At 36.4% G+C, this 60,948-nt stretch overlaps 3 protein-coding genes across 4 annotated transcripts in view; 2 read left to right on the forward strand and 1 right to left on the reverse strand.

Moving 5' to 3' along the window:
- Positions 1–3,390, reverse strand: part of LOC121431413 (monocarboxylate transporter 2-like) — an 8,660-nt gene extending 5,270 nt beyond the window's left edge. The window contains exons 1-2 of the mRNA XM_041628978.1: positions 2,706–3,390; positions 110–250 (exon numbers count right to left, since the gene is read on the reverse strand). Coding sequence (XP_041484912.1) covers positions 110–250; positions 2,706–2,907 — 343 coding nt within the window. The 5' untranslated portion in view covers positions 2,908–3,390. The remainder of the gene's footprint in view (positions 1–109; positions 251–2,705) is intronic.
- Positions 3,391–8,354: 4,964 nt separating this feature from the next.
- LOC121431269 (nucleoside diphosphate kinase 6-like) lies at positions 8,355–15,700 on the forward strand. The gene is made up of 5 exons (XM_041628779.1): positions 8,355–8,547; positions 11,332–11,434; positions 12,746–12,869; positions 14,326–14,402; positions 14,949–15,700. Exons 1-5 carry the CDS (start codon positions 8,467–8,469, stop codon positions 15,113–15,115), a joined length of 552 nt encoding a protein of 183 aa, XP_041484713.1. The 5' UTR covers positions 8,355–8,466; the 3' UTR covers positions 15,116–15,700.
- Positions 15,701–27,070: 11,370 nt separating this feature from the next.
- On the forward strand, positions 27,071–60,585 carry LOC121430550 (patched domain-containing protein 3-like). 2 transcript variants are annotated; one of them, XM_041627857.1, is made up of 5 exons: positions 27,071–27,420; positions 34,214–35,410; positions 38,124–39,785; positions 51,552–51,605; positions 60,262–60,381. In XM_041627857.1, the coding sequence occupies exons 2-4, from the start codon at positions 34,417–34,419 to the stop codon at positions 51,557–51,559; spliced, it is 2,664 nt and encodes an 887-aa protein (XP_041483791.1). In that variant the 5' UTR covers positions 27,071–27,420; positions 34,214–34,416; the 3' UTR covers positions 51,560–51,605; positions 60,262–60,381. The 2 variants fall into 2 exon arrangements, with proteins under 2 accessions (XP_041483791.1, XP_041483790.1); XM_041627856.1 differs by lacking the exon at positions 51,552–51,605 and having other exon boundaries at positions 60,262–60,585.
- The last annotated feature ends 363 nt before the right edge of the window (positions 60,586–60,948 follow it).

Here is a 60,948-nt window from a genome sequence, read left to right on the forward strand (position 1 = left end):
CATTGTCATAATCATTATTATTATCATCAATATTATCATTAGGCTTATCACCATTTATTAACATTATAACTAGAAGTAGTCCGAATTGGCATTAACCAGATAAACTCACCAAGAGTGGCCATGCACACACCAAGAGGAAGGACCCGGGTACAGAAGGCAGCTCCTATCATTCCACTACTGCAGAGAAGTGCACCGAAGACACCCAAATTTCGAGCAGTCACTCGCTTCAAGATGAAAGCCCCTAGTGGTGCTGGAATGCAATAGATTTATAAAGATTTTTGCGATATTTTTTGATAATTTGGTAATGTTTCTTTATTTCATCATTTATTTGCAGTCAAAAACTCAATTGTAGATTTTTTGCACGAAATACAAAAAAATGTATCATTCATTTTCAAATTCATTTTTTTATTTGTAGCGAACTACTTACATATGCAACTCCATCATTTATATTTCTTATCAACTTGAAAGGGTAGTTACGATTCAAAGTAAAACCTTATAAGACTAATAGAACATATTTTCATCTTTTCATGCTTGTGGTGTGCTAACGTGACCAAAAGAGAACAAAACGATTGAATAGCAATTTGTGGATACTATACACATTACATTTCAAGTTACTTTTTGTGAGACTTTTGTAATATTAAGCGATGTTTTTAAGGGGAAAGTGGCTTATCATTCTTCCTGAAATCTATTAACTTCATCCAGGCGGCATGACAAGATAACCTCAATTAATTTTTATAAATCACATGCACCCAATTGTTCTGCTTTATAGCGTCATTGTCATCTTCATATATTTCCGGTGATCAGTTTGTACCTCCATAAATGACTTTTTTCCTGTTATGTCGAGGTTATCTTGTTTTTCAACCGTATAGCAATGCCGACCTTCTATCTCCTTCTTATTATTTTTCTCATTCCTATATTTCCTATCCTTCTTTTTTCTGCTTCTCCCTATTCTTCTTCTTCTTGTTTCCCTTTTCTTCTGTTCCTTCTTCTTTTTCTTCTTCTTTAATTCATCATTACTATTATTATTATTATCATCACACTGTAAAAACTCCAGAGTTGAATTAACACCAGCTCGGAATCTGTATACACCAGAGAAGTGTTAAACAACTCCTGTTTCGTGTTGAACTAACACCAGATAGATATTTATACAACACCAATTAGTATTAAAACATCATCGGTTTGATTCCAAACTGGTGTTGTTTCAACACTTCCCTGGTGTGGACATATAGATTCCGGGCTGGTGTTAAATCAACACCGGAGTTTTTGCAGTGCATCATTATTATTATTATGGTTATTATAATACCAGTATTATTATTATTTGTCTTCTTTATGTTGTTGTAGTTTTTCTTCTTCTTTCTCTTATTACTTTTCCTCTTCTTCTATACCTCTTCCTCTTCCTTCTCCTTTTTTTTCTTCTTCTTTCTCCAATGTGGTCGGAGATCACCGGAAATATTCTGCAGGTCTACAGATGAACAAACAAACCTAAAGAAATTCACATCTTATGCCAGAAAAATTTTGTTTTCTAACATGCACGTCTAAGAACTCAAACAGTGTAGCCGTAATGCACAATGAAATATGAGGATAGACATGACGTATGGGGTACATTTTCTAAAGAGCTAAGAGCGAGTGACGCTAGTGAGCATGTCAATCCAGAACTATTTCGATACAATATTCAGAAAATGTACCATATTTCACACCTTTTGCCTCCCCTTTTCCCTTTTCTTCTTGGTCGTAAAACCTTTGGGGATCTTTGGCCGTGGCCCCACACCCTATCTGCACGCCAGTACACGAAGAATATATTTCGAGCAATATATTTTCAAAAGATACATGGTCATCTACTGCCAACTGCCATGAAATTGGCATTATTGAAAAATAGAGATGAATAGATTCATATCAGTGTTTACATACTAACCCCAGACATAGTTAATGCCCGCATGCCCATGGGCGAATCGGAACGATTCTGTCAGATCATCACATACCTTTATAATGCACACAATTAGTGAAATATAGGGGGCATCTAGAAACTGCACGGACTGAGGGGGCACTGTCATCGCAACTTTGACATCGTTCCCGTTTACAAATTCAAGTACATGCATGTACATTGTAAAAGCCCGTTTTTGTGTTTTATACGAATGGACCATGTACGGACGTACAATCGGTTTTCCAGACAAAAATGTAATACTATACCCCCTTCTTTAATATTTCATTCGACTTCCTTTCTTTACTGCACCATGAGCAGAAAGTAGTCAATGTTGTTGTTTTTATTTTTATCATTTTCATCAATATTCTGATTAATATCGTTACTATTATCATCATCATCATTATTAATATTATCATTATTATCATCATTATCATTATTTATTACTATTAATATCATGATGATGATTATTATTATTCATTACTATTATTATCATGATGATGATGATTATTATTATTTGTATTATCATGATTTTGATATCATGACGACGATGATTATAATTATTTATATCATTATTGCTTTCATTATGATTACTATCCTCATTATTATTTTTATTACTATTATTATTACTATCATCATCATCATCATCATCAACATCATTATTTTTACACTGAATACTCAGTAGGGCGGGTCTATGTACAGTGTGCTACCACCAGCTGAGAGCCACCAGCATAAAATAAATGATACCAGCGGAGAAAGGGATCTTAATGATCACAATATTACTTACCCGCCAGGCACCCCAGTGAATCAGCTACACTACACACCAGTCCAATTACAGCATAGCTCGTCCCCATCAGCTCAACTAGATGTGGTATGAAGATGCTGAACGACTTCAACAGCCCCGTCATAATTGCCCAATGACAGAATTTGCCCGCCAAAACCACGAAGCCCCAATGGCAGGAGTATTCTTCGTGCGATAAACCCATCATGGCTGGCCTAGCTAGCCTCGTAAGGGTAGATCAAGAAATTAACCTCATGAAAATTATATATACTGTAGCTTATCATCGAGACGAATCTAACTGCAATCTGATCTATCGATCTGCTAAATAGCTCTGATAGTATTATTCTGAACGTACATGTGATACGTGCTGTGTATAATAATACGCATGGAAGAGATTCATTGTATACGACATCGAGCCTTGCTGTATTATATTAAAGTGTATTATTGTCAAGTTCGATTATTATACATATAGAGGTCAATAATATACATCTCTATGTTATTATCTTAACTCGTGTGGCTGCGATGCGCGAGCACTGTGATGATTACGGTCGTACGTTGCCTCGATCTCTCTTCGTTTCTCCCAGGAGTTGTTGTTGTTTATCTGAAGAATGTATAAGCTGAATATTCTATAGGTTGACTCGTGCATTACGTTACCTTCAAGTCAACATTATTTAGACATTATGTAACGATCTCTTCATTTATTTCTTGGTAACTTAATTCTTGTCTGAGTTGCTGGCACTTGCTGTCTATACTGATCTAGCATGTCTAGGAGCGGATTAAAGTAACATTGTCAATGCGTTACAAAATTGCACGAAATCCTTGCTCGCAATCTATTGCGTTTGATAAGATTTGAAAAAGGTGTAAGAGTAGTGTTTCATGCATGGTCCTAAATTTTACCCTTTTTTTCTCCATTCTTCAACGCACAGTTCACGTCCACAATTTGACATTTAACATTTTGATAATACGGTGATGATATCAATCGTAATTATGGGATCAAAGGAATAAAATTCAAATTACTAGCATGTGCTACCATCCCAGCGATCTTCACTTATTAAATTTTGTTGAGAGGCAACCAGAAGCAAAGGTTTCAATACACTATTGTGTAGGGAGGCTCGGGGGGGGGGGCAAAAAAACAAAGAGAGAAGTGTGAAATATGATATATTTTTAACATAATGTAAAGATCTTGCATGAAATTGAATTTTGAAAAATGTAGAAAGTTTTGCTCTCTCGCTTCAGTGTCGAAATAACTCTGTATAAACATATTACTCGATATGCCAAAACATCCACTATAGGTGCTTTATTTAGCAAATTGAAGCAACAACGCTTTTATCATACATAAGCATAATTGATTCTTTTTTTTTAAATCAAATTGTATCCTGCGCCCACGCATTCGGCGATTGAGATCTGACCGGTCCAGAGAACAGCAAAAAAAAATACCAGGCTTAAACCTTCTCACAAAATATATTGTATCTGACTGACAGCTCAAAATATATCTGCTGCCAATAATCATGCACCCCTGACTGCATTCCAATGATAATCCGAAAAAAAAGTATTAGCGTGGTGTTTATGCACGAAAGCGTCATGTATACAGAATAAATTCAATTCACCTTCTGCTCGTTTCAGTTCAGTAAAGATCAGTGGTTGATTTGATTCCATGATACAATGGAACCACGGAGCAGAGAAGAATCATAATATATTTTTTCTGTTCCTCAACGCGTATTACACGTCCACAATTTTATATTAATTGAAAGGACAAGTCAACACCACAAAAAAGTTGATTTGAATAAAATAAGAAAAATCCAACAAGCACAACAAGCATAGTAAGGGAAATCATCGACTGTCTCAATCAGGGTGACCAGATTTCACAAAATGAAATACGGGACAATCGACTAAATAAGATCAACAAAGAATTAAGGCTACACAGTGTTAGACTTGTGAACAAAAATGTAAAGAATTGGAAGGGAGGGTGAACGAAAGAATGAAGGAGAGAAAGAACAGACGAAAGAAAATAGATGATTTGAGAAGAAAGAAAAAAATGAAGGGGAAATGAAGGGAAAAAATTTAAAAAATGAAAAGGAAGTTAGAATAAAAGAAGGATGAAAGAAAGAATAAAAAAAGTTTCCATCATTCTTTGAATTGAATACAAAAAGAAAAGAAGATAAGTTAAATAAATGTGTGAATTCAAAGACAAAATAAAGGAGAGAAAAACAGTAAGAAAAAAGGAGGAAAGAAAAATAAAGGAAAGTCATGCATGTTTCCTTCATTCTTTGAAAATAAGAAACCAAGAAAAATGTAAAACAGGAAGGAAGGAAGGGAGGGAAAGACAGACAGAAAGAAAGAATACGGAAAATAAGGGAAAAGAATAAACGAAAAATAAAATAAAGAATGAAAGAAATGAGGAAAGAGAGTGAAGAAAGAAAGAAGGGAGGAGAGAATGAAAAAAAAAGAAAATAACGGAAGGAGAGAAAGAACGAAAAGAAAAAGGAGAGAGAGGGAGAAGAAAGCAAAGAAAAGTTTAAGGAAAAAATAAGGAAATAAAAAAAAAATGAAATTTAATAAAGAAGGCAGGTAAAAAAAAGAAGGGTAGAAAGAAAAAATGGACAGAGAGAGAGAAAAAGGATCAGGAAATAAAGATAGATGGAACAAAAAGGGCAAGCAGGAAGGATAGAAGAATGAAGATAGAAGGATAGAAAAGATCAAACAAAAACAATCCAATCACCTAACAAAAATCATATTATTTGGTGTTTCTTAGTATATTGAAAAAAAAATATAAAAAAATGTTTCAGAAATGAATAAAATTTCGAAGTGAGGCATTGTCAACTTAACAATTTGATGACATCGCAGCATGATACACAACGAAGGCTGAAACAATAGATCTAGTTATGAAGACTCCCCGGGGGGGCCACTTCCATTCACGAGTGGATACCATGCGCGACCATGGGGTCTCGAAAAGCACCCTAAACACGTCAGTAATTTCCATATTCTGAAAATGCACCCCTTAACAAGTATTGGCGCGTGAAACCCTACCCTTAACAAGTATTGGAAACAAAACGATACTCTTGGCAAATATTCCATGAAATGAACCCCTAAACAAGTACAGGAATGTTTTATTGTTACGGGTCCTTCGGTCGTCGGCTTTACCTTATTTGGTTTAGTATGACCCCAGCTTCTACACCTCGCGCAAATGGACTCTAAACACGAAGTGTTGGGGCAAAAAGGACATCCTTTATAAAACATTTTAATTTTGTTTTATCATCCCCGCAAATTCGACCCTAAACACGTAATTCTCCTAGCGAAATAGATACCCTTTTTTCATTATTTTTGTGTTTTTGACACCCTTATCACGTTACGTACGTAACGTGCCCTATCGTGAAAAAGACATCCTTTTTACGTGTTTTTTGGGTCGCGCATGGTATCCACTCGTCAATGTAAGTGCCCCCCCCCCCCCCGGGATTAAACAAAATAATCATAAGATTTCAATACCCACAACGCCTTTCCTCGGTAAATCTATATCTCACACGGTAAATCTGTATTTCATGAGTGCAATTAATAGCAAAACGAGAGCTTTACAGGGGAGGGGGGACCCGAGGAGGAATCCCTTTCGCTTAGCCTGGCGGAAATCATCGGATATCGATGGATGAGCGCCACCTCCACACGGGCCTCCCCACTCAACTCAACCAACCAACCAACAGTAATCCAGTAAGACCAGTGTACGAGGACCAGTTCGGCCAGCTCGAGGACCAGTCAGACCATAAGAAAATTCAAGTAAAGACAAGCTTAAATTGGATACCAGCATGACCAGTATGAAGACCAGTGAGACCAGTAACAACCACCAGAAACAAGACCAGTATAAAATTCCAGTAATTCAAGACCAGTTTAATTTTAACTGGACCAGTGAAAATTTCAACTGGACCAGTCGGACCAGTAAAACGATGTTCCAATTTCCAGAGTTACCAGTTAAAATTCTACTTGTCTAACTGGTCCAGTGGAACTGGTTTTTCCTTCTGGGGCTTAAGTGCATACTTTCTGTTTCCACATCTTACATCCACATTACATAAGACCCCAATCTACATGTGTATATATATAAATATACCCCAGTCCCGTGCCTCCCTCGCGAAGCGGGCCGGAGCTCCCTGGGTTAATGTTTAGGGTGCTTTTCGAGACCCCATGGTCGCGCATGGTATCCACTTGTCAATGGAAGTGCCCCCCCCCCCGAAGGAAAAACCAGTTTCACTGCACCAGTTAGACCAGTAGAATTTTTAATTGGTAACTCTGGAAATTGGAACATCGGTTTACTGGTCTAACTGGTCATACTGGTCCAGTTAAATTGTACTAGTCCAGTCAAAAAAATTAAACTGGTCTTATTGGTCTTCATACTGGTATCTAATTCAAACTGGTCTTTACTGGTAGTCTCTTCTGCTCTGGCTGGTCCTCAATCTTGTCAAACTGGTCCTCGTATTGGTCTTACTGGATCAATTTATTACATGCATTTGGTTTGTTTTATACCATTAAATATGATGGAAAAGATGGATAGCAATTTTCTGCTGTTATTTTAAATGTGATGTATGGAATTACACATTTTCATTGTGAATTAGTTCACACACTTATTTAGAAAGAGTGCAGTATTGCAAGGATATTCTATTCTAAATCCTGATTTTTCTTTTAAAAATAGGAAATATGCAAATAGGGTAAACCACATGATCAGCATCATCAGAATTACTGTACTGGTCTTGACCAGTTCAATTCACACACTAAATTACTTTAGACCATTTGGCTTTATGAGAGGAATATATCTTGCTTTGATATTAATCATAATTAAAGGAAATAATTATTTTAATGATAATGTTAATACTTGATAATTATGATAATAATATATTTTTATTATTATTATTATAATTACAATATCACAGTAATAAAATGATAAAAACAATGATAATAATAAGAAGAATGGTGATAACAATGATAAATGATAGCGATAATAACTTTCTCTGAATTGCAAGATTCATTTTCCATACTTAGTCAAATGATCTGACTAAGTCATTATTTTTTGGACCAGTAACACCAGTTTGGTATTTCTACTTTGCTTCAACTGGAATGCAATTGTTTGAACTGGTCTCCAGTTGATTTTTACTGGTCCAGTAAGTAATCAACTGGTACAGTAAACATATACTGGAAACCATTAAAAATCTCCTGAAAACCATTTATTGGACCAGTAACACCAGTTTGATTAAAAAAAATAACTGGTATTACTACTTTGTTTCAACTGGAATGGAACTGTTGGAACTGCTCTCCAGTTGATTTTTACTGGTCCATTTAAAATCAACTGGCCCAGTAAAAATATACTGGAAACCAGTAAAATTCTACTGGAAACCCGTAAAAAAATAATTGTTACTGGTCTTACCGTGATTTTTCATTATTGGCCCCCGGGTAGAATCCATTTTTTTACATACCGGGGAGCGTTTCATCAACATTTTCGTCCGACAAGTTGTCAGGTCTGACAACTTGCATTGATAATTATTGGCTTTGAGTCACTGTTATCATAGTAACTGTCTGATAAAACAGTATTTGTCGGCCAACGTCTGACAAATCCTTTCATAAAACGCTTCCCTGATTTCTTTTTTCTTTTTGTTATTTCGCCGACATCGTACGATAGCTAGTTGCCGAAGCTAGCTGCGCTGAGAGGAAGAAGGCTGCCAAGTAACAAAAGTCATCCATCGAACTCAAGTTATAACGTTAGAGATGTTTTAACAATTTCTTTCTATGAAAAATGTGTGGCTCAGTATCCCGTCTTCAGCTTACCCTAGCTATTATAAAACCTGATGTTGTAGCACATCCTTACAAATTTGGGGTGAGTAAAGTTTCTGCTCATTTTGGACGTGGACTGGTCTTCAGCAGCGCCACCCGCAACCGGATTCGGAAAATTAAAGGAGCGCGAGAGTTAAGGGGAGAATTGCCTTGGGTTTCGCGCTGGAATACCGGTAACATGGGATGGGGGGGGGGGGGAGTAGCCAGGAGGCTTCTAGAGAGTAAAAATCATTTACTAACGTAAGGTTACTCTCAACGAAGCCAGGTATCCCTATCCATTCACGTAGCCTGTTTTTTTTTCTTCAAAGAAACACATAAATCATCTTCGCGCGGCCGATTGGGGAAAAATATCAGTACTAAATATAGATCTAGGCTAGTCTTGAGGACGCAATGATGATGATTTTTTTTAGATGTCATATATACTTCATCATTGACGTCTTGACACTCTCTCCATAGACTCTTCAGCGAACGACCAAAACAAAGATGGATTCCCCCAAAAAATCCATCTTTTTAAACCGAAGTTACTCGAAGTTTGTTAATTTTATTAATTCTTACACCTTCCTACGACTAATGCGTAGGAAGGTTTTAAATATTACTTTAAAAAATGTAAAAAAATGAAGATTTCTTACCTAACTGATGCCGCGTAGACCCCTAGTTCCACATGTAAACAACGGAAATACAATAGCGTTGACCCTTGAACCGCTTATGTATGACGTACTTCCGGAAAGCAATGCCGGCTTAACGAACAATTTAGAGATAAAAAATCTTATTTAACAAATATCAAAATTTATTTTGTGATCATAAATAATTCATATTAATATATATAAATTATTTATGATCACAAAATAAATTTTGATATTTGTTAAATAAGATTTTTTATCTCTAAATTGTTCGTTAAGCCGGCATTGCTTTCCGGAAGTACGTCATACATAAGCGGTTCAAGGGTCGACGCTATTGTATTTCCGTTGTTTACATGTGGAACGAGGGGTCTACGCGGCATCAGTTAGGTAAGAAATCTTCATTTTTTTTACATTTTTTAAAGTAATATTTAAAACCTTCCTACGCATTAGGCGTAGGAAGGTGTAAGAATTAATAAAATTAACAAACTTCGAGTAACTTCGGTTTAAAAAGATGGATTTTTGGGGGGAATCCATCTTTGTTTTGGTCGTTCGCTGAAGAGTCTATGGAGAGAGTGTCAAGACGTCAATGATGAAGTATATATGACATCTAAAAAAAATCATCATCATTGCGTCCTCAAGACTAGATCTAGGCCCCCCCCTATGGGTGAAAAAAAATTCGTCCCCCCTTTAGCGAAAGGTGGATCCACCCCTTCCTCCTATTTATTTCTCTCCTTCCAAGTTCCATCCATCTCTCCATTCTTCAAGGAGCCGCGGAATAGTTTTGAAAGTGGGGCTAAACATGAAAAATGTTTATTTTTTTGTATTTCTACCAATAAAATTATTAACGAAATAATGCGGTACAAAAATCAATGTCATATTTCTTCCTGTATTAAAGTACTTGAAAAAAAAATGGAAGGGGGGGTGGCAATACCGCCACTGCTAGTAATATGATTACCGGGTATACCATCCGTTACTATAAAGATGTTTTGAAGAAAAAATGTTGAAAATTTTGAGATAATCATGAGGACTGTCCGAGGAGAAATCTTTTAAAGAGTGGTTGCTGGCTTTGAAAAAAAAGACAAAAGAAAGAGGTTATCTCTCTAAAGATGAGTTGATTGTGGTCGAATATCATACTAAACTGATTTCCAGGGGTGCTGCCTCTGGTTCAGAGGCGGCGATCCTGGGGATAGGCGGGGGGCTCAATGCCCCCATTTTTAAAATCACTAAAAAGTGCCCCTTTTCTGTTACCCCACTTTCAACTTCCCTCCACTCCCCCTGCTGTATGTGTACAAAAAACACACCACCAGCAAAAAAAAAAATCTTGGGGGTCACAACCCAAGCACCCCACTTCCCAGGGCCATATACAAGGATTCAATTTTATTAATTTTAAAGAAAGCGTGAGACATCATTTGTTGAAAATAAAAAAAATTAAAGAGACCTATTAAGGACTGCATGTGGTCCTACCAGTACGCTAGATCTGCACACAAAACTACTTCCCAGGGCCATATACAAGGATTCAATTTTATTAATTTTAAAGAAAGCGTGAGACATCATTTGTTGAAAATAAAAAAAATTAAAGAGACCTATTAATGACTGCATGTGGTCCTACCAGTACGCTAGATCTGCGCACAAAACTACTTTCATATGACACGCAAAAGGGATAGATCTTAGTGGAAAAGTGAGATAAAGCAAACAGGTTTTAGAAACTGCCTTCGTTGGCGTTCAATAATATGGGTGGTATGATAAAAATTCTGCTAGCTTATTCGTACTATTATTTCTGGCCATTGTACCGTACTTAGATCTATATTTCAATTTGGAAACATTTCTTTGTTTTCTTATTTATGATACAAATCGAGCGAGGCAAGCAAAATGATATTGGGCAGAGTTCCAAGTCTTCATGCCCCAGACTGAATATATTTTGACATCAACTTACTCTAAAAACAAGTGTTAATGTTTTATTTTGTATTATTCATTCTTTAAGTATAAGGTAAAATTAGAAGTCTCGGAGTGTCAGTTAATGCTGCAAAAGAAGTATAAGGCCTACTCTTTTGCAGCACTATCCAGCTACCGCGGCGAGGATGCCCTCCGAGAAGGTAGCCAAGTACATGTACATGTAATTCAGGTGTTTTTGCGTAGGTAGGATAGATTAACATTTGGAATAACTGACCAGAAAGAAAGTTAATTTTTTTTTTCTTTCTTTAATGCAGACAATAAAGCAGATAATTCTTCAGAATGGGTTTCTTGTTGTTTGCTCGAAGAGGTTGCAGTGGTCAAAATCAGATGCAGCAAGATTCTATGCCGAACATGAAGGTATGTATGTGTAAGGCAGAGTACTTTAATACTCTTATTGCTTCAAAATAGTGGACTCATGAATAAAATAACGTAGTTAACCATGGGAACAGGCATTAATTTGGAGCACTGACAAAAGCGTGCATCCGTATTGGACTCTACTCAGTACACGTGGTAAATCAAGCATAATTTACATACAGGAAATTTGCATAAACCATGGGTTCAACTGGTGGTTTTCAAAACCACCATTGTGAATTCAGGCCTTAGGGACTACCAATATTAAGAGGTTACTACATGTATTACTACAGATATTATTTGAGAGCTTTTCTCTTATAACCAAAAAAAAATGCTAATCAAATTTGTTAAGCAAAATTTGTCCTTGTTAACTACCATTGACGATTTTCATAGTATTAAAATTAGTAGGTATTAATATTAAAGCCCCACGTACAATGTAAATCTGACTGTGCTGTGCTCAGTCAGTAAAAGAAATCATTTATTTAACAGAAGGATGTCTCTTTCTAGCAGTAGCCAATTTCATTAGCCCTTTGTCAGATCCAAAAGTGTAAGCCTCCTATTAACACCTTGTACATTATTTTCTATAGGGGATTTATTAAAGTATGGATTGATTTGCCATAATAATAATAATGATAATTGTGATATCTTGTTGAGCACGCACATCATCCATAGATGCTAATGGCGCTATCTCAGCAACAGCACCTTTGGATATAAAAACAACAAATATAAACAAATGAAAAAGAGATCTTAACAAGTACAGCTGATTACATAATTTAAAAAAGGAAGTTTTGTATCACACACCGGAATTCCTAGCTAAATCCTCATGCGGGCTAATAAAGAGCCCCTTTGGGCCTTAAATTTGCATGGGGCCCAATGTAGACTGTAGATTTGCCATAATAATAATAATGATAATTGTGATATCTTGTTGAGCACGCACATCATCCATAGATGCTAATGGTGCTATCTCAGCAACAGCACCTTTGGATATAAAAACAACAACAAATATAAACAAATGAAAAAGAGATCTTAACAAGTACAGCTGATTACATAATTTAAAAAAGGAAGTTTTGTATCACACACCGGAATTCCTAGCTAAATCCTCATGGGGGCTAATAAAGAGCCCCTTTGGGCCTTAAATTTGCATAGGGCCCAATGTAGACTGTAGTGCAATGTAGCACAATATGCTGAACTCAAAAAGTAGCCCAGGAAAACAAAAATCGACCTGCCAGGTGCCCTTCTTGCAGCATTCTTTATGTACATGTAGTACACACTGATCTGTATAAAATTGACTAATTTGTCACTTTCTACTTTTGTCAGGTCGATTCTTCTACAATCGTCTTGTTGGCTTTATGACGAGTGGTCCTATGTGTGCTCAGGTTTTGGCAGGAGACAATGCAATAGAAAGATGGCGGAAATTGATGGGACCTACAAAAACATTCAGGTAGTTTAAACTTTGACCCACACAAAGTTCTGTATAGAATGTCTTTGGAAACTTCAAAGACCACATACAGATAATGTGCCAAAGTCGGCATTAGCAGTATACGTTGAATCTGATGAGCCTGCAAATTTTGTTAACTGTATCTTAACTATTAAACAGGTCTAATATCTTTAATAAAGACAGTAGGTTTTCACAGATTTTCCAGCTGTGGTACTGGTAGTACATGCACTAGAATTTTTAAATATGAAAAAGGAAGAACATGAGGAAAAAACGATGCTGAAAGAAATTTGAGAAGCATGTGTTCATGAGACAATTTGAATCTCTTCAACAGGAGTTTGATGTTTTATCCTAACGACCTTTAACCTTTTGGGTCCTGTCTTTATTCTACTGTACCTATAAATCACAATGACATGATCTATGTGGCCAATTCAAAATACCAAAGTATGTTTTTACTTAATAACCACTTTCTGTCTCGCCTGCATAATGTAGCAGAGTGAAACTATAGGCGCTGCTTTTCTGATGGTATCTTTATATGATTTGTGTTTTTGTGAATAATTATATTCAAGTAGTTATCAAAGTCAGCACTGCTGCTATATTGAATTGTGTGATGCAGATGAGACTGCCAGATGCGCTCCACTTGTTAGATTTCTTTTTATTCCTTTCAAACTTTCATATCCCCCTATTTTCTTATTTCTTTACAAATGTCTACCAGTATATGGAATGGATTCCCCTATAAATTTGTATATGGGAATGTTGTGTTTGACAAATGAAGTTTGTTTGATCTGAATCAAGTGATTTATACTGATCAATACAGGATAAAATGCATTTGGAAATAGCGCCATCTGAAGACTAAATTCTGCTCATGGATGTTTATTAGAGTTGGTGTAGGAATAAGGAAGGAAATTTGTACTGAACATGTTTCCTTGAAGACTTTGATTCTACTCTAAATGAAGTACAATTAAATGTTCTGATTGAAAATACACTCCTTTAAGTTTATTAGCATTTTCATGTCATGAGTTCAGAAAACAAACTCTAATTAGTCTTGTGTGTGTTGCATGTTCACTGAAAACTATTAAGAATTAAATTATATTTTCATTTTGAATATTCCTAGGTTTTCTTTAAATAGGCCTTGAAATCAATTACAAAAATCATGAATATGTGCTTGATTAAAACAATCCAAGACTTCAGGAAAAAGGACACTATGAAATATAAATAATTCGAAAATTGTGAATGAAGCAATATTTTTGATAGAAATTCTTCAAATGACAATTTTTTTCATTAAATTGGTACAGTTTATGAATATGTTTGATGAGGGGAAAAAATGTCATTTGATATACAGGTATGTACATGTAGTGAAGTTTACCCAGAAATCTTCATGTTTGTTTTCTTATCATTTGCAATTACGGTATACAATTTCAATAAGATTCTAATTATTATAATTTTTTTTTATCCATAACAGAGCGAAACACCTTGAACCAAACTCTATCCGTGGAGAGCATGGCTTAACAGACACAAGGAATGCAGCTCATGGCTCAGGTATGCATTCATGTAGAAGGAAACAAGGAGAGGTTGGGATAGAGAGAGGGGGAGTGAGAGAGATTAAAAGGGCAAGGGGGAGGGGAAGGAAATATCACTTATTAAAGGTAACCCAAATGAGAATTAGCAAATAAAGGTTTTTGATGCATCCACTCACCGTATATATGCTGACCAGAGGCATTCTGATTTTTTTGCGTGTCATTGTCATCACGTATTTGTTCTTGTGATAAGTGGGGGGTGAGAGAATTGATATCCATCAAGATTAAAACCAATATTTGTAGCTATTACATAGAATAAGAACTTGCTAAAAACTACAGAAATTGATAATGGAGATGAAATTGAAAGACACAAGATGAAACAACAGCATATTATTACCTTTGCCAAGAAAGAAAAAAAAGAATTGTGTGGATATACACCATACCCTGAATTGTGCTGATCATTAATGCTTTTTCATGTGCTGATATTGTGTATAAATATTCTTCCTATAATGAACAATGAATATCCAATTTTAAGTAGGTATAATTTCTATGTGATTTTTTTTTACAGATTCCCCTGAGACTGCTGCGAAGGAAATCAACTTTTTCTTCCCAGAATTCAATATCGCCCAATGGTATGAGCGGGATGAACCATTATTCAGAGGAGGGGAGATTGACTTTTGTACAGATAGAGGGATCCATATACCAAATCCAAGCTTCATGTATTCAGAAAGATGACACATGTTAAAATGACATTTATTAATTTATACAACTGTATGAGGGTAGATATTCAGAAAGCAGAAAAGAGTCATGTTGAAATCTTTAAATTATTTGAGTGTGTTTACTCTTGCTCAATAAAGAAGCTGTGCTTCTGATCGTACATGTATGAGAATCTCACCACCCAGCCCGAAAAACCAAAACAAGTCACAAAGTTGTATCAGTTCGGGAAACAGTGCAACATTCCTTGATCATCCATTGATTTGTTGTCATAAATGCTGAAGGATCGCATGCACAAAAATGTAAGAGCAGCATCGTGCGAACAGCCATAACCGAAGTTTAGTTTGGTAAAGTTTGGTTTTCATGTGGTGCGCAAACTGTTTGTGATGGATTCAAATCCCCCCCCCACCCCTCCACAAATGGCAAAGACACACTTTGCTTATAATGCTCTAATAGCATACTGAATATACTCGGGGTCTTAGTAGCATATGACAAACTGCTCGCCAAGTTACATGTAGGTGACTGTATTCAAATTGTATGGTGAATTCAAACGCTTCTCTTTTATCTCCCAAGTTTTCAATGCCCAACTATACAGTGGCTCATTTATCATTAAAAATAAATTCCAGTTCTGGTAACGATCTCAAAATGACTTTAAACAGAATCTAATATGACCACCCAAGTGTCTGTTTGTATGATTAAAAAATATGTGCCAAAGGATTCTGGAAGAAATTGTGTAATTGCTGAGAAATAAGCAAAGTAAGCGCGGATTCGGTCACTTCCGTCGGGTCTTTATTCCAGCAATAACAATACACTGTCCCACGTGTGCCTATCTGCGTTGATGATCTTCAGTGTGAACATTTTTCATCGTAGATTTCACAAAGTTCAGTTTATGTAACTGTACCAGATCTAGATCCTCGATGATATACTGACAATTAAGCCTGGTTTTACAGACTTTCTCATGAAATCAGTGTTTACTGCAACTACTGGCATTTCTCTTTAAAGCAAAAATGGTATTCCGGAGAATGAATGATTTTGTATTATTGGAAAGGAAACAAGGGACCCTTTTACCCTTCCTTTTTTTATTACTTATTTGACTCGAGGCTCCACAACAACTTTTTTCTTGGTGGCCTGATTAGTCCACCAAAACCATTAATTTCATGTTTTTGTTGGCCCGCAAAGCAAATTTGATAGCCCTATCGGGCCACAAAGTGCGGTTTTTACAGAATTTGATGGCCCGACTCCCATTTTTGGTTTTTCAGGGCCTCTGCTAATGTAGAGCCCTGTATTAGTATTGTTTTTAGCCATCTTGTATGTGTGATTTTTCTGAATCTACTGTTTCCAAAACTTTGTCAAGCTATTGATGTCGTAAGTTGTGGTAAATTACTTTTGACTAATTTACTATATTAAAGGGCAAGTTCACCCCAACAAAAAAAAGTTGATTGATTTTAATGAAAAGGGAATTTGAATTGAACTACATGTGGACCTAGTGCTGAAAATTTCATTAATATAGTGTACCCTATGAAATAAGAAAGTTATTTTATGCAAGTTTTGCTTGATTTCACAAAACAGTTTTACACAACGTGGTCAGTGTGCAAATGAGGGAATTAATGAAGTCACTGAATATTTTGTAATGTGATATATCTTATATATTTTCTTCATTGTAATGTTGAACAAGGTTGATTGCTCATTTAACTGTGGGATTGTCATCCTTGCAACGTATTTGGATTAAAAGAGATGCTTTAATTGTAAAATCGACTTTGAGATAATGTATCGAAATATTTTATAATTCATTTAACAAAATACAAACGAAAAGAAATATGTGAATATCACTGAATCACTATTTTGCATATGACTGATTTTTTGTGGAAAAAAAGTGAGTTTATGACTTATGGACATTTCAATTTGCATAAAACCCTAAAATCGGCAACATGGATTAAATGTCTTTAAAAATACTTAATTTTGATGAAATCTTCAGTGCTGGGCTTATATTCCCTAAATTGTTGGGGTGGACTTCACCTTTAAAATGACTTTGATAGACACCTACTTCACATTTGCTCATTAAGATTATTATCCATATCAGACATCTGGGGTTGTCATTTACAAAACCGTAGTACCCTATATTTCATTAATACTGGCATCTAGGGTACATGTAGGTACATTATTTGCAATTTGCTCGGTCTCTATGCGCGTACCGACTTTGCATGCAGAGACAACGCAAAATATACCTTTGTACTTTCCTTGGTCTGACGACATCTGACACATGCGCGTACCGACTTTGCATGCAGAGACAACGCAAAATATACCTTTGTACATTCCTCGGTCTGACATCCGGGTATCTGAGGGCGCATTTGAAAGCGAAGAGATATGCACCATTCTGATGAACACAGCAACAATATGCGTCACAATGTTTGAAAAAGGGATAACGATGGATATGTGTCCCAAGGTACACCACTATGTAATTACATCACAATGATACAGGTATACATGTAGCTCAGAATCCCTGATAATAAACATAACACAATCAACCCCTATTCTTCAAAGATAGATCTCCATTTTCATGATCTTTGATGTCTTGATTTGGATTATAATAAAAATGCTGCATGTCTCTCCTGTCAGGGAACATCACATATAATGCCCTTCCTTCATCTTAAGACTCAGCCCAGTGTGATTCTGTTGCGTGCAGTGTATTCGTTGTTCGCTCGAGGCCAGTCACTAATGTATAATAATATTGTCATTCATTGTATGTAGTACTTGTATCATCTTATCAAGGGGTTAAGGGGAATGAAACCTTTGGAATGAGTAGGCTTGTGTTGAAGCAGAAAAATCAAAGAATAACAAAGAAAGTTTGAGAAAAATTGGACAAACAATGAGAAAGTTATGAGCATTTGAATATTGCAATCACTAATGCTATGGAGATCCTCTAATTGGCAATGCGACAAGGATGTGTGATGTCACATGTGAACAACTTTCTCTATGATGGACTATAAAATACCCCCAAAATGTCTCTTTTTGCTTTTTCTTATGGTGATACAAACTTTTATCCGTGATGTATTCTTTAAAAATCTGTATTACATGCCCTCCTATAGAAAGAATACATGATCTACTGATAGATGTGATAAAAGAGGCAATTTAAGTGAAATATATACTAGTGTAATGGGGAGAGTTGTTCATCAGTGACATCACACATCTTTGCCGCATTGCCAATGTGAGGATCTCCATAGCATTAGTGATCGCAATATTCAAATGCTCATAACCTCATTATTTGTCCGATTTTTCTCAAACTTTCGTTGATTTGTTTCTTTGATTTTTCTGCTTTCACACAAGCTATCTTGTTCTAAAGGTTTCATTCTCCTTTAAGAAAATTGTATTATTAGTCAATGCGTACCAGTACTCTGCTTTGTATTTTGCAAGCCTGGGGAAACTAAAATATGAATCACAATAATATTACTTTGTGCTTTGCTTTGTGCTCGCTATCTCCCTGAAGAGAATTCAAAATATTCTCACTGGAATATTGAGTTATTATTATTCTTGAAGTGATGAACATGCCTTATGTCGGTTGCACCAAGGAAATAAGACCCCTAGACCATGTAGTTTGAGACACACATGTTTGTAAACAAAACTTGGATGTATACCAAGAAGCAATACAAATAAATGTTTATTATAATGATACTGTGCTTTGATATCAGGGTTCAAGGAGTATTGCTTAGGCTTTGGTAGGTTTGACAGTTTTATGTCCATTTTTTTTCACTCTGTTTTATTTCCAAATCAAACAATCAATACAGTCCAAATTGCACATGATAAATTATGGTATCCATTATTGCCCTCAGCAAGTCTTTGCACATGACAAAAATATATGGAGGTCTCAGAAATTTTTAAAACTTGTATATTTATTTTTATAACGCCCTCTATCAGGGAGCTATGGAAATTTTTGTGGTTGGATTAGGAAATTTACCCTTGGGTATAACCTCTACCGGTATGATTCACTCATAACCCAATTAATAAACAATCAGGTAACACTAAGACCATGTTCTCATCTAGGTTCGTACACTAAAATTAGCTGAAACTGTTTAGTGGGGTCCGGGCTGAAAATAATACATAGAGTAGAATTCACTGAGCAAAATGCCAAAATTTCATTTAAATCGGATAACAAATAACATTATTGAAGTTTTTTTTTTTAAGTTTTGTAATATTTTGTGAAAACAGTCATGAATATTCATTAGGTGGGCTGATGTAACATCCCCACTTTCTGTTTTCTTATGTTACATAAAATCATGATTTTTTCATTATTTCATACTTGTGTGAATGATATGTCTCCCTTATAATGAAATAAGTTGCAGCAATAAATATAATGCACAGTTGTCAATCCAGTTTTTCTGGTTCTTGGAGGAAAAAATAAAACCTAATTTGATATAATAAATTACAAAAGAACAAGTGGGGATGTGACATCATCAGCCCACCTAATGAATATTCATGACAACTGTTTTCACAAAATATTGCTAAACTTTAAAATTCAATAACTTTGTTATTTGTTATCCGACTTTGACGAAATTTTTGGCATTTTGCTCAGTGAATTCTACTTTATTTATTAAGCTATAAATACTTACAGCCTGGACCATCCCTTTAAGTGGTCTTCAATCCAAACCAGGTTGGTAAACCACCTCGCGGTGTAGTTTTCAAGATCACTTTGCCTCGTTAAACTGGTATATAAAGCAGAGATGAGGACAGAACCGTTCTTCTGGAAGCAATGTTCACATCAGGAAGATGGAGATTGTATGCATGTTGGGTACGCTACTTGGTACACGCTGTATGTAGAATACCCAAGCTTCGATTTCAAATTTAGTGGCTGCGAAACATGCGACTCCACTGAGAACATTCCCATAGCAACAAGACCATTTTACTTGAAGTGGTTCTATCATACCAGTCCAGGAGATGGTGCAGAGCTACCAAGTCTCACGCATTATATGCATTATGCGTGCGACTCAAGCATTTTGGACTCTTGTTCATCCCCTCAAATCTCTGTCTCACGCAACTATCACAGCCTATCCCCATATACATTGTACACAATGTCTGTGATCTCACTCAGATTCACATAAAATCTCACGCATAGCTGGTCTTTGAACTTGGCATCTCTGGATGGTGATGAAGATGATATAACAAAGCCGCCTTTGAAATTGGTGTAAGGAAAACCAGTTCAACAAAGTGTAATACACTCATCAGAAGAACTGTATATACCTCTTTCTCTATACCTCTATTAATCTTTAACATGGTATAATGAATTTTTTTATGATATTCTCTGATATCAGATTCTCTGCAGGTTATCAGGTATTTAATAAATTATTTGTATTCGTGTTTCCCTTGAAGAACTGCACTCATAATTTGTAATTGTTTGTGTATTCTAACTCTGAGCAATTATGTTTGGAGGCAATTATGTCAATTATATTTTGATCTATTGGGCGATTCCATGCTAGAAAAATCAGCCATTTTCACAACTGACATTTTTCAACCTGCTGTCCAAACAAACGAGGAACTTCAATTTGTTTTTGGTACTGCTTCGCAGTCATTTGAAAAAAATGACAACTATCAAAAATATGTTTTCCGTGAAAATGTTGCCTGGTGTATGGGACTTTTCTGAGTCCAATGCGACACACAATCGCAACATTTTCACCTTTAATTTACCCATGAATTAATCAAACATTGTTTGTTGGTTATCAGTTTTTCACATCACTACCCGCTATCATTTATCATTGATTTTTTTTTATATATATTGCTCAAGCATTCAGTTAAGCTATTATGAGAAATAGTTCTCAAAATGTCCTATACGTTCATGCAGGTGTGTCATCATAAACTGAAGAAGCCATAAGTGCAAATACTGATAATAAAGTTAGTTAGACTTGTATAGTCTTTGTGTACAGTTTGTCTTTACTTCTGGATATTTTATTTTTTTGCGAAGAAATCGGTGAACACGTCCCACAGGTAACTGAAGATCAGCACGGGATGAGCTTTACCTTGGTTCAGTCCTTTCCACTCTTTCCTCTTCCAGACATGATGTTTTACTGATGAGACAGTATGAGTAGGCCTATAAAGAGTGCCCCACAAAAAATTTTGATGACAAACGAGTATAATGTGAAAGTTGATAAATCATGTTGTATATAATTTGATAATTGGAAACTAGCATTTGTTTCGCTGATGTGGTTTACGGTACACCATATTAAAGAAACAGTGGATAGAAGAAGAAAAAGAAAGAAAAGGAAATGGATAGACGAGTAAGTGGAAATTTGAGAGTAATCTTTCTTGAATGTAGTCCTGAAAAGGACTGTAAACCAGAAGAGATTGATGAGTTGAAACAGCTTTTGAGTAGTAGGGTGGATGAAGAGGTACTGGCTTGAGTCGGCGAGGAGAGATGATGAGCAGAAGCAGTAGAGAGACTCGAAGTCTCTCTACTCTCTCATTTGTTTATACAGCTGGCTTATATTTTTTGCTATATGGTCCATTGAACACAGAAATATGACCCTCTTTTCAGCACTCATGTAAAATCTCTCAATCCAAGTTTCGTTATCTTCTATCAAACATTAAAATCATACTGAGCAATAACTGCAAGAAAATGAATTATAAAACACTCATCTTAAAATGTTCCGCATTTTTCATGTTTGCATCATTTACATTTTTTTGTTTTCATTAGTATTTTTATAGGTTGAAAGTATGGCCTAATTAATCTGCCTTCAACTTGATGCCCGTAAAGGCACAGGCATGTTCGCAGTCTGCTCGTTTAGCCATGTGGGGAACAGTTTGACGGTCCTGACTACACATACTACTTAAAGTTCAAGTCCACCTCAGAAAATGTAGATTTGAATCGATAGAGAAAAATTAGACGAGCACAATGCTGAAAATTTCATCAAAATCGGATGTAAAATAAGAAAGTTATGACATTTCAAATTTTCGCTTATTTTTAACAAAATAGTTATATAAACGAGCCAGTTACATCCACATGAGAGAGTCGATGATGTCACTCACTCACTACTATTTATTTTGTTTTTTATTGTTTGAATTATACGATATTTCAATTTTTACGAATTTGACGATAAGGACCTCCTTGCCTGAAGCACAAAATGTTAAAATAATGATTCCACGTGTTCAAAGAGGAATGAAACTTCATTTCACATGACAATTACGAGAAAATGAAAATATTTCATATAATAAAATACAAAAGAAATAGTGAGTGAGGGATGTCATCAGTTCCTTATTTGCATACCGACCGAGATGTGCATATAACTGTTTTATGCGAAATGAAGTGAAACTTTAAACTGCCATAACTTTCTTAATTTACGTCCGATTTTGATGAAATTTTCAGTGTTATGCTTGTTGATTTTTTCTCTTTTTATTCAAATTAAGTTTTTGTTGTGGTGGACTAGTACTTTAATACAAAATGTGGATGGAGAGGTTTCCTGATGTGTAATGAACAAGTGCTCATATCTTTGTGATTACCATATGTCACAAAAGATTTCATCTACTATAGTTGTAGTAATTGAATTCTAGTTTACGGGTGTGAAGATATATATATATAATAAAGAACAATTGTACTTTTAATGTGATATCCATCTAGATTGTCAATAACATTTTTTGTAGGACATGGATTTATATAGGTAGTTCCATTTTTATGTTTCTTTTTTATTTATTTTTTTGAACTTTTGAAGGTCAAGTCTACATCAGAAAATGTTGATATGAATATATAGAGAAAAGCCACACTAGGGTAACACTGAAAATTTCATAAAATCGGATGAAAAAATAATGAGAAAGTTATGACATTTCAAAGTTTTGCTTTTTTTCACAAAACAGTGATATGCACAACTCAGTGACATGCAAATAAGACAGATGATGTCCCTCCCTCCCTATTTCTTTCGTTTTTCATTGTTTTAAAATTAGGCCTACAATATTTTCTTCTTTTTTTACAAAAAAAGGGAAATATTGTAGGCCTAATTTTAAAACAATGAAAAACGAATTTTTCAAATTGTCAAGTAAAGGCAGTCCTTATTGTGAAGTCTGCAGACTTCACAATAAGGACTGCCTTGTGTACTTGACAATTAGGAGAAAATTAAAATAAAGTCATATATGTTTATAAGATACAAAAGAAGTAGTGAGTTGATGACGTCATCAGTCTCCTCATTTGCATACAGACCAGGATCAGGAGTGCATATGTTGTGTGAAATTAAGTGAAACTTTAAAATGTAATAACTTTCTTATTTTACAACCGATTTTAATGAAATTTGCAGTGTTGTGTTGGATTTTCATCCTCTTTTTTTTTATTAAATCAACTTTTTGCTTGGGCGGACTAGTCCTTTAATTATTCTGAATTGATCAAATAAATGTAGTACATCAGCAATTTATTGGTCGCATACAAAAAGTGTTATATTATTATTTTTGTTTTTACTATCCGCATCAAAAGATTTTTTAACTGAATTTGAAGGAGGAGCAAGATAAGATGATTGGAAATTAGAGACGGTGAAGAGAAAGAAGGGAATTGGAGCCGGGGACAAAATCAATTTTGATGGAAAGAGGCAAGGGAAAGAGAGAGGGAGAGAACGAGAGACTATCATTTGTCCAGATTGGACCTTGTTGTTTGGAAGTGCCCTTTCCCAAAAGCTAACATAAAGGGCACATGTCTCCCAATCTCTAATCAGCGCCAATCATAGAGATATACTTAATATGGCGCCAATCTATTCATCTTGTTGGGGAGTCAAGATGAGTAGACTGGCGCTGATTAGAGATTGGGAGACATGTGCCCTCTGTGTTAGCTCTTGGGAAAGGGCACTGCCAAACAACAAGGTCCAGGCTGGACTAGACTACGGTATATTCCCGGGGGGGGGCCACTTCCATTCACGAGTGGATACCATGCGCGACCATGGGGTCTCGAAAAGCACCCTAAACACGTAATTTCCATATTCTGAAAATGCACCCCTTAACAAGTATTGGCGTGTGAAACCCTACCCTTAACAAGTATTGGAAACAAAACGATACTCTTGGCAAATATTCCCTGAAATGAACCCCTAAACATGAAAGTACAGGAATGTTTTATTGTTACGGGTCCTTTGGTTGTCGGCTTTACCTTTTTGGTTTAGCACGACCCCACCTTCTACACCTCGCGCAAATACGACTCTAAACACGTAGTGTTGGGGCAAAAAGGACATCCTTTATAAAACATTTTAATTTTGTTTTATCATCCCCGCAAATTCGACCCTAAACACGTAATTTTCCTAGCGAAATAGATACCCTTTTTTCATTATTTTTGTGTTTTTGACACCCTTTTCACGTTACGTACGTAACGTGCCCTATCGTGAAAAGGACATCCTTTTTACGTGTTTTTTTGGTCGCGCATGGTATCCACTCGTCAATGTAAGTGGCCCCCCCGGGGGTATATTGCACTATAGTGTTAATATAGATCAGCAAGAAAGAAGAGAGAGAGAGAGCTAGATTGTATTCGGGGGCGGGGTCAGTGCTTCCACTTTCCAATACGAAATTCCTAGAATTTACTCTGGAAGTTTCTGGAATTTTACGAAATATCCTAGAATTTTACAGATGTTGTCAACTCTAAAAGATGTAGCCTAATACTTCTCTTCTATATACACAAAAAGATGACATATAGGCATATAGGGCCGTTATATGTTTTGTACTGATGAGCCAAACATTTCGAGGGGGCAAAACAGGGGCGGATCTAGCTTTTTATAAAGGGGGGAGGGGTTGGGGTGGTATGCGAGGGAGCGTAGCGACCGAGTCCAAGCTAGCGGAGTGAGCGAGGGGGAGGGTGTGTGAGGGGGGTGTCCCCCTCCAACAGTAGGGAAAAAATTTGAAAATCTGTGTGTGAAAATGGCGTTTTCTTCCATCTAAAACACCACTATTTTTGGTATAGAGGTCGTTGCTAAATTAACCCCCATGAAAATTTGTAAAATTAGGTTGCATTTTCCTGCAATGTAAGGCCAGTTAACAACACAGATACAAAGAATTGGGGACCTTGGAATAAGCACTGTTAGCCTAAAAAGAAATAATAATAATAATAATAAATGAAATAAATACATAGAAATAGAATAAAATAAAATTACAAGTTTTAAAAAAGATAAGATTTAAAAAAACGGTCCCCGGATTTTTTTTCTAGATCCGCTTCTGCAAAAAAAAATCGAAATGTACGGTGTATCAGCTCAGCCAAAAGAATTGCGAGCCGAAGCAAAAATTTTGACATTTTCATATTACAAAGATCCATTTTGAGAAGATTTGACATAATATTCAGAAAATAATATAATTCCTGGAAATGATCTTCCCAGAATTTCCCATTTCCCCAAATGATCTTGCAAATTTATAAATAGCAAATTCTTCCCATAATTTTCTGGATTTCGGTAAGAGTGGAAGCACTGCATTATATAGGCGGGGGTAGTCTTGCCAGTTGTAAATCAAAATTTTGTATAGGGCCTACCGGTACGTCCATTGCCAATTACTGGATGTAATTCAATTCATGCCATAGGTATCCTACAAAAATACTGAAACTTATCGCGGGCAGGACAAGGACAGTAAATTAATTGGGGCATTGGCGGCGGAAGCCATAAAATTAGGGGGTGGTCCACAAGGAAGCAAAAAAAAAAACATATCAATTTGTTTGCGCTCCTTTTTTGCAGTGCGTAGCGTGATAAATTATTTCCCTATGGAGAATAATAGAAAATATGCAGTTTTTGAGGGATTTACTAAGATATCTCCCAAACGCGTCAACAAGGTGATCTATCAAAACAGAATAGAATAGAGCAGATTCTCACCTTGAACATGATATGATTTTCAGTCAATTTTAGTAAAATTAAGTTCTGTCACTTTTGAGGTTTTTGGAACCTTTCTTGATGATTTTGGAAATCCATTTGTACATGAGCCAATGGGCAAGTGCGGGAAACGAAACGTTTGGTGCGACTTCACATTGTTGTAAAAAAATACATAGGTCACAATAGACCCTATCAAAAAAAGACATTTTGCAGAAAATGCTGTAGATTGCGAATACCTAAGAATGATTTTGATTGGATAAAAAAACCTCTGTCACTTTTCACATTTGCAAAAGCTTTTGCAATTTTGGTCACTATAGTTTGGCGGCCGGTTCAGCCGATGGCATTGTGTGTACATAGTACAGTACACAGTAAACACGCATAGCTAGGCAACGCAGCGCGTGAAGAATTTCACTATTCGTACAGCGACGACTTGAGTGTATGTTGGATAGAACCGTACCATTTTTGACCGGGGGTGTGCCAATGAATGCAAGTGATCAAGAAGAGTTACAAAACTGAAGGGAGTGAGAAAACAAGGAAAGTGAGAGGGAAATTTATGAAAACAAGTAATGCGAGGAAAAATTACAAGAAAAGGAGAGAAAGGAGAAGAAGTGAAAACGCGCAGCTGAGTGCGCTCACGATATGTACGTTGAACACCCCTGCACCGCAATGTAGCAGCCCGCCACTATACACGTAGACTGCCTGCACGATGCGAAGACAGCGGCGCGTATTAGTGACTGTGCGTTAAACGTCCCATTTCTATGCCTTATAAAAGGAGCGTTTTTTGTACACAACAAATTGATATGAAATAGGGGGGGGGGGGCCACTTTCCGACTTTTTTAATACACAGAAAACAGGAAAAGTCGGAAATACGGAAATAAGATGGACAATGTTCAAGGAAAAAGACGGAAGAGTGGTAATCCTGGTAATTTGATGATCTAATTTCTAAATGATGGGCAATTTAAAGGCTGATTATTTTCATTTTGACAGTTATAACATTTTTGTGATGACAATGGTTTGTTTTTGCCATGTATTTCTTGATTTCTACTCTATATCTCATGAAAAATGGGCTCATTTGCCTCCCTTCTCGCTATTATTTTGAAAAGCGCATTGTTGGGGGCCCATGCATCCAGATAAAAAGCACCTGCCTGGAGGATCGAGAGCTGGTGCTTCGAGCTGTTGAGGAAATTGCAAGTGTTCTAGCGCTTAGCTTACAGCGCATCGGAATCAAATGGGCATAATAAATTCGATACATTTTTTTCAAGAAGAACCTAAAGTAGCTTGCAGGATATAATGGGAAAGGACGCACATTTGGTTCGATATTTTGTAACGTTTGCAGGAAAGTCAATAGGGATACATCTTCTATGATCTACCATTTGGTGGCACCAAAACCAGCTCCAGAGGCAGAGAGGCAGAGGCATTGCTCGCAGCGCACAGCGGATCTTATCGACAGGGGCGGGGCCGCGGCCCGGACATCTTCAAAGTCGATCGTCGAGTGACCCTGGCCTGCTGCGCCATCCTGATGGTGTAAAGTTGCAGGTGCGGACTTGATCATTGTTGTCTTAATGCTGATGTCTTTTTATGATGTATTAAGTTGACAGAAAGTATTTAAATGTACTACTATTCATATTTTTGTCATGTTTGTGTCGAAATTAGTACAAATAATATGAAATAATGTTTATTAGAAAATTGTGTAAGTGTAAAAATCTCATATACTGCAGCATGCAGTGTATCCTAATTGCCGGACACCTTTATTTCAGTGTTTTAAAAATTACAACTAGAGGAAATACAATCAAGAAAAATTATCACCTGCTATTCCAAATATTCTAAAAATTATGAGTATGATGAAATTATTTTATATTTCCAACCGTTTTCTTTGCACCCCACTTGCCGGATACCCCTCCGTGAAAAACGATTATTTTCGTGCGTGACAAATTACATCATAATTCCGGACGGATAAATATTATTCTTGATTATAATGATGTAAGAAAGAATTGGTGTGATTTAATCACACCAATTCTTTCTTACATCATTATCAAGAATATAATCATCTCGTGAGTAAATTCAAAGTTTTTGTTTGCTTTCTTATATCGATTCTGAGTAGATCTTTGTAATAAATATGTTTGCTATAAACTAATTTCATTTTTTTTATTGCACGCTCGATATGGTTGATTACTGAGGGTCACGATATGAACGAGCATTAATAATGCTCGTTCATATCGTGACCCTCAGTCATCAAGTTCTATTGATGTGCTGTCTATCGTCGACGGCTCTCTATCATGGTAAACCTCGCGCACGGCACGGCTGGGGCACCGGGTACCTTGATAACTAGCCGTTGACGATCTGATCGATTGAGCAGACGAGATTGAAATTCGGCAAATCAGGTCCGTATTTCCATCAGAAAATTGATCAATTGGGATTGATTGTTAATGCAATACTACATTGTATGTATGATATTTTAAGCATTTTCTGTCATTTTAGAGAAAAATCAGAGAAAAGTTAAAAATTTTCGCCTGTTTTTGCAATCTTGTTTTTTTAATTGATCTGTGAAATTGAACTGCGGAAGTCTTACAGTACGAAATTGATTTCGTACGCAGTAATATGCCTGTCCGGAAATATGATTGTGTCCGGTAATACAATATGTGACTACGAAATTGAGAGAGTAAGGTATGACGTTGTTGGAAAAAATCTTGGCCAGATTTCAGATTGAATAAAAGGATGGTGCCATGTCTGCACATCCATTCACTTTACACATGATTCTGGGACTTTGATGAGAAAAGCTGCATTTTGATTTTGAGGCCGTCACATGTCATGCTAACCCAGGGAGCTATGACTAGCCCCGGTGGGGTCACTTAATATGACTTGGGGACCGCATGACCGTTACCAAAATCGCGGGAAAAGGGGTCAATTTCACGGAACGTCCGCGGACAGAACACTCCTCGAAGTAGTGAAAATAGGGGTGCTCACCGTCCTCGATCTGATGGAAATAGGGGTCAGGAAAAAGGGGAGATGCCGCAGAAGGCGCGCGCATCATGCTATGTATCTGTATATGGACAACTCTACATTTATTTTTACAAAGAATTCTACTTTTCTTATTTTTTAAGCAAAATAAAGTTCTTTTGGATTACAGTATTGTATCAGTATGACATGGCTCTTGGTCATCTTTAAAGACTGAGCACTCTGACGCCTGTTTTGCAATTTCCTGAGGAAAGGGTGTAAATGCCCTGTCCTTATATACGGTAAATAGGGGTAAATTTGCGAAATGGGCAAAAGTGTCCTTACAATCTTATAATTAGGGGTGTTTCAAGGTACCATTTTACCGCAATTTTGTCCTTGTTTTGCGTGAAAATAGGGGGGGAAATTTCATAAAATGTCCTTGAAATTGACTGCAATAGGGGGTCACTTGCATTTGTGGTAACGGTCATACGTGTCCCCCTCTGCGGCTGAGTGACCCCACCGGGGGACTAGCCTGGAGGCGTCTGGGGAGTAAAAGTCATCTACTCTGTGTAGGCTTACTCCCCGCTGATGCCTGGGATGCCAAGCTATATTCACGCATGTACGGACGTACAAAACCTGAGACTTTCGCCCCGAGATTTCTTCTTTCCCTCGATCTAGCCCATAAACATGTACATGGGGTTCAACTTCATTTCCAACATTTCTGCGATATTGATTTTGTTTTTAAAGAAGAATTCATTAAAAAACGAGAAAAATGTGAAATGAAAAGATGGGAAGAGCTTCCGGCCGTGTTTACGCATCGCCATCTCGATTTCTTTGTCTTCCCGCTTGGCATCCCAGGCATCAGTGGGGAGTAAGCCAACGTAGAGTAGATGACTTTTACTCCCCAGACGCCTCCAGGCTAGCTCAGACCCTTGCGCATGCACATTGTATGCAATGTTTTGAAATCGGCAGTGAATTATATGTGAGGAACTCCATGTTGGCTTTAAAACACCAATTTTGAGGCTAAATGGAGGATGGATATATGGAGTGAAATTAGCCTGGTGTAAAGTAAGAAATTCAGCTTCTTATTCTTGTTAAGATTGTTTAGATGTATGATTTTTACAAGCAATAAATATGCATGTTCAGGTAGGTGGAGCGTAGTGTAGCGCTAGTGAAGTAGAGAGTTGAGCCTACACGAACATTTTTAGTACACAAATATACATGTAATGCATGCAGCTGAGTGTCTTATGTGGAAATGCAGAGCACGCAAGGTTTCTTCAGATACTGTACATGTACATGTAGGTGACGCACTGTGCACATGCCGCTGGCGGCAAGTGCCCAGTGTGCACCATCTGAAGAAACCGAACTTTCTCTGCTTTTACTTTTACACACAACAGAGCAAGTGCAGCATTTGTTTTATAAAATAGAAACACAGAAACAAATTCTTAAAAAGTTACAGTACAGTTTTGTTGGGGTTCTTCTCCCGGTTCTTCTACCGCACTGGTTTACTTGAGCGTGCAATGTCACAGATTTCATTGCGCACCTTTTGCACTGCCATGCAGTGCACAAAAAAAGTTGGATGTCTATGTGATGCGTACTTATTGGCCAATCGCAATGCTTGAAATAAGACACCTACTTTATAAAGGTATCTAATTACTAAACAAGTGTATTTTTCATGATCTGAAAATGCACCCCTAATAAGTATTGGCATGTGAAATCCTACCCTTAACAAGTATTAGAAACAAATCTACCCAAGGACGAAGTATTCCCTTACTTTGACCTCCTAACAGTACACAATACCAGAGTAGCATGCAAACAAACCAGGTAACATATGTCAGCGTTAATAAGGGCACTGGGTACGTACATGTACCAACCCCATCTCCCACAGGACCCTTAAAAAAAAGTACATCCATGATGATCCTTTATTAAGTAGTATAATCTTTTATACCCTCGCAAATTGGGCCATAAACGTGTTGCTTTCTTAGCGAAATATATAATGTCATGTAGATCTATACCCTTTTTTTTGACACCCTTACTTACAGTACGTTACATACGTAACATGCCCTGTCTTGAAAAAGAGATCCTTTACATGTTTTTTTGGTCGCACATCCACTCGTCAATGGATATTTGGAAGTGACCCATCAATTTTACAATCAGAAGAACCAATGCTCCGCTGCCGCACATAACGTTCAAGGTTAAGCTCCTGTGTGCTGAAATACAATTGACAATGTTTGGCTTTTAAATTCATCTTGCTTTTGTGGATGATCATGATATTTTTTTCCTTTCCAGATGACTAGACAGGTAGCTACATGTATTCATCAATATGCCTTGATCAAAATTTTAATACTTCAAGGACAAGCTTTCAATTCCATGGCAATAAAAAACTGAGTTCATTTGAATCAGATGACAATAAATCATATTTCATTGAAAATACATGTAAATATTGATAGAAAAATATGTTCGAAAATAATGTAAGCTATGATTATGTTTGAGAAATAAAAAAGTGAAATTCTAGCTAACTTTTCGGATTACAAAAAATGCTGTATTTCTCAACCACATATTTTTGTAAACATGTACCGTATGGGTTCATATCTCAATTTTTTTCATCACATAGGATTTTTGCAGTTTAGCAAACCTTTGCAGTTGGGCATTACACAGATTCAAATGTGGCAATATTCTCGTGCTATTTTCGCATGGCGTTAAATTTGCGGCCGATCGGCAGTTTGCAAAATCCCCACAAAATGACAGCTAATGTACAGCAAATTTTGATATTTTCTAGCCTAATAATAATAATGATATTTTCAGATTCTCATGATGAATACAGGTTTAATATCCTGATGAATCACCATTCTAATTGTAGACTCAAAGTTACTCACAGGTGCATCAGGTCAGCACTAGTCTGCAGCATAGACTAAAATTTGTCACTTTATTTATTAAAAGGGAAGTTCACCCTGACAATAAAAAGTTAATTGTAAAAATTGCAGAAAAAATAATGAAAAATATTGCCAGAGGTTTGAGAAAAATCCAAAGAATTGAAAAGTTATTCGAATTTCAATTACTGTACATGTATTTAGCGCTGTGTTTCTGGTCAAATTTGCGAGGGTATAAAAAGACCAAAATGCTTTATAAGGGATAATGTACTTTTTGCCCCAACACTAACACTACATGTACATGTTTTAGAGCCCGGTTTAGAGTCCTATTTGAGCGAGGTGTGGAAAGTGGGGCGGTACAAGGTAAATCCGACATCTGTGATCACATCCGACTCCGTGAATTTAAGTATCGCTGTACAGGTAATTGTTTAGGGGAATATTTGTCAAGGGTACCGTTTTGTTTCCAATAGGCTAGTACTTGTTAGGGGTAGGGTTTCACTGGCTAATTAAGGGGTGCAATATGGAAAATACTTCAGGGTGCTTTTCGAAGCCCCATTGTCGCGTCTGGTATCCACTCGTCAGTGGAAGTGCCCCCCCCCCTGGGGTGAAGACACAACCATCCTTCGGGAAGTGATCTTTGCACATTTTGATTATGCTACGTCTCCGCACTGTGTGTGCAAGGGTTATGCTGCAGTTTCAAATTTAGCGAGAAACATGTCGCCCCACTGAGAGCGGTCCCATAGCAACAAGACCGCTATGCGTGAAGTGGTATTGAAAACCATTTTCGGATGATGAAATAGGAAAGCTAGTTAAAAGCGATCTTCGTACCTGGTTTTCAGTATACATGTATTTTTTAAGATTGTAATGAGAACAAGGTATCTGTCTCTGAACTAGCCAAGAATCTACATGTACTACTTCAGACTCTGTCTGACTATTATGCTTTTCACATTGCATTTCCTTAACCCCATACTTTCCTTAACCCCGGACTATCCTTAACCCCATACTATCTTTTTTTCGATTCACACTGTCTTTCTTAACCCCATACTATCTGCTCAACCGTGGTTAATGCCTTAACCCCGGACTATCCCTCATCTCATGAATATTGATGATTTGACCATACAGAGCGTGATAAACGCGCAATTCGACTTCCGTGATTGGCTAATGCTTAGCACCACATTTCCTTAGCCCTGTTTCGTTTTCACACTGCATCTCTTAGCACCGCAATTGTGGTGCTAGCACCACAATAAGCCGGCTAACTCTGCTTTTTTGCAGGGCTAGATAGTACCGTACTATTTACCGTGCTAGCCCACTTTGCTAAAACGTAGTGTGAAAAACGAAGTGGGCTAAGCTTAACCCGGGAAATTGGTGGGGCTAAGACCCCCCTCCCTTAGCCCCACCAATTTAGGACAAAAAGTGCAGTGTGAAAAGCATACATGTATACGCAGATTGCAAAAACTAAGGTTCTGTGTTTGCAGACTACATGTACATGTACAATGTAGGTCAGCATAGTGCCATACAGTTACATGTACATGTACATATTTTTCTTTGATCTTGAAGACCTTGAGATTTCCCTAGGTATCTATTAAACTCTGAGGCCTGGGCCCTGGAGCTGGTTATTTAATGACCTGTCAAGATGTTTACGACCATTCTTATTACAAATTAGCCAGTGGAGATTTTCATACAGCCCCAGGGCATTTTTTACAGAGTACAGGTAGTTCTGGTACATGCATATAGATGGAGTTTGCCCAGTCTCAAGATTTTTTAGTATAGCCCTATTCGCAATTAATCTCGAGGTTCAAGAAAACTTACATCTCCACCAGCGCAAGAAGAGCAAATCATGCTCATGCGAGGCATCGATGCAGTTTAGTCCGATGCCATGAATAGATAATCCTGAGTCGAAGTTCTAGTGAATCTATACAGGTCTGCGATTAAGCGGGATAATTCGAAAATAGTTCCAAGGCATAGTATTTTTATCGTATTGAGAAAATTACAAAGAAAGCTGCTCCAAAGCAAAGCATTTTCTTATCGAGAAAAAAGAAGAAAGAAATCCTGTCCAAAGCTTCGCTTATTTTTCGTTACGCCGTTCCGGCCACATTGATCCGCTACAATAAACTGCATTTTTGGTGAAAAGCGGCCAACAGAGCGCTGTCCGACCATCGCCTCTGCTTGAGCGCACCCGAAGCCCGTGCCACGGGCTACTAATATGCACCTACATGTATGCCCTGGGCATAATTTTACAATTTTTAATTATAAAATTAAGGTATTGGTTTGTATAATAAAACAAATTTGGTCTTGATTTGAATTACATATTGTACTTGAAGCCAAATGAGAAAGAGAAAATGATACTGGCAAGAATACATGTGTTTTATGGAGCAATTGTGCCAGCTGGCCAATATCACAACACTTCCTACTGTTTTAGTATGTTTTTGTATGTGTCTAAACTAATGTTTACCATTAGATAAGACTATCTACCTAAATTGTAATAGCATGACTAATTTTTATTCTATTTGTCTTTTGCCTTCCAGAGCCAGATTCAACCTGCCTTGATATTTGCTGTTCTTCGAGGGAGGCCAGGTCTTTTCAGTAATAGGTCAGATGGACTTTGCTTTAGTAGCCTACATGTATATAAGAAGCATGGTATCAGCACAGGGAATTATTCTAAAGGACACAGGGTACTGATGATCGCTGTCACATGTAGGTCACTGATGAAATCCACATCCGCAGCAAAATGACTTACTTTGACTGCATAGACCGACTCCTTGTGAGATTTTTCCACGGCTATGGAAAGCAGATTGCTCGCAAACCTCTGATTGTCTTACTCGGATCTCTAGTCATGGCCATTGGGCTAAGTCTTGGGGTCCTCTTTATACAGTTAGACACAGATTCTATCCGTCTTTTTACACCTGACAAGAGTCAAGCAAGGGATGAAAGTGTTCTTTTGTACGAAAAATACCCAGTCAATTATGATGATTATTTTCCTTCGCGGGGCAAGGGTATATTTGATCAGGGTTCTAATGCTATTGCAATACCGATAAATGGCAATAATGTCATGAAGGATGATGTCATTCGCGAAATACTGCACTTTGATCATGGAGTACAAAGCATCACAGTGCAAAACTCCTCTGGGACAACCTTCAATTATTCATCTTTGTGTGCAATGCGGCAAGGAGCTTGTCTTGCAAACCCTATTCTTCAAGCCTATTCTTACAACGCAAGTCGCGTTGGAGAAATCAATGTCACCTACCCTTTCTACCAACCTACCAAAACTAGTGCAATATTTGTTGGGGCCTCTCTGGGAGATGTAATTATTGATGAAGACTCTGTAATCTTGTCAGCCGGTCTTTTTTCACTTAATTATTACTTGGACACCATCCCAGAAATGCAAAAAGTGAACAAAGAATGGGAAGAAGAATTCATCCATTACGCTACAGACTTTGCTTCAGAAGTCATCTCGGTATCTTTCATCGTTTCTCATTCTCTTGAGAAAGAAATCACCAACCTTACGATTACAATCCTACCCTACCTGATCGTCGCTGTGGTGCTTCTCTCTTGTTTTGCTGTTGCTTCCTGCTTGGTGGCTGACTGGGTGCTCAGTAAGACAACCCTTGCAATGCTTGGATTGTTCTCTGCCTCACTGGCTATTGGATCTTCGACTGGCCTCCTGTGTTACATTGGTGTTCCTTTCAATATTGTGGCTGCTTCGATGCCATTCTTGATCATCGGTGAGTGAAACAAATGTTTAATTTCATTTTTTTTCACACATGGTTGCCATGTATGTGGACTTGCGCATGACTAAAGTGGTTCTTATACAATCTGATTTTATAGTTTGATCCTTGAACCATCAGAAGCACAAAAAAAATAGTGACCACTCACTGGTGCCATCAAGGTACATGTATTACATGGTTCGTTAAAATAATTGTTTTTGTTATTTTTTTTATATCATAACTTGTATTTCTTTTTTTCATTTCATTTATTTATTCCAAATTCTGATTAAAAAAGAATTCACAAATAAAGATACAAAAATTAGAAATACATTTTAATAACAAGAGAATAAATGAGAATATGAGGGAGCGCCATGTAGCATAGGCCAATGGCCTTTCTAAGGCTGGGCTCCCGAGACCATAATATAATCACAGTACGGTAATCATAGAAGAGAAAGAGAGAGAGAATGTACTGTAAACATCTTCATGTACAATGAGTGGATAATAAGGCAATAACAAGGTACTACCTCAGACTTGGTACTTAAGCAACTCAACAGGTTGATGGACAAGGCATCCCCCCCAAAAAAAAAAATGAAGAAGTGTGCTTTGTTTGAGAGTTTGTTAATTTATCGCAAACATGACTTTATGCATGGTCACATAGAACAAAAATCAAAATATTTTTCCGACTTAATTTTTTTTTGGTTAAAACTAAACTTGTATATGTGCACATGCTTATGGAATTTAGAGCTTGTGGATGAAGTCAATGTTCTTTCAAATGTTACTTGGTGATCTGATCATCATGGGGTCACAAGTCCAAATGTCACGAAGGTCATTATTTGAAAAGTTCAAGAGGTTAGGCAAGGCTCCACATTAACTTTTTTTGCTGGTGGCCCGTTTGGGCCACCAAAACCTTCAAATAATTTTTTTTGGTGGCCCATTAGTAAAGTTTGGTGGCCCGAAAAATATAAAGAAAAACATTAATTAAAAATGAATAAAAGAAACTGAAATATTCTGCAGTCACTACCAGGTACATCTTGTATGTACATGTAAATCGTGCTTGCTGTTATTTTACTTTGCTTATTTTGTAGTAATATATTAATTGTTCTATCATTGTAAATATAAAATGATTGAAAGAGAATAAAATAATTGTATTGTTCCCAGGTTGTGTGGACTTTTAATCTCCATATAGACACACACTCATCATAATGGTAAAGTAAATAAATAGCAAACTCAGATAGATTTACAAAACAATGATTTTTCCTTTCTTCCTTTTTGATCGTAAAACCTAGATTATGCAGGCCCCAAATCCAGTTTATTTTCTCTTTTCCAGCATATCATAGCAGGAGAAAATCACGGAAAAAGATGCTGCAGAATTAGAACAATGTGTAAAAGGGGGAAATAAACAAAAATGATTTTTAGAATAGTATATTGAAAAAAGAAAACAAAATTTGTAAAAATTAATAAGTGAAATAAAACAAAAGAAAAAATGAAGAAAGTAAAAAAAAACAAAGAACAGGAAAAAAAAATTGAAAAAACAAAAGAAAATGTAAGAAAAATGAATAAGACAAAATTATCAAAAAATGGGGAAAATTATAATTATTATTCAGTAGAAACAAGTTCTTTAATCAGGCATATTCAATGGGAAGGGATATAAATGGTTTAATCAGTGTAAAAAAATGAAGGAAAAAAATAAGAAAACGGCCAAAGTTATCTGGAAAAAACAGTGAGAAAATTCCTTCCCTATATTTGACAAAATGATGGAAAATTTCACATTTCATATCAATGAAATGCCTTCCAAAAGTATTTACTTCCTTAAGAATGGTTTAAGAAGTCATTTATAAACAAGAAAGAAAGAAGCTGTCTATTTTTTTTTGGCTAGAAGAGACACAGCTTCGAAATAAACCAAATATCAACATTACAAATGCACATGTATGTGTATTAATGCATTTGGAAATCTGTCTTTTTGAGTCAAAAGAGAGGTCATAATTCCTCCTTTTAATGCTTGCAAATAATCAATATGGACTGTAGAAGGGCATTTCATTGGTGTAAAATGTGACTTTAACGTAGATTTTCAAAGTTCTGGGGAAGATTTCTTAGCAGTAACATTTCGTATCGCGGCTCCCTCAGTCTGAATAGTCTGCCAACGCACAGCTAGCTGCAGTGGTTTCATACATGCAAAGCTCAGCCAGACAGCCGGCGCGGCCGGCTGAATAATAGTTACTGTATGCTAGCGGTAGGCCTACATACTGTAATGACTAAGATGCAATCTTTGTGTGTGTGTATTTGTGTGTACATGTAGATTAACAAAAAAGGCGCATGACGAATTGGCTTGCAAGTTGAACTGTAGAAAGTTGATTAATGCATGCAAAATCTGGAGAAAAATTGCGCTACTTTGAAAATTATTGGTTGCCCGATTCGGGCCACCAAAACTTAACATTTTTTCAATAATGGTTGCCCGAGATGAATTTTTGGTGGCCCTGGGCCACCGGGCCACCGCTAATGTCGAGCCTTGGGTTAGGTGTGAGGACTGTAATACTATAACATTCTGATTTTGAAATAGAGGCATATCAAAATTTGGCCATATGCATTCAAGAATCCATAGTTTACTGTTGATGTACAATTTTGTATGAAGTAAATGTTCTGTATGCTCATGTTCATGTAAATTTGTTTGAAGAATTTTTGATACGTTCTGTTTTCTTTGTATTAAAGACCATTGTTTTGTTTTGTTTTCAAGGCATTGGGATCGATGATATGTTCATCATGATTGCTGCATGGCGGAAGACAAATCCCCAAGACACGGTAGAAGAACGCATGGGTCACACTTTTTCTGAAGCTGCCGTGTCCATCACCATAACCAGCATTACTGATGCCCTAGCCTTTGGGATTGGAGCAATCTCGCCTCTTCCAGCTGTCCGAGTCTTTTGTCTCTATACAGGAGTGGCTGTCATCTTTGACTACCTCTTTCAAATCACTTTCTTTGGGGCTTGCATGGTGTACAGTGGGAGGAGAGAAGCAGCTAACCGACACTGCATTACTCTGGCTAAGGTTGTTCCCCGCCACGAGGCTAAAACCAAGTTCTACAAGCTGTTTTGCTCTGGCGGGTCTTCATCAAAGGATCGTGATACTTTGAAGAGTTCTTGTGAAACAGCTCTGATGACATTCTTCAGAGACCACTATGGTCCCGTTCTGATGACTCCAGCAGTGAAGGTCTTTGCTCTTCTCTTGTTCCTGGCATACATGGGTACTGCCATTTTTGGCTTATTCCATGTCAATGAAGGCTTAGAAATGAAAAAGCTATCTGGCGATGGTTCACCTACTCATACTTTCTTTGATTATCAAACCAAATTTTTCACAGAATACGGACCCCCTGTGTCTGTAGCCATACATGACAGATTAAATTACAGTGATCCATCTGTCCAACGATCTTTAGAACAGGTCATTTCTGATTTTGAAAATAGTGAATACATCCACACATCAAACATGACTGAATTTTGGTTGAGAGACTTCTTAAAATTCCTTGATCTGATACACATTCCAAAAGAACGGAGGGTAAATGAATTCATGACACTTCTGGTCGATCAGTTCTTAAAAGTGCCATATTTTTCCAAATATGTAGAAGACATCATTTTCAAAGATGGCTCAAATAGAACAGAAATTGCTGAATCACGCTTTATTATATTAGGAGATAGTTTGGAAACGACCCACCAGCAAATGGAAATGATGACTGATGTCCGAGCTCGGGCTGATAAAGCTGATATGAACTTGACAACTTTTTCTCCTATGTTCATAATCTACGAACAGTTTGTAGTGGTTCGTCCACTGACAATTCAAAACATATTGATAGCTGTAGGATGCATGTTTTGCATCGCTCTTCTCCTCATCCCACATCCATTCTGTGCTGTCATGGTAACAGCTTGCATCGTCTCCATCCAAATAGGTATCATTGGTTACATGTCCTTGTGGGACGTACGCCTAGATGGCATCTCCATGATCAACATCATCCTCTGCATTGGCTTCAGTGTGGACTTTTCGGCACACATCACCTATGCCTTTCTGTCCACCAAGAAATGCTTTGATGGCCACGACCAACACCATCAGAAGCTCTCTATTGCAGAGCGCCAGGCGGTCATGGCACTCTACTCCCTTGGGATGCCTATCGTCCAGGGTGCGCTGTCAACCATCTTGGCCACGATTGTACTAGTGTTTTCCCCAAGCTACATCTTCAGAACATTCTTCAAGATCATGTTCATGGTTATGATTCTTGGTATGGTCCACAGCCTCATCTTCCTGCCTGTTCTTCTCTCAACCTTTGGTCGGTGCTTCAGGATGACCTCGGAACAGTCTGTGCCTCCTGTATACACAACAAGCAAGAAGGTTGATACAGTTGATGGGGGAGGTAAGAGAGAATTGGTGTTCGTGACAGATAATACCATGCTGCATGTTTATCCCATGTTTGGTGGAAAAGTTACTACTGTCTAACATTAGTCTCATCCCTCTATTAAAAGTACAAACTCTATGCACAATATTTAACACTTTATATAGTATCGATTGAGCTACTTGTGGTTTATATACCATACAAAGGCATTATCAGGGCAGCATTCCTTGAAGCATGCTGTCAATGATTTTATAAGCCACTGAATCATTTGATTAATACTGGGAGCAAAAGTGTCTGCAGAATTATACCTCGGTTACATTTGCTCTACGGCGGCTGTACAGCAAGTCCATAACAGTCATTTTATTCAAACCACCTACATGCATGTATGTAGCTGATACCAAAAATGTTAAAATGACTGTTCTTGACTCACTGTACGGCCGCCGTAGAGCAAATGTGACTGAGGTATTACTGACAAGGTGCTTCTTGAAATGTCTCTTGAATAATCCTGTATCTAGAAACTTTCCTGTTCATGCTTTACACTCTTTGATGATCATGTTTAACACCCTTCTTTGTCCTTGAAATTATTTAATATCTCTGTATCCATACAATATTAATAACTCATTGAAAAAAATCCTATTATGCCATATTGCAATATCGACTCTCATTTTGCCTGTATGTTGTGTTGTATGTCTTCTTTGTGTCCAACACAGAGAATGTTTTGAATTGCAAACCATGTGCTACAGTATACATGTAATTGATCGTACCAAGATTTGCTTACTTTACTCTGTATCTGTACTCTTCTTCCTTTCAAAAGAATTTTCTTCACAGACTAGTGGCACATGTATGCTACAGAGTATGCATTGTCCATAAATTTTGCATTGCAACATGTTGGTTGCATTTAATTTTGTGGGATGTGATCTTTTGAACAAAAAAAGGAAATTATATAAATGTATATCTATGCTGCTTGCAAAATTGAAATCCAAAAAGCACAGTACTTTCCATAAAGCAATATTTGGAACTAAATAGTGGCATGGAGGTACTTTGTACATTATAGATCTACATGTATGTACATGCTGCCTTTCACAAATGGATAGTGCAAAAATGAATTGTGCACAAATAGTGTGTGTTGATTCTGTGGAGGTGCCATGGTGTAGTGGTTCAGTCACTTGACTCTAAAAACAAGGGTCAAGGGTTCAAATCCCACCCGGTGTTAATGTCTTTTGGCAAGGCACTTATCCACATCTGTCACTCTGCACCCAGGTGTTAAATGGGTACCTGGTAGGATGTGAACATCAGTGTGATTAGATTTGTGTACCGATAACTGGTTGCCTGGACAGATGCTCTCCAAAGAGTGGTGATAGTGCACTAATTTGTGGAACATTGAATGAATCCTACTTGTATGGCCAGGGTAATAATAATACTATAGGTACATCAAATGTAAAGCGCTGAGGACCAAAGTATGAAGCGCTATACATGAAGATAAATGTAACTACACTGTATTATTACACTGTATTGGTTTTTTTATTACTTTTAGAACATCTGATTGTATGCATGTCACTTTTATATGATTGTGTGGATGTGGCACATGCTGGCCTACATGTACAAGTATGTTGTATTGATTTTAATAGTGTATAGTACGCAGCTATGCAAAAAAAATTCCTTTACATTGATAGTCAAGAGTGTGATACAAGTAAAAAGTCTGAAAAATTTCCAGGAACTTCCGGCATGCCTCAAAGCTCAGCTGTTGCTTGGTCTGCTCATTGCACCGGTGGAACAGAACACAATATGCTCATCAGTCTTTAATACCTGTACATGTAAAACAACTTCTATGAATCTTCTCACAAATACAGTAAGACAGTACCAGGACTTTTTCATTCCGTCCCATGAAAAATCTATTGCTACCACTGAAATAATACAGACATATTGGCCTACATGTAGTTTTTGTTGGCAGAGCTTGATGCTTGATACTTGATCCCGGGGGGGCCACTTCCATTCACAAGTGGATACCATGCGCGACCATGGGGTCTCGAAAAGCACCCAAAACACTTAATTTCCATGTTCTGAAAAAGCACCCTTTAACAAGTATTGGCGTGTGAAACCCTACCCTTAACAAGTATTGGAAACAAAACGATACTCTTGACAAATATTCCCTGAAATGAACCCCTAAACAAGTACAGGAATGTTTTATTGTTACGGGTCCTTCGGTCGTCGGCTTTACCTTATTTGGTTTAGTACGACCCCACCTTCTACACGTCGCTCTAATCGGACTCTAAACACGAAGTGTTGGGGCAAAAAGGACATCCTTTATAAAACATTTTAATTTTGTTTTATCATCCCCGCTAATTCGACCCTAAACACTTAATTTTCCTAGCGAAATAGATACCCTTTTTTCATTATTTTTGTGTTTTTGACACCCTTATCATGTTACGTACGTAACGTGCCCTATCGTGAAAAAGACATCCTTTTTACGTGTTTTTTTGGTCGCGCATGGTATCCACTCGCCAATGTACATGTAAGTGGCCCCCCTGGGTACTTGATACAATTCAAATCTTAGTGATCCAAAATACTCTGAAACTTAATCCTTTACAATTCTTAAATACATGTAGATTTCTGGGATCAGACTTGCCTGTATTAACAGTTTTGAATAAGTTTGCCCCATTTTATTGCTTGAAATACATTGTAGCACAGGCAATGTCGGATGTCCTGTATTTTATAATTACCGTACATGTAGATCTGTGTAAAACATCAAAATATACTGCCCTTGCTTTGCAATGCAGAACTTAAAGGTCAAGTCCACCTCAGAATAAAAATTTGATTTGAATCAATAGAGAAAAATCAAACAAGCATAATGCTTAAAATTTCAGCGAAATTGGATGTATGAAGTTTTTATGACATTCTAAAAGTTTTGCTTAATTTTACAAATAGTAAATGCACAAATAATAGTCACATGCAAATTAGAGAATCAATGATGTCCTTCACTCACTGTTTCTTTTGTTTTGTATTGTTTGAAAATACAATATTTCAATTTTTACATACATGTATTTGACATTGAGTGTCAACAATACTAAACAATAAATGTTTATAGCACAATAGTACATGTTCAGGGAGGAATAATATATTTGTTTTTACAGGACAATGAGGAGAAAATTAGAATGTTTCATATTTCATATAATACAATATACATGAAAAAGAAATAGTGAGTGAGTGATGTCATCAGTTCCCTCATTTGCATATCTGGGATGTGCATATATACAGTGTAAATATTTTGTGAAATTAAGTGAAACTTCAAAGTGTTGTTGTGTTCTGTATATCCGATTTTGAAGAAATTTTCAGTGACTTTAATATGCTTGTTGGATTTTTCCTTTTTTTTAAATATTCAAATCAACTTTTTGTTGGGGTGGAGTCGTCCTTTAAAGGACAAGTCCACCCCAACAAAAACTTGATTTGAATAAAAAGAGAAAAAATCAACAAGCATAACACTGAAAATTTCATCAAAATCGGATGTAAAATAGAAAAGTTATGACGTTTTAAAATTTCGCTTCATTTCACAAAACAGTAATATGCACATCTCGGTCGGTATGCAAATGAGGAGACTGATGACATCACTCACTCACTATTTCTTTTGTATTTTATTATACGAAATATGAAATATTTTGATTTTCTCGACATTTTCATGTAAAATGAAGTTTCATTCCTCCCTGAACACATGGAATTCCATTATTTTAACATTTTGTGCTTCAGGCAAGGAGGTCCTAATCATCAAATTCATAAAAATTGAAATATTGTATAATTCAAACAATAAAAAACAAAAGAAATAGTGAGTGAGCGACATCATCGACTCTCTCATTTGGATGTAACTGGCTCGTTCATATAACTATTTTGTTAAAAATAAGGGAAACTTTGAAATGTCATAACTTTCTTATTTTACATCCGAATTTTGATGAAATTTTCAGCATTGTGCTTGTCTGATTTTTCTTATATTGATTCAAATCAACATTTTTCTAAGGTGGACTTGAACTTTAATGATATCTGTTTTTTTAATTGTAAGATAAAGCAAGGTCTTGATACCATGGAGGCCATGAATCATTTGTTATTTAAAATTAATACTTGACCCCTGTAGTTTTTGCTTTTTACATTGAGGTATTAAAAAAATATGCCAGATAGTGTTTGTATAACATACAGCATCATCTTTGCCCACATTTTGCCAGTCATAAAACAAAAGGAGAATGAAACGCTTGGAGCAATTAAAAGCTCTTTGTGCAAGCAGAATACTAAGGGTGCGTTTATTCGACACTTTTTTACCCTAGAATCATGATTAGAATCATGATTCAAATCACGATTCTGCAGAATCACGATTGCGTTTAGTCGAAATTGAATATAATCATGATTAGAATCAAACATGACACACGAAAAAAGGGGCGTTTGGAAAGACGTTTCTGTAGAATCACGAACGAAAAAGGTCGTATGAACGATATCGTGATTTGAATCATGATTCTATGACGTCATTGTGTCGTGCTTCTTCCGGGTTCGACTCAAAGGCGCGCGCTGTGTTTCGTGCAGGTTAATTTTCGTGTAGCAGTATTGCCAGCATTTAGGAATTATCATTCTGCGTATTGTACCCCCGGGGGTTGTACTGTAGCGTCATTTGTATATTTCATATCCATCATTTCTTCAAGTTCCAAATGCACAAATTGGACTGACGATGAACTCAGGGCTCTGCTTGTGCTTTGGGCTCAGCCTGAAGCACAAGCATCCCTTACCGGGATTCACAGAAATAAGACGATCCCTTTCAGCGGCGCTTGCGAGGGAGGGATTTCAACGGAGATGTGGCACCGCCTGTCGAGACAGAATTCGTGCCCAGTACAGGACCATCATAGACAAGAAAAATCGATCGGGAAGTGGGAGGATGATGACCCCTTCTGGTTCCCGATCAAAAACAATACGAGGTACAATACACGGAATTCTGGAAGTAAAAGATTTATTTTTTGGAAGCCGAGTAAGCGTTGCACTTGCACAAACGATCGCGCGTTAACTCCGGCGGCAGCAAAAATCTAGCAGCCGACGTGAAGTTAGAAACACGTGCGAAAATGTTGACCTATACTTCCTGGGTCAAACTGCGCACTGTGATGCGCACTGGATCGGCCCGAATTCAGGGAGAAACAGCGTTAGAAAGATGGTCGTATAAACGCTGATTCTGTCGGATCGTGATTCATGCTGCTGTTTTGAATCATGATTCAAATGGTGATTCAAATCATGATTCTGGGTCGAGGTCGCATAAACGCAGCCTGTAAATGATAAGATTGAACAAAACTTTTGAGAAAAATTGGCAAGCAATGCAAAATCAGCTTCTGATTGTGGAGATACTGTATGAAGATCCATTGGCAATACAAAAAAGACAAGTAATGTCATTCATGTAAGGGGTACAACCATCCCCTTTGGAGTTTGGACACTGAATTTATACCCCGCCCTAAAAAAATTGTTGAGCTTTTTTTTATGTTATGACAAAAATATCCTCTCCCTCAAAGAGAACACCTGATCTTGTAAAGTATTTTTATGTTAAAAAAAGTATGAAGTTGTATGTGTGTGACATCATAGCTCTTGGTTGCATTGACAACTACATGTACATGTAGTGATCACAACAATCAAATGGTCAGTATAACTTTCTAATTCGATCTTCCTCAAACTTTTATTGTTCTATTTCTTTATCTTTTCTGTAAATTCAACTGCTTTCAAGGGTTTTATTCTTCTTTTGTACAAGGCCTACATACAAAAAATAGTGTGCTCATGAAATTATAGATATCACACTTTGAACTGCCTTTATGCATATATACAGTAAAGTGTATGTGCAAGTTATGTCTAATAGGCTTTTTACACAGGATTTTCTTAACCCCGGACTATCGCTAACCCCGTACTATCCTTAACCCCGTACTATTTATTTTCATTTTCACACATGCCAAATTGTTTTTGCTAACCCCGGATATGGAATGCTTGCTTTTTACACACGAAACTCGCTAACCCCGGACTAATGGTAGCTCATGAATATTCACGAGCGCACCGAGGGGTCATTCGGGTCATATCCAAAATCGCTGACTTCTGGTGCGCGCTTTTTTTTTCATCGCCGTGATCGCTGTTCATGAATATTCATTATACTTACCTCTGATTGGACAACAGGGCCGGCTCTGTTGCGGGGCATGAATGGGAGCGCTTAGCCCACTTTCGTTTTACACATGCGATCTTAACCCCGTACTATTGCTCTTAGCACCGCAATTGGTGGGATAACCCTGCTTTTTTGCAGGGCCAAATAATCCCGTACTATAGGTGGGGTTAGCCCACTTTGCAAAAACGCTGTGTAAAACGAAAGTGGGCTAAGCTTAACCCCGTACTACAGGTGGGGCTAAATTGCCATTTAGCCCCACCAATAGTACGGGGTTAAGGAAATTTTAGCCTGTCTAAAAAGGGTATAAAAGACTATTCCAAGAAGAATTTATTATTAGAATGTTCTGAGAACTTTTAATAATTTAGAAATAAATGCATCGCCTATTGTGTGTGATACCTTTCAATTGAGCAATCAGAAACTGGTAATTATTCTGAAAGAATACTGGCAATTTTGGTAAAAATTTGGTAGAACTTTAAATCATTTACAAATTGCCTATTGTGTGTGATACCTTTCTAGAGCAATAAGAAATTGGTAAGGTAATTATTCTGAAAGAATATTGACAATATTGGTAGAAGTTGAAATGTATACCACACAAGTAAAAAAGGAGTTATTATTTATTGTTTGTCTTTATTTTTTTGTATGGGATGAAGATTATTGCATTTCAGACATTTTTATTTCATTTCCTGTATTGGGGCCAAATGAGGAATATTAATTTTCCTTTGAACATTATTCAAACTTTTATCTATTGAGTGCATGCATCTGCTTCTCTGATGATTGTGAAATTTGCCCCCCCCCCAAGAAAAAAAAATATAATATGAAAAAATGAATATTTTGTTATTATGCCAAAGTTCGGTGAAAATGCCTGCAATTTTTTTTTTTTGGGGGGAGGTGGTACATTTAGGCACAATTTTATCTTGATTACTAAACCATCTTTTTATCAGAAATGCAATGTAGCTGATTGAATGTGTCTTCTTTGCAAGCATTTATGAAATGTTTTCACCAGATTTTGGATATAGTTTGATGTTTTACTTTTCACAGGGTCTTTTATTTCGAATCTATCCTGTAAATTATCAATTGCACAATATTTTTATACATAAGTGGAAGTGAATAAAGATTTGCTTCTTGGAATAACTAGGTGTACTTTTCGTATATTCTCTCTGTCACAGTTTATACGTACTTGTATCATTACACAACCACTTTAATACTGTACTTTATGTATCATTTCAATAATAGTACTCTGGTCTGAAATTCATTATACATATGTGAGAGTTTGTTTAAACAGCAAAACATTGAAAAGTTATTTTACCAGCATGATTGTTTTCATTCATGTGAGCCAAGTTATTCTTTATAAGGTAAACAAAAATAATAAATCATCAATGTGTAGCCTACAATTACGACAACATTCCACAGGCCTACATACTTTGACTACTATATATACATGTACTTTGACTACTACATATCTTTCCAGCGATGTTCAAAAGGTAAATTGCCAATTCGTCTAGTGCCACGTACCTCATCTACTTGTCATATACACTGTATGGTCTTCAATTAGTCCAATGCCATTCCATCCATCAACATTTTGTCTAACAACCATTTGATCCAGTAACCATTTAGTCCAATCACCACTTCGTCTAATCCCCATTTCGTCTCCAGCTGGTCCTGATACCCATTTTCTTTTCAATTATTTTTCCCAATTAACACTTTAGTTTTATTAGACCAAGTGGTATAGACTAAATGGCTATTGGACCAACTGGTTATAAGACGGAATGGCATTAGACTGAATTAAATTAGACCAAGTGGTGAGTAGACGAACTGATGATAGACCAAAGGAGAGTAGACGAGTTGACAATTGGACGAATTGCATTGGCGGCGGAAGCCAAAAAAATTAGGGGGTCCATCTGAAATTGTGAGATGGACACGGGTAAAAATTTGACAAGCCCCCCCCCAAAAAGTTTTATCAACAAAAATTTAGGGGGGGGCAGGTCCCCCCCCCTGCTTCCGCCGCCTATGATGAATTGGCATTTATACATGTAGACGGATTAGAAATAAACCTTGGAAAGATGCCCTCATGCATAATATGCAGTAATTTACACAGAAGGTGGGGGAGTGATATGAGTTCTCTTTATAGTGATCGCAGATTTTTAATGTAAGGGGGTAATCTCCCCTCCTCCCCCCCCTCTTGATTTGGATCTCACGTATCATAGGCCTTTTTTTCTCTCTTCTCTTGTTCACATAGATACAATCTTCATTTCTGACCAAAGTACTATTATCACTTCTAAGCCTTTTTTAGGTGCGTACAGTCAAAATCAGAGTTCCCAGCCCATCAGGGAAAATTTAACTCTTTTCCAGTCCTGGAAAATCATGGATTTTGATTTAAAAAATACCTCAAATCAGTGAAAAATGCCTTAAATGAGGGAAAAATCAGGGAATTTAAATTGGCCCAAATGTGGTATTCAGTCAGACTCTGTTGTAGTTTGTTGATATCAAAACAACATCCATTGAATGACTGGTTATGGTGGTTTGTTTAGTGTAGCCTCTTTGACTACAGTTCAAAATTTTATACAAAAAATATGTGTAATTCACTGCAACAACAAACAAAAACACAAAACTGGGAACGGGTTTGAATAATTATCAGGGAAAAATCAGGCAATTTTGTTTTCTTGAAAAGCTTGGAATCCTGACAATGATCACCTAAACCTGTTGACATGGAAATTATATAATTCCCGTTGGCCTGTATTCTGAACTCTGGTGTAAATTTAAGTACCTCTGGTGGGGTGTTTCACAAAGATTTAAGTATGCCTTAGAGTCGCAATTAAATGTCTAGTTGCTTTTGTTATAAAAAGGCTTATAAACCACATTGGTCAGTTCATGCCAAGAGAAGCAATAAGATTGTGTGTTGAATATCTTGTACACGTCAGCATTTAAGTGCGACTTTAAGTCATACTTTAATCTTTGTTAATAGTACCCCCATGGTTTAATATAGTTGTGGTTTTACTATGGATAGCCAACCCTATTACAGGGTGCTACAGAACTTTTTAGATGCACTTGCCCTGTTTGGCAAGTAAATTTTTAAACAGTTGGAATATACTAGCCCGAAAATCTATATCACTTGCCCGAAAAAATCCTTGAAAAAAAGTTTTACTTCTTCATAAGAAAATATGGTTTTAGATACCATTTACCTTTTTTTCTCTTTTGACATGAACTGATGTACCTTGTTCTTGCATTTCTTTTTAGTTACAAAGTGATTTTATCTTGCCTGCCATGACCAAATGTACAGGTAGGGTCGGTGTATCATATGTATCGACCCTAATTTGGGTAATTCTACTGTGAGAATTTTGCCTGCCGAATTCGGGCAAGTAGTTTTGGTCTTTACTTCAAAACACTTGCCCGACTATAACTTTTACTTGCCCCGGGCAATCGGGCAAGTGCTTATTCTGTAGCACCCTGCCTATTACATGTAGCTCATTTGATTTTCATACCATGGGAATAATAGTTTTCTGCATCATACAAGCATGATGAAGAAAACACAGTAGACAGTAACGTATACTTTTCTATAAGAATTTTAAACATTATTTTTTCGAGCAATTTTGGGTCTGGCAAGCACTTACAAAATGTTGTGTAATTTTTTTAATCACGTACCCGGGCACCGGAAATGTCTCAAAATGATGCGCGAGACTGGAACGTAAAAAGTCAGAGTGGTGCGGTCAAAAAATTTCATGCGGTGGCGTAGTGACTAAATTCTTCGAGGGATGGGGGCCAAATTGACCTCCCCCCCTCCCCGTTAACCCAGTCTTCAAAAATATGGACCGAGAGTTTGTACAGAGACAACCCAATTCCTGAAGTATAAATGAAAACGAGTTCATCTTGCCTTATTTTGTCAGGGTTTGATATCGTGCAGTATTATAAAAGAGGTAAATCACTGTGATCTGACATTGGATGTGTATACCTAAAAGCTTTGCATACTTTTGTACATGTAGTTATCAATAATTATTCAAACTGCATTGTGCTTTTATCAAGGGAATTATCAGCAGACTTTGATATTGGTGTGGAACTTAAGTGGAGAACAAAGAAAGACTACAGTGTTTGTGGCCAGAATTGTACTATAAACAAAAGGAAATACATGTTCATGCGCAATATTTGAGGTATTTAAAGGACGAATCCACCACAACAAAAAGTTCAATTGAGCAAAATCAAGCAAAACACTGAAAATTTCATCAAAATCGGACATAAGATAAAGTTACAGCATTTCAAAATTTTGCTTAATTTCACATATCCTGGTCAGTTTGCAAATGAAGGGACTGACCACTGTTTCCAATCACCAGTTTTGCTTTTTATTTTGAAGTATCTTAATTTTATCCTCATTGTCATGTGTCATGTGAAACAAACGTTTCATTGCTCCCTGAAATGTGAAAATCCTGTTTTATTGAATTTTGTAAAAGTTGAAAAATGATCGAAAATTAACCTGCAAACACTGAATTATGTGTTCTCCAAAATCTGATATACATGTAAAAGTCATCTTATTGAATTTTTGGAGTTTTGCACAGTTTTGTTTAAAAAAGTTGAATCTCTTTCCGACGGCAACGATGCTCAACGGCCAGTTTAAGACCTGGAGCCGGTTTCATAAGCACTTAATTTGTTAATTTATAAAAGTCTTATGAAAATCGGACCCTTTGGTGGTATGTTCTGGAAAACTATCGTGAATTTTGTCCTTTCTCTCCAATATGTGACAGCGACACAGCTACGTGTATGATTAATTGGTATTCTGAAGATTGTCATTTCTCTGGCATAACTCTATTAATTCCGCCCATCATTTTACCGACAAATTAATGAAAGTGACTGTTAGTTCCGAGTTGGCAGGGCCCTCCCAATGAATTCGAAGACCTGGGGAAACGTGTTGTGGGTTTATCCTCTCTAAACAGCTAGCTGACACTGCATGATTGCTTGACTCCTTGATTATACATGTAACCCTTTGATCAGAGAGCTGAGATTTTTGGAAGAGAGAGATAAAAGAAAAAAACAGGCAAAAAGGAGTATAAAACATATAGGCCTGTATTCTGAAGTCGGGTTTAACTTAAACTCAGGGTTAAAGTTGTGGTTTAAGTATGGATAGCCAATTGTTTCATGTTGCAAAGAGATGCATGTATCATATTTCAGCTCATTTTGCTCTCAAATCATAATTGTCTAGGAAGTATAAATAGATGATTGTCTTCACCATCGATGAATCCGGAAAGAGCACAGTAAACATTAAAAAAAAACTTAATCAAAAATTTTGACACTTTTGGCTTCCCATAATTTCAGCACAGAGTTAGACCATGTAAGTTAAACCTGACTTCAGAATATGGGCCAAAGTATATGGTCTCACTACACTGTACACTATTTAACTTGAGATTTCTTTCTTTTAGAATAGTCATGGATGATAAATGAAACTTGTATGTACTACAACAATCTCATTTATTAAAGACTAATTAAACATCATAATTGTTTCTTTTTTCTTCACAATTATCTTACTAGAACTGAATACATAATTTGATGATTTTGATCTAACATGTAGAAAGTAGTACAAGCTCTTTGTTTAGCCCTACTCAAATAACAATATTTTTTCCCATTTTCTATTGCCTATTCTATCTCAGAACTCTAGCTACAGTAGATTTGTATTTCATTATGTTTCACTGGCACCTCTGAAGGTAATGTATAATCCTTTTCTCCAGATGTTTTGTTAGCTAAGGTAGAGTAGGTTCGCAGGCACATAATGATTGTCTCCTGGAGAAATACATTCATCTCCATGGTGCAGCCTCTCGTGCATGCAACATGAAACATTTTACACTTTTGTTCTTTTTTGATCCTCCCGCGGCTCGGCTCAATGATTTGTAATAGAAAAATGTACCAGTCAGCAATGCTCAATCAGATTGATTTTGGAGCTGATTTAGTGCTGATACAAGAACTAGAGACCCTATTGAGCTACGTGTACATGTACAACTATGGTAATTTGCCATTACCAAGTTCAGTGTACTGAATTCATCGGTTGAATTGCATATCCTCTGATGTACATGTTCTATGCATTTACTATCTACAGTAGATTGCATGTTATATATATTACTATGAAATAGTGAATTTTACTGCTTTTCACCAAAACCTTCAAAAATCTCCAAATTTATTTCAATTCCCAAACATATTTTTCATCCCAAAGTTCTATAGGCTTCTTAAAGTCCTAAATTTTGAAACTTTGGGGATAGAAATATCCCCAGATTACGTACATGTACAACACTAATTATGGTGACTGTGTACAATGTACATCTGCATGTAACCATGCTGGCAGGGCTCACCAGCCAGTCACAACTAAGGTAGTTTACATGTATCTAAAATAATGAAAAAGTTGTCAAAATTGGAAAGTCTATATTATTTTAGAGCCCGGCCCTGCCCTCCAAAATAATGTGGACAACCCGTGCAATTGCCTCCCCAGATACTAGAAGTATGAATTAGAATTCATTCACAGGAGCAAATTTATTTATCATTATGTGCTTGGGATTCTGTTCTTAACCTTATTAAGCATGACATGTGAAGTAGATTTTTGTTTTGTATTATTTTAAATGTTCTTTTTTCTAATAGATCTATGCCCTGTACATTTGGTTTGTCAGGAATATTTACAGTAGCCTGCATGCACAGTATTCTAAAATTGCAGGGATTTAGAGTAAATCTATTTTGACTGTAGTTTGGGACCTATGGATTTAGTTTTAATCCTAATGGTTCATTTTTAAATCTCAAAGGATTAAAATTTAAATCCCTTGAAATTTGAAGATAAATGTTATAGATTCAAACTAAACCCAGAATTCAACTGGTCCCTAATACCTGGTCACATTTGCTTTACGGTGGCCGTACTGCAAGTCAAAAACAGCAGTTTAACATTGTTAATACCAGCTATACATGGGTGGAATTAAAAAATGAATAAAAGGGTTTTTTTCAATTCGCTGTAGAGCAAATGTGACCAAGGTTTATAACTACAGCCCAATTGAATTTAGTTTAAATTCCTGTAATACATTTACTTGTGTTTATTAAACTGGATGGAGTCATTGGTAAAAAAATGTATGTACATACCTGTATTGTTGAATGAATAGAACAAGAGAAATGATGGTGATTTAAAAAAAATCAAACAAATTGATAATTTCTTGAGTAGGTTTCTAGAAGTGGTATACCATACAAAGTATGTAGCGAGTAAACCGCTTTCCCATTTGCCAATACTTGACTGGGTTTCTCCTCAAAAGTGGTTTCCCACTTTTAACAAGTTTGAAAAATATTAAACTTTGTGTATTTTCTTTTTTGTGTGATAGAAAAGAAAAACCACCTACATATATACTTGTGTATTCTTCAGCCTCCATGTCCCCCCCCCCCCTCCTTCATTATTTGGGTTGGTAGGACTTCTCATTAATTGTATTAATTTTCACAGATCTCTCAAATTTTGATTTTGTCAGTGTACTGGTTTGTTCAGTAATTAATACGAAAGTGCATTTTTTAAACTTTATTTAATTGTATTGTAATTTGTAACACAATGGTTTTGTGTATTGAGCACTTCACATTGTATGTATTTCTTCACCTTCGTTCTTCCTCTTTCTTTCATCCCCTACCTCTTGCAATCGTCTCCCCGCCCCCTTCACTCCCTATCTCTTACCCTATCTTCCACAATCCCCTTTGTTATTAAAGGACAAGTCCACCTCAACAAATAGATTATTTGATTAAAAAGAGAAAAATCCAACAAAAATAATGCTGAAAATTTCATCAAAATCGGATGTAAAAATAAGAAAGTTATGACATTTTAAAGTTTCGCTTAATTTCACAAAACAGTTACATGCACATTCTGGTCGGTATGCAAATGAGGAGACTGATGACGTCATCTACTCACTATTTCTTTTGTATTTTATTATATGAAATATTCTATTTTTTTCCTCATTGTCAAGTGAATCAATGATTAATTCCTCCCTGAACATGTGGAATCAGCATTGTTTATGAGTATATGGTTCAGTCAGCTTGGTCCTTCTTGTAAAATCTGTAAAAAATGAAATACTGTATAATTCAATCAATAAACAACAAAAGAAATAGTGAGTGATGGACATCATTGACTGACTAATTTGCATGACACTGAGTTGTGCATAACACTGTTTCGTGAAAAATAAGCGAAACTTTAAAATGTCATTACTTTCTTATTTTACATCCGATTTTGATGAAATTTTCAGTGTTATTCTTGTTGGATTTTTCTCTTTTTATTCAAATCAACTTTTTGTTGGGGTGGACTTGTCCTTTAAGATTTATTTCATGTAGTTGAAAGGTGAACTGAAGTTATAACTGATGAGGCAGGTTTTAACTCTGATATTAATCATGATGACTAATGTAAATCTACATTTAAATATATTAAACACAATCAGTCAAGAGAAAATTGGTCCATTTAGACCAGGGGGAAACAAAGAATGTTATGCACAAAGCATATATTTTCCATTTCACTTTTTATCGACCCAATTTCATATTTTTTTAAAGAAAGGTGTTGTTGAATGTAATGTAAATGATAATTAAAATGAAGGTATAGGCCCTAGTGGGTCTTGATATTCTCTTTATAGCTCTGGTGTAGATTCATTCATATACATGTTCAACAATATTCTAACAATATATGATTAAGATAGAAAAAGAGGATGACTATTTTTTGTTTGTGAAATGACAACAAAATGGGGTTTCGTGGTCTGTGACATGCATGATTTCGCCACACCTGAATTGGTCATATTATGATTTTTTTTATAAATAGGCAAATCAATCTGTAAAATTCAATAATTAGTTTGGTCACTACAGTTTGAAATGGTAGGATATAAAAGTACCTCAAAGCTAATTCTCTTACTGATCGTCACATTGCATTATTTGACTTTGGCAAAAGAATGATTTGTGACTGGAGGAGAAAGGGCGGGGCCTTTGATTACCTTTAGTAAATAACCAAATTTTCTTTTGATAAAGATACGCCTCTTTCATCTTTACTAGCCAAATTTGAATTAGATAAGTTCTAAAAGAGGAACAGTCGTCAGCTTTTTTATTTACAATGTCTGTACATGTAGCCTTGGAAAGGATCTTCAGTCACCATTGTATTTAACTGTTTGAGATTAAAATAACATTAGATAAGATTACTACCGGTTGTTGACTGAACAATATCCTCATCTTAAGCCTACTTTTCCAGTGGGTCAGATGCATAAAAAGTTGCAATTGATGTTGCTAGGCTTTTTGCTTGATTACAGTATGCATAAAAATGAGCAATCCTATACAAAAATAGCTATCAAGTACAGGTAAGTGACAGTACAAAAAGTGTAATGTTTGGATAACAGATGTCCAAGTTGAAATGATGTCATTGAAAGGCGGATGAGTAGTGGAGTTTCTTGCTTAGAAAGTCCCCTCCCATGATACTGTTGATGTTTACTTATTGATGATACTATAGATGTTACTACCAGACATTGGCGGCGGAAGGAAAAAAATTTTGGGGGTGTCTACCTGAAATTTTGGGATGGACACATGTAAAAAATTGGACAAGTGCTCCAAAAAATTTTGACAAGCAAAAAAAAAAAGGTTATCAACCTAAATTTTAGGGGGGGACAACACACGTTTCAATGGGGGTCCACGTGAATTTAGGGGGGACGCAGAGAAAAAAATTGACAAGCGCAAAAAAAAAAAAAAAGGTTAGCAAAAAAAAATGTAGGGCTTCCTCGCTTCCGCCGCCTATGCTACCAGAGGGGCCACTTCCATCGACAAGTGGATACATGCATGTACCATGCGCGACACAGGGTCTTGCACACGTATTTTCCATATTCTGAAAATGCGCCCCTTAACAAGTATTGGCGTTTGAAACCATACCCTTAACAAGTATTGGAAACAAAAACGATACTGTTGGCAAGTATTCCCCCAAATTTAACCTCTAAACAAGTACAGCGATATTTCAATTGTTACATTATGTCACGGATGTCTGTTGTCGGTTTAACCTTGATTAAACTACATCATTGGATTTATTAGTACAGCCTCACCTCGCACAAGTAGTACTCTAAACACGTAGTGTTGACTCTTGGGGAAAATTTAGAAAAATTTTAGTCCTAATTTTTTACACCCTTGCAAATTTGACCCTAAACACGTAGCTTTCCTAACGAAAATAGATTTTAGTGTTTTTTGACACCCTTATTACGTTATTTGCCCTATCATGAAAAAGACATACCGTAATTTTTATGTGTTTTTTTAGGGTCGCGCATGGTATCCACTCGTCAATGTAAGTCCCCCCCCCCCCGGTATGAACGGAGTTCTTTATAAACATCCAGGAACAACCTTTATTGGGTGAATTCTTGGTGTAATGTATATACTGTATACTCTGTCATTTGGGGCCATGTTTTGTATAATTTCTTCAGGTTAACAGGCACGCCACGAGTGACGGTTCGGCAACGTGCCGATACATGATGATGACTAAAATATATCTGATTCGATAATCAGCATTAAACCCGAAGCCCTCACTTCTATACATGTAGTGCTTAATTCCCTGGTTTATACATGTACGTTTGTCCTTCATCACTTTGTAAAGGTCAAGTCCACCTCAGAAAAATATTGATTTGAATCAATAGAGAAAAATCAGACAAGCACAATGCTGAAAATTTCATCAAAATCGGATGTAAAATAAGAAATTCATGACATTTCAAAGTTTCCCTTATTTTCAACAAAATAGTTATATGAACGAGCCAGTTAGATCCAAATGAGAAAGTCGATGATGTCACTCACTCACTATTTCTTTTGTTTTTTATTGTTTGAATTATACAATATTTCAATTTTTACGAATTTGACGATTAGGACCTCCTTGCCTGAAGCACAAAATGTTAAAATAATGGAATTCCACGTGCTCAGGGAGGAATGAAACTTCATTTCACTTGACAATGACGAGGAAATAAAAATATTTCATATAATAAAATACAAAAGAAATAGTGAGTGATGTCATCAGTTCCTCATTTGCATACCGACCGAGATGTGCATATAACTGTTTGGTGAAATGAAGCGAAATTTAAAATGCAATGACTTTCTGATATTACATCCGATTTTGATTAAATTTTCAGTGTTACATGTATGCTTGTTGAATTTTTCTCTATTCAAATCAGGTTTTTGTTGGGGCGGACTTGTCCTTTAATTATCATCATTGGAGGTTACAATTGAACAGTCAATCAATAGTTCCATCATGATGACATTTGATCTGGCGACAATTGCTCCGCTGCAAATTCCACACGTTAATGGAATGACCAACTTCAACCCTGGATGTACCTACCTAACCCTAAACATACATGTTTGATGTACCATAAAACCCTAATATGGCAATCCAATAAATCTGACACAAAATAGTGCTGGGAGCAAATGTTGTGTCTGCACGGTCTTTTCACAGGGTAATCTGGTTATAATCAGTAGTAATTCTAAACCATTGGAATCATATCAGGAGTATTGTCTACTACAAAACAGATACGGCTGTCATCAAAATCAACAAAAGCAAGGGAATCCCTACCACAAACATTTATCTTCATTATGTCATCCTATTTATGTTTGTACATATGTTTAGTCTTGTGTGGTATTACGACCTGGTACGTCCCTTTAGAAATCAGGTCATACATGTAGCTAATGATCTGATTTGGTTTGGTTTGATCTAATTCCAGGGCTAGTATTCAGTTAAAAGTATTAATTTAATAGGTATTTTTACTTGGCTAAGCAAAATGCTTAAACGTCTATTCAGATTACATCTAATAATAACAAGCCAAATTTAAGCTAATAGTTTGCAAATACATGTACCGGTATTAGTAATAATAACAATTATGACTTCATAAAGTTTGTGCGGTGCAGAATATGTGACTTAATGTATCATGTGTTTTAAACTGCACTTAAGCCTGGTGGGCAGCTGACTTGGGTTTAAGCAAAATTAAAGGTCAAATCCACCTTAGAAAAATGTTGATTTGAATCAATAGAGAAAAATCAGACAGGCACAATGCTGAAAATTTCATCAAAATCGGATGTAAAATAAGAAATTCATGACAGTTCAAAGTTTTGCTTATTTTTATTTATGAACGAGCCAGTTACATCCAAATGAGAGAGTCGATGATGTCACTCACTCACTATTTCTTTTGTTTTTTATTGTTTGAATTATACAATATTTCAATTTTTACGAATTTGATGATTAGGACCACCATGCCTGAAGCACAAAATGTTAAAATAATGGAATTCCACATGTTCAGGGAGGAATGAAACTTCATTTCACATGACAATGACGAGAAAATCAAAATATTTCATATTTCATATAATAAAATACAAAAGAAATAGTGAGTGAGTGATGTCATCAGTTCCCTCATTTGCATACCGACCGTGATGTGCATAACTGTTTTGTGAAATGAAGTGAAACTTTAAAATGGCATATTACTTTCTTTTTTCACATCCGATTTCGATGAAATTTTCAGTGTTATGCTTGTTGAATTTTTCTCTTTTTATTCAAATCAAGTTTTTGTTGGGGTGGACTTGTCCTTTAATTGCCAATTGAATACTCCAAAAATGGTCAAGTATTTTCCTTAAAGCATATTACCGAGTAAAATTCTGGCTTAATGAATTGAATGCTGGCCCAGGGACCATCTGTGCAGGGAAAAACAGAAGCTGTATTACAAAGTGTATGCACAGAGTGAAACTCATTTTGAAATAGTCTTTGCATTGTTCAATTTTGATTATTTTTAACAATGTGAATGACATCGATCTTCACACAGTCCAAATGTGTGAGCACATTGAACAGACACACTGCGTAGATGTGTCCACAGTTTGGCAGCATTTGTTGTTCACACTGTTAAATTTGTCATTTTTTATAAACAATGTGAATTGCACCTTGACATTTGCCAGTAGATGTATGTGAACACACCATGATGTGAAAAATTCACTTCTTCACAGTGTTAATAAATGTTTGCCATTATAACAGTGTGAACCACATGTATATACATTAAAAGCAACCATGTGAACACACTGTCAACACACTTTGTGGCACCATGTTTTTTCCCAGCATGGATGGTCTATTACAGAATACTACAAAACATCTATTAATTAAGTGTTCACATTTGACAGACAGCGTGCTTCAGATCACTTTAAGAAACACTCAATCTCCCTGATTTGTCACCCTTTCCTGTATCCGGTGCTTGTATGAAAATTGATATACCAAGGTATTTTGTTGCTCATTTTGTATAAACATGTACAGGTTATACATGTACATACTGTTGGAAATTTTATGGTTACATTATTTTCCTATTTTTTTTAACACGCATCATCATTATTATTATTATTATTGTTATTATCATCATGATAACTATTATTATTTCATTAGCATGATACATTTATTATTTTCATCATCATCAATATTCTCGTAACTGATTTAAAAAAAACATCTTTAAAGTTTTCCACGTAATTTCCAATATTCAATTGCATGCTGTTTTTTACTTTTCTTTCCAAGATTTGTTAAAAGGGGGGGGTGTTTCAAGCTGAATGAAATCTTGACAACCTCCCCCCCCCCCCCAAAAAAAAAGAAGAAAATGTGAAAGGTTTTTACCCGCAATTTAAAGTTTAAATTTAAATTTCTACCAACCCCAAAATTGACAAGCAAAAAAAAGGGTCTGAGTATCAATAAAATTGAAGGGGGGGGGGGTTGAACATCTGTCACCACCCACCCCAACCCCTCCCTCCCCCCACCCTTCGCCACTGCCTTCCATTCCAACAATTGACACTTTTATAGGCAAGGGCTGAAATCACCCTCTGTGATGTCAATAACTACATGTAGGCATATTTATATCACAGAGATTGAAAGTTGTATTCATATATTTTCTTTTTTATCCCCCTTCATATTTCCCTTTAACCATCCCCTTATAAGTGGGGCCTGGGGCATATGCTCCCATTCTCCTCTAGATACATGCCATTTTTAAGAAAACAAAAGAGTTGATTATTTGATGAAGCTAATGAGAATTATTGTTCTTGAATTGAGTTACAAATGTGTTGTAAAAACGAATTAACTGTTTTTTTTTATCCCCCTTCATATTTCCCTTTAACCACCAGCCCCTGCCCCTATAAGTGCTGCCTGGGCATATGCCCACTTCCTCCTCTAGATAAAAGAAGCCAAACAATAAGTTTCATGATTATTGATTAAATATTGATATGATAAAGTTTCATGATTATTGATATGATAAAGTCAATGAGAATTATTGTTCTTGAATTGGGTTTAAAACGTGTTGTTCATGTAAAAACAAATTAACTGATCTTTATTTTTCATTTGGGGCATTTTCTTGACAGGTATTCAGCAAGTGAAGAAGAGCATATGTACACAAGTAAACTGGGAGGACTTCACCATGACTAAATGCACCCAGACGACAGATATTGCTATGGCAATTGAGAGTTGATTTTTTTTTCTTGTATGGAAGCCAACTGGGTGCAATTGACTTGAATGGAAGCCAACTGGGTGCAATTCAATCATTATAGGGCATAAAATATGAAGGTCAATTGGATGAGGTATATGTAGTTAATAATTGACATATTTCAGGCATTAAAGGGGAAGTTCACCCTGACAAAAAGTTTATTGTAAAAATAGCAGAAAAAATATTGCCGAAGGTTTTGAGAAAAATTAATCAAATAATTAAAACGTTATTAGAATTTCAATTATTTGATTTGTGACGTCATATGCGAACAGCATTCCTACGTAGCGAATGGTAAAAAATCAATGAAATGTCATTTTCTCAGAAAATTGAAAAAGGTTTTCACTGTACCTTTTGTATATCAATAGACAAATCATTTCACACCCGATCATGAATAGAAAACAAAATTAGGTCATCAGGAACCGTACAAAATTTGAAATTCATGCATTTTCTATTACATAACACATTGGGCAGCTGCTCGTTTGTGACGTCATAAACGAGCAGCTAGCTGCTCGTTTATGACGTCACAAGCTCGTTTATGACGTCACAAATCCAAAATTTTAAACTC

This window comes from Lytechinus variegatus, chromosome 17, assembly GCF_018143015.1.
Source record: "Lytechinus variegatus isolate NC3 chromosome 17, Lvar_3.0, whole genome shotgun sequence".
Classification (NCBI taxonomy): domain Eukaryota; kingdom Metazoa; phylum Echinodermata; class Echinoidea; order Temnopleuroida; family Toxopneustidae; genus Lytechinus; species Lytechinus variegatus.

What these genes read in the sequence shown, in the direction of transcription:
- LOC121431269 (XM_041628779.1), top strand. Translation starts at nt 8,467, where the DNA reads ATGTGTGGCTCAGTATCCCGTCTTCAGCTTACCCTAGCTATTATAAAA. An exon ending in CACATCCTTACAAATTTGGG is followed by an intron (nt 8,548 to 11,331) that starts GTGAGTAAAGTT and finishes TCTTTAATGCAG; the next exon opens with ACAATAAAGCAGATAATTCT. An exon ending in GAATGCAGCTCATGGCTCAG is followed by an intron (nt 14,403 to 14,948) that starts GTATGCATTCAT and finishes TTTTTTTTACAG; the next exon opens with ATTCCCCTGAGACTGCTGCG.
- LOC121430550 (XM_041627856.1), top strand. Translation starts at nt 34,417, where the DNA reads ATGACTTACTTTGACTGCATAGACCGACTCCTTGTGAGATTTTTCCAC. An exon ending in GATGCCATTCTTGATCATCG is followed by an intron (nt 35,411 to 38,123) that starts GTGAGTGAAACA and finishes TTTGTTTTCAAG; the next exon opens with GCATTGGGATCGATGATATG. An exon ending in TGATACAGTTGATGGGGGAG is followed by an intron (nt 39,786 to 60,261) that starts GTAAGAGAGAAT and finishes TTTTCTTGACAG; the next exon opens with GTATTCAGCAAGTGAAGAAG.